This window comes from Eriocheir sinensis, chromosome 62 (assembly GCF_024679095.1).
Source record: "Eriocheir sinensis breed Jianghai 21 chromosome 62, ASM2467909v1, whole genome shotgun sequence".
NCBI classification, from domain to species: Eukaryota; Metazoa; Arthropoda; class Malacostraca; order Decapoda; family Varunidae; genus Eriocheir; species Eriocheir sinensis.
This window is the reverse complement of record NC_066570.1, coordinates 6907649-6962648: the sequence shown is the minus strand read 5'-3', so window position 1 is coordinate 6962648 and position 55000 is coordinate 6907649. Positions and strand designations below refer to the sequence as shown.

Below are 55000 nucleotides of genomic sequence, written 5' to 3'. Positions count from 1 at the left end.
CGTGAGTGATGTGATATTAGTTGCTTGCTGTACTCATTTCACAATAAAGAGGCGAATATATTGACGGTGGTCTCTCTCTCTCTCTCTCTCTCTCTCTCTCTCTCTCATGAAGTTGGGTCGGGAAAGAGAACATTTACCTCTAAGAACACACAATACGCTAATACACCAAGTTCCTGTGTGTGTGTGTGTGTGTGTGCCTCAACACAGCACATAACGTTAAGGAAAAAAGAGGCGATGTGCTCCGGTTAACCTCGACAAGCTGGAGGGTTCGTAATTTCAGAGACACGCCATTCCTCGTCGACAGACCGACTCGGTCGGCTAGATTTCTATCGCCGATAGAGTCAGTCTGTCGGCATCCTGCTACGGGCCGCTATTAGGCTAAGCCCGTGCATTTTTGCCCTCTTATCGGGGCGTCTTCGGACATGGGCCCGTTTCCCCTAGTGATACTAGGGGATAAATCTTGGAGGAGGAGGAGGAGGAGGAGAGGGTTCGTAATCGCTGGCTCGGTGATTCATTGGTCCGACGCTTCGTTCAGCATCTCGCCGTGAACTAATGCCGGGTCTTCGTCTTCCGCGCAAGCTTAACATTACGTAGTGAGTGAGCTTTAGCTTTAGTCAGCTCAAGAAAGCGTGAGTCGTCTCCAAGAAGCATGATCTATTCCTCCTTTAGCGTTCAGGAGAGACAAAGACTGGGTAGAATAGATTGAAGATAAATAATTGAGCAATTGGTCGAACAGGCAACTGACCCACCTGACATTGTTGCCAAACACCGCTACCGTGAAAGAACATATTCTGGATTCCTGCAGCGATAATAAGCAATACACGCCAGATAAAGACAACAGGAAATTAAATAAAAATAAATTATTTTAACTATTATCACCCACCGATCATTGCCGGACACTGCCATCTTAAGAGTGACTTCTCAGAGAAGAAACATTATTGACTCGAGAAAGAAAACGTGAAATTAAGTAAGAAAACGGTAATCACTAAGCAGCAACTCACCCAATCACTATCGCCGGACACCACCATCTGAAAGTAACATCCAAGCTTCTCACTACGATATGAAACAATATTACCCAGAAAACCTCAACAGGAAATTAAATACAAAAGATATAACTGTGCAATCACTTTAACCATTAACTCACACGCCATCCTCTGCGGTCCCTTCCCTTTCCCACCACTTCACAGGACAAACCACAGCGTCCAGAACTACTTTATTTATTGTGTTTTTGCTCCCATTCTCCTTCTCTCCTTCCTGCATCGTGTAGTAAAGTATTGCCGGCGAGTAGCATGTTACTGTAAGGAGACGTTATTACTTAAGAGTTACCCCATTACCAATCCTATCCTTTCTTCTCCCTCTCTCCTCCCTCCTCATCCCCGTTTTCCTTGTATTTCTCCTTCACTCTCCCTCCCTCTCTTCCTCCTCGCCCCTCCATCATCCTATCCTTTCTTCTCCCTCTCTCCTCCCTCCTCATCCCCGTTTTCCTTGTATTTCTCCTTCACTCTCCCTCCCTCTCTTCCTCCTCGCCTCTCCACCATCCTCTCTTTCCCTCCTACCCCTCTTCATCTCCTTCCCACTCTTCCTCTCTCTTCCTCCGTCGCCCCTCCACCATTCTCTCCTTTCCTCCACCCCACACCTTCCCTCCCTCCTTCCTCCTTCTCCACGCCTAGTTAGTCATTCCCATGTGTTGGTGGGCGGCGGCGGAGCGTAACCACAGTCTCGTTTATTTCCATTTATTACGTGTTATCTTCGTGTGTGTGTCTGTCCGTGCGTGTGTCCAGTGGTCTTGCGGTGAGGGAGTGGCGGCGATGGTGGCGACGTCTTCATAGTGCATGGTGTTAAGGTGAGTGGGGAGGCAGGTGGCGGACAGGGAGCGTTATCAAGGTGTAGACGTTGGGCAATTTGTGTGATCTTTGGGTGTGATATGGACGACGCAGGGGGGCGGGGGTGGGGTCTTGTGCCGGCATGCTTGTTTATATCGATATACATGGATCTGGATACATGATGCGCAGGGCACTGTACAGGGGCAGGTGTACAGGGAAAAGGAAGGAGATGAAGAGGGGTAGAAGGGAAAGAGAGGATGGTGGAGAGGCGAGGAGAAGGAGAGGGAGGGAGAGAGAAGGAGAGATACAAGGAAAACGGGGCATAACACGCATATTTGTATTGGCTGTTGAGGGAACGGAGGAGCCGAGTGTGCAGGGGAGGGAAATGAATCGAGTCTAATTGTTAGTGTTGGTGTGTTGTGATGACAAGTGAAGGAAAGTTGGTCCAGGAGAATAAGCAACAGAGGGTGGAAATGCGTTACGGGTGTAGCATGAAGTACTATTACCAAGGGGATCCGAACCCTCGACTGGTGAGATAAGGTCAGCACTTTATCAGCGAGTCAAAGACGATTTGGGGGGTCTGTAGCATCCCCGCCGTCACTACAATCTCTCATTCGTGTGATGGAAAAAATAGTTTATATATATAGTTTTGTAAGGATCTTTTTTTTTTTTTTTTATTCGGAAAACCATCAATCCATGTTTTTATTAAGACTATATTTGTAGCCTTTTCATAGCATCCTTGCCCCACCGAATAAGCTACTTGTCGGACTAGTCATGACGGTTCAACGTGACATGGCCCGGGATTTGCAGGGGCACATCGGCGCCCCCCCGACTTAACATTCAATTTCATACAATTCTCTGATATACCTGAGACTTCTTTCTCGACAGACTAATTCGAGTCCAAAAAGATTAAACGTTTCTCAATCTATTTGTGGCAAGGTGCTTAGATCAAAGAGACTAAAGGATTGTTTTTTTCAATATTAACTTTTATGTAACTAGAAGCGATATGTGGCTCTCATACACATTCTCTACAAATACGTGAAGGGGTTTAGTTACTGCTTAAGACAACCTAGACTACTATTTAGGAAGAACTAACTTAAAATGAGGCAATTATTCGGTTAACTTTGCTCAGTCGGGGCCAAAACAGCACGACGATACGACTCCGGGCCAGTTCGACAGTCCAACACAGTCATTGTAGGCGCCCAAACCAAACTATATCCTCCACAATGATCCGTTATTTCTACTCAATACCAAATACTAAAGAGATTTCCTGTGTGGTGTTCTATAGTTTCCTTCTTTTTATATAAACACCAAACAGTATATGTCATTTTCGTAGTATTTTGTGTTTGGTTGGGGAGCTTACAAACATGCTGTACTGGATTGCGAACACTGGCCCTCAGTTGTTTATCATTCAATTACCGGCAAAGAAAGGTACATATCACCAAGGCAGAGTGTTAGGGTTTAGGCGGCCTTCAACTACGTGTGCCGAGTAGCTTCCTGTACGCTTTATTAAGTATGTATTGTGTGTCTGTGTAATTGCCGGAAAACCACCACCATCAAAACAGCAACAACAACCCTTCGCCGCTGTAATGTGAGCGCCAGGGTGTCTCGCTTAGCGCGATGCGATGCGGCGGCTGGCCATGCAGTGCTCGTGCGGCTTTTGTGCGAAATATGCACGCTGCGATATATCCATGCACCTTGCCGAAGAAGATTCATTGCTAGCTCACCATTAATAGCCATATTTGTGATAAAATAAATACTTATCCAATGTTTGTGGCGAGTAAAATTATGAACTACTCAACATTCCACTCAAAACTTTTATTTTCAGCAAAACTAGAAAGTTTCTCAAATGACCTGATTTGCCTCATTTGTCTTGACTATTACAAAAAAAATTCTTCTAACACATGGCAAAGGTAAGCCGTATGCGTTCTCAACTTCCTTAGGTCGACATGATAATTCAGAACCATCAAAATAAGTCTAAACATACTTCGACAAGAGCGAAGAATTTTCTTATCAACATCTCTACTAGTAACACGTGATTGAATCAGTAAAGATCCGCTCAGTCACTAAAAACCCCTTCGGCTACAAATTGCAATCAAGAAAGGCAAAATAAGTTCGTGAATCAAACTTTCCTCAGAAATACCGAAGACTCCCAGAAGCTCCCAGTAATAAATTTGGCATCGTGCTGTCGCGAAGCCTGACAGCGATGAAAAGGCTCTTAGGGTCGTATTTTAAAACATTTCGTCGCCCAAGTTCACTTATTTGACATGGCTTTCGTAGGAGCTATAGGCCTTTCCATGGGTAGTTTTATGACCCTGGTGGTAGTTTGACCCTTCTTCTGTGCCATGAACCTTAAAAAACACTCATAAAGACCCGATTGATCCCCTCTTTGACCTTTAGAAATAGTCGATGTGAGAAGCGATGGTGTCTTAAAATACTGTCCATACACTTCTTGGACTTAAGAGGAAGGGGTCTTGGTTACCCGTTGAGGGGGACTTGGTCACTGTTAATGCGAGGCTACACTATTTTGACTTTTTTTAGTCTCCAGAGCAGCAGGACGACACGACGCGGGGTTTGACCATTGTTTTATCACCCTAAAAAAGTAAAGTTTACCTCCGACAGAATTTTGCAATTTATATGACCTTTTTTTTTCTATGCAATCCTTTCCTTGGCGATAAGAAAACATAACACCTGCTTCATGTCGCTGTGCTGTTCTTGAAGCTGAATAAACAATCCAGAACAAGTAACCTAACCTGGCCCCCCTACAAGGTAACCTATCCCTATTTTTTTTTTTTTTAACGTGAATGCCTATAAAGGGGCCTGAATGGTAGTCGGCCTCAGCCCGTCATGGCGCAGGCAAGTGTTTATAGTGGCGCCATCTTCTCTTGGCTCATGCTGCCCCCCAGAACTCCTTGATTCACTTGGACGGCTTCCTCTAGAGTCCGGGTTGATGGGTGGTCTTCAGGACAGCATGTGGGTAGTTTTAAGCCACTCGGCGGTGACTGAAAAATCCGAGGTGGTAGCGTGGGGATTCGAACCCGCGTCGTCCATCATGCGGTGAATGTGGGCCCAGCACGCTACCACTCAGCCATCGCCTACCTACTAGTAGATATCCAGGTGATGCCATTCAGAGTGTGTTGTAATGAGCAACAGGTGTGGCGGTGGGTTCTCTTCGTTGGTTCTGCTTAACTCTTAATGTTGAGTGCCTGAACAGACCTACCCGTGTCTCCTTTTGTAATCGTAAAAGACCAATCGTTGCGCTGATGCTTTTACCAGAATCAAAATGTGATGTAAAACGTAACTATTGTGTTATCTATGTTTTACCATTTCTATATTATTTTTTTTATCCAATTCTTTTTTTATAAAGTTCCCGGATAAGCCTCATTACTTCTCGTTTCCTTTCCCGACATCTGGACACGAGGGACGCTTTGGGGAAGGTCTTTGGTTGTGAGTGGAGTGGCGGGGTAGAGCAGCAGCCATCGTGAGGAAAGACTCATGCTCAATCTGATTTATTTGCCTTCGGGGTTAATTAAATATAATGAGAACAGATCAACCTTTTGGTATAGAGGGAGCAGCATCCTCGTTGTTGAGCACGGAACAGACCCTGAATTGTAATCACACGTGCATAGGGAAGGGAATAGAGTGAGCAACACTTCTGACCAACCCATGGCTGGAAAATATTAATATACTTTTTTGCCGGAGATAATTGTTTGATAAAGAAAACCCAACAGTACATTTCTTCACTTTGTGCTCCTCACCTTTTAGAGCAGTGGTTATCAAGCGCTATTTGCCGATATGCCACATCCTATTTTGTGTGTGTGTGTGTGTGTGTGTGTGTGTGTGTGTGTGTGTGTGTGTGTGTGTGTGTGTTCGCCACGTAAGTTTAATCTTGAGTATAACTTCAAAAAACAAAAATAGAATGAAAACGTGCGTATCAAATATTATCACGATGGACGCAACTATGAAAATTTATCTGCCGGCACCACTCGTGTCCCTGACAGACGACCCGCGCCCTTCAGGAAAGCCTTTTGGCGTTATGGGCCTTCACGTATAAAAGATTAATTGATTTTGTGATAATAATGACTACGACAAAGATTTTTTTTTTTACAGCATAAAAAAAGGTAACAAATGTGAAAAAAAGCCCGCTACTCACTGCGCCTATAAAGAGTTAGAGGAGTGGCCGAAATATAGGTCAATTTCGGGAGGAGAGGTGTCCTGATACCCTCCTCTTGAGAGAATTCAAGTCGTAGGCAGGAGGAAATACAGATGAAGGTAGATTGTTCCAGAGTTTACCAGCGTGAGGGATGAAAGAGTGAAGATGCTGGTTAACTCTTGTGTACGGGATTTGGACAGTAAAGGGATGAGCTTGAGTAGAAAGTCGAAGAAGAATAAAATTTGTGGCAACAATAACATTTCTTAGTCTGATTTGTCCTCCACAGCACGAGAGACTTTAAAAGACAAGCTCAATAGACATATTAACCCGCGCCACGCCCTCCCTCCAGACACCCAGCGTCTACTCCTGAATGTCTTGTCGAGTAGAAACAAAAATTCATAGATAAAATGGATACATAAATAGGTAGAGAGAGAGAGAGAGAGAGAGAGAGAGAGAGAGAGAGAGAGAGAGAGAAACTACGAGGAGCGCCATAAAGGTAACACCAAACTAGATGATCGCCGCGGCCGCTCGTTCGTCTCTTTGATTTGACATTAACGAAGGACGGGACGACTTTCCCTTGTGAAACCCTGCTACACACACACACACACACACACACACACACACATAATAATTTTCAATGTTAGACTTGTTTGCCTCTAAAGCATCACAGTTTTGAGGTATGTGATTTAAGGTCCCTGTAGAGAGGTTTACTTTTTGGGTTTATTGTACCTCAGTGACATGCAGTTGCCAGATTGTCGTACTCAGAGCATAGCATTTACCGGTTTCTGACGCTTAACTATTGCCAAGAAACATCAGGAATAAACTATTTTAACGATAAATATAAATTAATCCTGTTATTGGGGACCAGGAGACAGATTTGGGGTCGGAAGTCGGTAAATATAAGAGGCTGAGTACGACAATCTGGCAACGTTGTGCAGATTGTCGTACTCAGAGCATAGCATTTACCGGTTTCTGACGCCTAACTATTGCCAAGAAACATCAGGAATTAACTATTTTAACGATAAATATAAATTAATCTCATTATTGGGGACCAGGAGACAGATTTGGGGTCGGAAGTCGGTAAATAAAAGAGGCTGAGTACGACAATCTGCAGCAGATTGTCGTACTCAGAGCATAGCATTTACCGGTTTCTGACGCCTAACTATTGCCAAGAAACATCAGGAATTAACTATTTTAACGATAAATATAAATGAATCTCGTTATTGGGGACCAGGAGACAGATTTGGGGTCGGAAGTCGGTAAATATAAGAGGCTGAGTACGACAATCTGGCAACGTTGTGCAGATTGTCGTACTCAGAGCATAGTATTTACCGGTTTCTGACGCCTAACTATTGCCAAGAAACATCAGGAATTAACTATTTTAACGATAAATATAAATGAATCTCGTTATTGGGGACCAGGAGACAGATTTGGGGTCGGAAGTCGGTAAATATAAGAGGCTGAGTACGACAATCTGGCAACGTCAAAGTTTCACAGAGCACGTACAAGATTCGGGGATACTAAAGGAAAATCTGAACGCCCACCACTTAATTATGTTCCTAGTGAGAGAGGTATGCGTATGTACATTTAGGGCTGAACAAAACAATATCATAAAACTAAATCCCGCGACATTCTTTTTAGACACAAACAACAGAATTACAAACACTTAGAGGAAAATATCACGAACATATGTCGAGGGAAGAGTCTCCAGTATAAGGAAAATTTTTAGCGCGAAACTGAACGTCGACCTTCGCCTCCTCTCAACGTTGCCAGATTGTCGTACTCAGCCGCTTATATTTCCCGACTTCCTACCCCAAAACGGTCTTCTGGTCCCCAATAACGAGATTCATTTATATTTATCGTTAAAATAGTTAATTCCTGATGTTTCTTGGCAATAGTTGGGCGTCAGAAACCGGTAAATGCTATGCTCTGAGTACGACAATCTGCACAACGTTGCCAGATTGTCGTACTCAGCCTCTTATATATACCGACTTCCGACCCCAAATCTGTCTTCTGGGCTCCAATAACGAAACTCATTTATAGTTACCGTTAAAAGAGTTCGATCCTGGTGTTTCCTGGCAAAAGGCGTCAGAAACCGGTAAATACTATGCTCTGTGTACGATAATCTGACAACGGTGCCTCTATTTTACTGCCTCGAACGCTTTGTTGAAGGGAGGCTTACATCGAGACCACTATGCTATTTCTATGTACCTACTGTAGTGGTTTGTGGAGAGAGTTGTGAGATTCAAGATGGCGGCGCTGCAGCTTCGGCGGCGTCACCTCGGGATAAGGATAGGGCTTCAAAATATATAGAGGCCAGTGAACGAAACATTTTGAAAGGGGCGACATCACTCCCTCTCGCGATTGTACAAGATTGGAGGCATTTGAAGACGGAAAACCACAATGAAAGAGAGTGTTTGTGTGTTTGTGTTCGTTTGTTTGTTTGCTTGTTTGTTTAAGTTTATAGATACAGACGGTTATTAAGGATTGGTTAATATTGCAAGTTGACCAAGAATGTGGCTGAATGGGGGAAGATCTGTTTTTTGCTCCACATCAAATCAGTTAACACACACACACACACACACACACACACACACACACACACACACACACACACACACACTCACCTTGATTCTCTACACACAAAACCAACACCGATTTAACACTTTACTTTCCTGTCCTTCAGACTTGTATATTTTCACCCTTGCTGTTGCAATATTTTTTTTCTCTTATTCTTTCACTACAGACAAACGAAACTATAGATGCGCTTACCTCCTGAGCGTCTGTCAGTACCATCTCGCTGCTGGTGTTTCAGGGAGGAGGAGGAGGAGGAGGAGGTGGAGAAGAAGAAGAAGGAGAAAGAGAAGGAGGAGAAGGAGGAGGAGGAGGAGAAGAAGAAGAAGAAGGAGAAGGAGGAGGAGAAGGAAGAGGAGGAGGGGTAGGAGCTGAAGTTTGTATCGATGGCCTGTTTTAACTCTTATTCCCAACACTCGTGCGAAATAAACCCCAAAAAACAATCCACTAAACCCAACTAGCGTGACATGAGTGTTATAGCAGCTCCTCTATGTCATGCAAATACCAGCAGTTGCGGCGTCAATGCTCCGCGAAACTCCTTACACTAAACTCCCGGATAAGCCTCGTTACATATATCTTCAAGCGTGAGAGTCTGGGCGTTGCTTTGGGATGACGTCAAATTCTGAACGGTGTGTTATAGCAGGAGTTGATACGTGTTCTCTTATACTGATCCTTGAAACTGTGGCTTGCATTCTTAGACGCTTCTGCCTCTTACACCAACTACTTCCAAAGGCCGAAAAGGAGATCAGTTTGGTTCTAATAAGTGTTTTTCTAGGTTCATGGTAGAGAAGAAGGGTCACACTACCACCAGGGTCATTAAACTACCCCTGGAAATGCCCAAAACTCATAAGAAAGCCTTGTCAAATATGTGTTTCTCAGGCTCACGGTACAGAGGAAGGGTCACACTACCGCCAGGGTCATTAAACTACCCCTGGAAATGCCCAAAACTCATAAGAAAGCCTTACCAATTATGTGTTTCTCAGGCTCATGGTACAGAAGAAGGGTCACACTACCGCCAGGGTCATTAAACTACCCCTGGAAATACCCAAAACTCATAAGAAAGCCTTACCAATCATGTGTTTCTCAGGCTCGTGGTACAGAAGAAGGGTCACACTACCGCCAGGGTCATTAAACTACCCCTGGAAATGCCCAAAACTCCTACGAAAGCCTTGTCAATAATGTGTTTCTCAGGCTCACGGCACAGAAGAAGGGTCACACTACCACCAGGGTCATTAAACTACCCCTGGAAATGCCCAAAACTCATAAGAAAGCCTTGTCAGATATGTGTGCTTGGGGGCCGATATGTTCTAAAATGCGGGCCTATGTGTTAAATTCCTGGATAAACACCATTACATCTTTACTTTTCAGGCGTGCCAGACCGAGTGTTATGTTAGGATGACTCCCCCTCAGAATGCCTTGAGAATAGCAATGGCTGTGGCTTGTCTCTTAAAATTCTCTGCGAAACTAAATATTGAATTCCTGGATAAACGCAGTCATATATCCCCCCTTTAAGCGTGACAGACCAAGCGTTGGATTAGGGTGATTCAGCCTCAGAATGTCGTATAAACAGTTACAGTTGTGGCGTGTTTCCTAAAAAAATGATTCGTTAAACTCTATATTAAGCTCCTGGATACATGCAATCACGTCTCTCCTCTTCAAGCGTGTTAGACCTAGAGGTGCGTTGAGATGATGTCAGTTTCAGAATATCATGTAGCAATAGTTGTGTTTTGTTCTCTTAAAATGATCCTCGAAACTCTATATTAAACTCCTGGATACATGCAATCACATCTCTCCTCTTCAAGCGTGATAGACCTAGAGGTGCGTTGAGATGATGTCAGTTTCAGAATACAATGTAGCAATAGTTGTGGCTTGTTCTCTTAACCCGGTAGCTGCGGGGATCATGTTTCTTTAAAGCTCCTCTAAGCGAAAAAAATGAGAAAAAATCACCACTCACGCAAGCCATTTCATAATTATATCAACGCACTTGTGATCAGTTTATGCATCATCTATTTCGGGGGGTTTGAATCATGGCAAAAATTTGGCCCGTCGCTGGTACATGGAAAAGCCACAAATTTGGCTTTTCGCTGCATGGTACACGGTAAAGCCACAAATTTGTCCCGTCGCTGCTACACGGTAAAGCCACAAATTTGGCCCGTCGCTGCATGGTACACGGTAAAGCCACAAATTTGGCCCGTCGCTGGTACACGGTAAACCCACAAATTTGGCCCGTCGCTGCATGGTACACGGTAAAGCCACAAATTTGGCCCGTCGCTGGTACACGGTAAACCCACAAATTTGGCTCGTCGCTGCATGGTACACGGTAAAGCCACAAATTTGACCCGTCGCTGCATGGTACACGGTAAAGCCACAAATTTGGCCCGTCGCTGCATGGTACACGGTAAAGCCACAAATTTGACCCGTCGCTGCATGGTACACGGTAAAGCCACAAATTTGACCCGTCGCTGCTACACGGTAAAGCCACAAATTTGGCCCGTCGCTGCTACACGGTAAAGCCACAAATTTGACCCGTCGCTGCATGGTACACGGTAAAGCCACAAATTTGACCCGTGGCTGCATGGTACACGGTAAAGCCACAAATTTGACCCGTCGCTGCATGGTACACGGTAAAGCCACAAATTTCGCCCGTCGCTGCATGGTACACGGTAAAGCTTCAAATTTCGCCCGTCGCTGCATAGTACACGGTAAAGCCACAAATTTGACCCGTCGCTGCTACACGGTTAAAATGATCCTCGAAACTCTTCATATTGAGTTGCTGGATAAACGGCAATACATCTCTCCTCTTCAAGCGTGTCAGACCGACCGCTGTGGTAGGATGACTCAGCCTCAGAATGTCTTGAGAATATTAACCTACCTCCCTTTCCTATGCTGCTCCTCTTGCTGGGCCTCCTACTCCCTCCCACTCCATCCTTACCATTTTTTCATTCCTCCTTCCCTCCCCATTCACTTTCCTACACCTATTTCTCCTCCTTTTCTCCCTCTCAATTCTCCTCAGTAAGAATTTTGGCGTGTTCTTGTAAAATACTCCACTAAACTCTTTACATTGAATCCCTGGGTGAACGCCATTAAGTTTCTCTTCTTCAGGTGAGAGTTGCTTCAGTGTAATGGAGTTCAGAATATGATGTAACAGAAGCAATTGTGTCGCTCCCTGCTGAAGTGAGATGGGCGAAACCACAAGAAAACGTGAAAATTGTTATTGAAGTTTGGTGTTTCTGCACTTTTCCGAGGCATATGTGTGAAAAAAAACTGACCATAATGCCGAAACGTCTTTGAATTTTAGTTTGAAAAGTTGCCTCAGAACGCCTGCATATAGTTGGTCGATGCGAGGCAAATGATATCTCAAGATCGATCCCCATGTCGCTTACCTCACTTCAGCATGGAGCGATACAATTGTGGTTGCTTGCTTCACGCTCTGCGGAACTCTTTGTAGACTCAGATCCTTGATACACTTCACTATCTCTCCTCTTGTAGCAGTGATAGACAAAGCGATGTATCAGTGTTCGTAGTGCCTGTTCAGAATGTTGTATAACAGTAGCAGTGCGGTGTTTTATCCATCCTCTGGGGAACTTTTTTTTGTAGTTTAAGATCCTTGTTACACTTCACATCTCTCCTCTGTAAGCTCGACAAAGTGTGGCATTGGTGTTCATATGGCAGACCAGAGCACGATATCATAGGAGCATTAGTGGTTGGTTTACCTTATACTCTGCGGGATTATTTGTAGTGAAGGAGTCTGCAAGAGGCCGGTCGGCCTATACAAGGCAGCTCCTGTACACTCAACCCCACCTTACCTCACCATCCATGGCTTTATCTAACCTCTTCTTGAATGTATCTACGGTATTGGCACCCACAACATGGCTCCCAAGCCTGTTCCATTCATCCACCACTCTATTGGTGAACCAATTCTTGCCTATGTCTTTGTTAAATCTGAATTTGTCTAACTTAAAACCATTGCTACGCGTCCTACCTGGCTCTTTTACTATCAAAATCATATTGACATCCCCTTTATTAAATCCCTTCATCCATTTATAGACTTCGATGAAGTCTCCTCGCAACCTTCGCCTTTCTAGAGAGTGTAGATTTAAATGCTTCAGCCTGTCTTCATAAGGCAAGTTTCTCACCCCCTGAATCATCTTTGTCATTCTCCTCTGTACAGATTCTAACAACATTCTATAGTAGGGGGACCAGAACTGAACTGCATAATCGAGATGAGGTTTAACTAGCGCTAAGTAAAGTTTGAGGATGACTTCAGCGCTCCTATTGCTTACGCTCCTTGAGATGAAACCAAGTACTCTGTTTGCCCGATTTTTAGCCTGAATGCATTGAGCCCTAGGACGGAGGTCAGCGCTCACTAGGACTCCTAAGTCTCTCTCACGCCCAGACTTGCTTAGAGGAGTGTCATTTAAGGAGTAGTTGTGTGAGGGGTTATTCCTACCTACACTCAGAGTGCTACACTTCCCGACATTGAATTCCATCTGCCACTTCCCCGCCCAATCATATAGTCTGTCAAGCTCATCCTGGAGAACGCTAGCGTCCCTGTCTGATTGGATTTCTCTACCGATCTTGGTGTCATCTGCGAACTTGCTGACATCACTACTAATTCCTGTGTCCAAGTCATTGATGTAAATAATAAAAAGCAGAGGACCCAGCACCGACCCTTGTGGGACCCCACTCGTAACACTGCCCCATTCAGATTTTTTACCATTGATTTGCATTCTCTGCTTCCTACCACTAAGCCACGCCTTGATCCAGATCAAAACTTTCTCATCTATGCCGCGATCCAGGTGTATCCAGCCGTATCCAGGTGCAACGGCGGCTCCAGAGTGTGATATATATAGCAGCGGTTGTGGTGTGTTCTCTTCACGGCCATCCTCTCCTCCAGAAATTGACCTCTCTGTCGGCCACCTCTTCTGATTCTTTTTTAGGATCAGCGAGTAGTGGGCTTTTTTATTTATTATTGTTTCCTTTTTTGTGTGCCCTTGAGCTGCCTCCTTTGTTGTAAAAAAATAAAAAAAATAAAAATAAAAATCCTAACTCTTTCCTGTTGTTGGTCCAGATTGCTGTTTGCTTTATAACTCGCCTTTTTTTCTCAAGATGGAGCGTTGCGTTGATGTTTTATGGCTGCCTCAAACATGGCGTGTAAATGGTAGTGGTTGTAACATGCTCCGTTGAACTCTCTCTGTGTAAGCTCCTGGATATTCCTTGCTATCATTCTCATCACCTTTCTTTCTATAATTTATCTTCACTTATAACCGTGACTCAGCGTGATATGAATACTAAAATTTGTGGTGGTTTTGTTTTTTCTCCCCACTTTGTATTTACTTGTTCCGGATAAGCGCCACATGTGTCTTTTCTTACACCGACCGTTGCGATGTAGTGTTGCCAGCTCCAGGATGTGTTGTAATGGGTAACAGGTGTGTGGTGTGTTCTTTCGTCGGTTCTGCTCAACTCTCTTCGTATTAGCGTCCTGGATAGACCTCACTATATATACATAATAAAAATAATATCTCCTTTTGCAATCGTAGAAGACCGAGCGTTGCGTAGGTGCGGTTGCTAGTTTTAGAATGTGATGTGAAAAGTAAGGATTGTGTTGTGTTCTGTATATGTTACCCAGATTGTTTTTATTAATTTATACTTTTGTTATTTTTGGATATTTTGTTACCCTCTTCTTTATTGAAATTCCCGGATGAGCTTCAGTATTTCTCGTTTCCTCTCTCGATGTCTGGGAACGAGGGTCGATTTGGGGAAGGGTTCTTAGTGTGAATCGATTGGCAGCGCACAGGAACAGTCTTCAACCCATGTAGTCAAGAGCGTGGCATCGGTAAGCCGTCTTGCTTCCTACCTTGCTTGGAGATGAAGTCGAGGGAACGAGAAAGTAGTATGAGGGTGAAAGATGGAAAAACTAAGTGAAGACGTACTGAAGAAAGAAAAAGAGCAGGGCGTGAATAACAGGAAAACGTGAAAAGAGATGGTAGGAAGGAAATGAAAGATGGACAACTGGATGAAGACGTACTGAAGAAAGGAAAAGAGCAGGGCGTGAATAACAGGAAAACGTGAAAAGAAATGGTAGGAAGGAAATGAAAGATGGACAACTTGCCCCTTGACTGCGGATTTCCTACAAGAAGACCTCACCAAGCTACAGAGATGGAACAAAAAGTGTCTGCTACAACTCAATGAAGAAAAGTGTAAAGCAATATAACTTAGGAGGGGAAGTCCAGCATACCAATACCACATGGGAAACACTCCACTATCCACCACAGAGGCAGAGAAAGACCTGGGACTATATGTTACCAGGCTACCAGTGAAGGCCAAATCCGTGCCAATCACAGCGGACGGGTTAACAGGTCAAGATCTCTGTTTTCCTCCCTCGCCTTAGAATATAGTCCATGGGATAAGAAGGCAGACATTACGAGTATAAAAGCTGGACAAAAAGAGAAAAAGAAAAAGGAAGATAAATAACGAGGAAATAAATAAATAATCAAGTCATTAAGTAAATAAATATATACGTAAATAAATAACTATAATCAGAGGTGACCTGAGGCGGGACAGGTGTGTGGAGGGCGCCAGTCACCTGTGTCTTCAGTGCTGGCTCATCCTCCTGCCCACAGCCTCAGTAGCCATAGCCGCCATAGCCGCCATAGCCGCCATAGCCACCATAGCCACCGTAGCCACCGTGACCGTAGCCGTACCCTCCTCCATGCCCGCTCCTGTAACCGCCGTGCCCGTACCTCGGTAGCCTTCCCAGGAACCTGTACTCGTTCAGGACGACGCCGTACCCACCGTGCCCGTACCTGCTGGTGGAGCCGTAGCCATACCCGGGGTAGCTGTAGCTATACCCAGGGGCACTGTAACCATACCCAGGAACACTGTAGCCATAGCTGGGAGCTGTGTAATGGTACCTGGGAGCACTGTAGCTTGGGTGGGAGTATGAGTACCCGATGGGAGGGGCGTAGGAGTACCCGCCGCCGCCGTACCTGCCGTGAGGCGAATGGTACGCGTAGCCGCTGGGCGGGGAGTAATCGTAGCCTGTAGGATGGGAGTAATCGTATTTGGGGGGAGAGTAGTCGTAGCCTTTCGAGGGGCTATATGTTGGGGCACTGTACTTCGGGGGGCTGTATTTCGGGGGGCTGTACTTCGGAGGGCTGTATTTCGGGGGGCTGTAGTCGTAGTCATCATCCTTGTCGTCGTAGGTCTTGGGTGGCGTGTAGTCGTAGCCGCGGTGCTCGGGGGCGCTGTACGCTACCGGGGGCTGGTAGCTGTAGCCTCCCGGGGGAGTGTATGTGGACAGGAGTGAGGCCTCGGCGATGACCCCCGCCGCCGCCACCACCACTAGCGCCGCCACCTGCAGGGAAACATGGAAACATGGATGAGCAGACAGCAGAAAGCCTTTTGGTTCATTGCGAGGCTGCCTGCTTTTGTGATTTAATCGATTCGTCAGACACATGTGTGACCTGCCGGGAAGATGAAAGCACTTTTGCACGTCGCGCGGGTACGATCAGTCCACCCCTGACGTAGCAAAGTGACGATTAATGCGATTCTTAAAGGGGCTGATCGTTTTCGCACTAAGTACTTCTGCAGAAAGGTTGCTCTAGTGACAGATGACTCTTCGAGAAATAACTCCTGCCGATGTCTGTTCTGCCTCGCCTCGCTTTAATTGGTTGACCGTTGTTTCTTGCTCTCGGGTTTGTTTGGAACGCAAAAAGCTTGAATTGATCGAAATTACTGAACATGTTCATGCATTTGAAGACTTGTATCAATTTCCCTTGTTTTCAAGGTTAGACGGCGGGGCAGAGGTGTTCCCAGGGCCCACGTGGACAGGTCTGCCAGCCAGGTCGTCGCACAATGGTTCTCAAAGAAACTGTTGTATTTGGAAAGCATTTTTAAAAGTAGTATTGCCATAGAAAGTTATTACTGTGCAAAGCTAATTGTAAGAAATTAAGATTCGTTGTTGTCCCCATCCACCTAGATATTTAAAAGTCGCTACATGTCTCGCTGTAGTTTCTGTGAGATTCGTAGCGTAAGCGCGCTCCGTGAGCCCAAGATGCGAGCTGGCTAATTGACCTGTGGCTGGGCGTGACCTGAGACTAATGAGACACCAATTCGCGACCTGAGGCTGGAGACACACGGCGCGGGTGCGGCCACAGGATGAGTCACTGCAGGGCATTCACGTGTCCCCTCGCTGACCCCTGAACTCTAGGCATCACAGAGCGGCCATCCTGGACAGGCTTTCAATTCAATTTTGGGAAGAATTCATGAAGTTAATAAGAACATGGTGTGTGTGTGTGTGTGTGCGTGTGTGTGTGTGTGTGTGTGTGTGTGTGTGTGTGTGTGTGTGTGTGTGTGTGTGTGTGTGTGTAATTCACCACGGCCTGATCACGTGATGGACTCATAATCTCCAGCAGGTACCGTCCCGACATGAACAAGTGCTCTTTATCGTCGATCTATGGGTACTACCAGGCTCTTTAGGTACATACAGCTGAAACCTCCCTCCCATACACACCCGGGAGGCGGGACACAACCCCCGACTGATACCCGGCGCCCATTTACTGCTGGGTGGACAGGGGACACGGGTTAAAGGAGACTGCCTATCCGTCTCCACTCCGCACGGGAATCGAACCCGGGGACTCTCGGTTGTGAGGTGTGTGTGTGTGTGTGTGTGTGTGTGTGTGTGTGTGTGTGTGTTATTGGGCAAATCAGTCGCACATCCTCGTTTCACACTCACCGGTCTAAGGAACATTTCACCTCACGATACTCATCGGCTGTCGCCACTGGCCGTTATTAGGCGTCCGTCCGTTATATACCTGCCGAGGCCTGCGTCAGTAGGGTTGCCAGACGCCTCATGGCTGACCACCTCACGCTGCGCAATTAACGAGGGAGGCGGCGGTAAGGAACAGCCTGGGAACGAATGATTGCTCAACCCAATTCCGTGGCAAGCGATGAGGGATCGTGTGATTGCGGCGCCGCGACGCGTCAGGGCTGCGCCGCGGGCTGACTCAGGCGATCGCTATCGTCGGCGGCGTTGATCAGCTGAGCTTGTTACCGGCCAGCCCTCCTCGGTGACGGTGCCATGAGCGAGCCTGTCCCGCCCGCTGCGCCACTTCACTGTTCTTCCTCCACTCTAATCTCTCCTCCTCCTCCTCCTCCTCCTCCTGGTTCTTTTTCCTTTCCTGTCAGCTTTGGCTGGAGGGATGGGGGGGGGTGGGGAGGAGTCTTCGCCTTTGCTGTCCTTCATCTTCCACCTTTGATTAGATAGTTAGTGTAGCTTGTCACAAACAGCCCCGTAAGGACCAGCAGGTCAGCTGTTGTTTGTTCTTACTTTGTGTTCCTTTGTGTTTCTCCTCCTCCTTCCTTTCCTCTTTCTTCTTGATTTCCTAAACTTTCATAATTTATTCCTACATTTTTACATCTACCATTATCCCTCTTTTTCCTTTTCTTTCTCCTTTTATATTCATTACTCGTTTTCCTCCTCCTCCTCCTCCTCCTCCTCCTCCTCTTCCTCCTCTTCTCTTTCGCATTAAAATGAAGTAACTCGAACAATATGAATTTTTCAGACGTATCGTAAAGGTTGTGCTTGGTGGTTTTATGAGCCTAGTGATAGTTTGACGAGGCTTCTGCGCCATGAACGTAAAAACACTCGTGCGAACCCGACTAATCTCCTTTGTGTGGCCTTTGAAAATATATTCTGTGAGAGCCTAAAGGATCTGAGAACCAGGGCCTTCCCCCCCCTCCCCCCCCCCCTGCGGCCCTCCCAAATTTGTTACTAGCAGAAAAGATAATTACAGGAGAGAAAGGTTGGAGGCGAATATGGCTTTGTTTATATATATATTTGGGGGTAGGCGGTGGCCGAACTGGTAGCGTACTGGGCCCACATTCACCGCGTGATGGACGACGCGGGTTCGAATCCCCACGCTACCACTCTGATTTTTCAGTCACCGCCGAGTGGCTTAAAACTACCCACATGCTGTCCTGAAGACCACCCATCAACCCGGACTCTAGAGGAAGCCGTCCAAGCGAATCAAGAAGGAGTTCCGGGGGGCAGCATGAGCCAATGCAAGATGGCGCCACTATAAACACTCGCCTGCGCCAGAACGGGCTGGGCCGACCATCAGGCCCCACCTGAAAGAAGCCTTGGGCCGACCATCAGGCCCCACCAGGAAGATGCCTACCGGCGTAACAGGCAACGACGTAAAAAAAAAAAAAAAAATATTGAGAGTGGACGGCAGGTTTTGGTAGTTTGTAGAGGGAAGGGACCGACGGCGTTATGTGGTTAACAACTAACAAGCGACATGCTGTTATTAGGTGTGTTGGGTCATTTCTCTCTATCTCTCTCTCTCTCTCTCTCTCTCTCTAATTCTTCTTCTTCTTCATCTTCTTCTTTTTCTTCTTCTTCTTCTCCAACTGTTATTTCTTTTCTCCCCTTCCTCCTCCTCTTCCTCCTCCTCCTCCTCCTCCTCCCCCGCAATATAACAGGCATCACAATTAAGCAAGTCGAACAACCTAACATTTGCTCCAACGACCCTCACCAATATCTGGGCTGCGTTGTGGCTTATGGATGCTTGGATTCTTGTCAACTCATCCATCTGTTGCTGTGTGTGTGTGTGTGTGTGTGTGTGTGTGTGTGTGTGTGTGTGTGTGTGTGTGTGCAAGGCTGTGGTGTAGGGGAGGCGGTGTTAGGGGGAGGAACAACATATCTTTAAACGCCACTTTCTCTATAGTCTTAGGGCGGTGGTTCTCTGCCTTAGGGGGAACGGGGAGAGGGAGAGAGGGGGGGGCAAGGTGTGGTTCTTCAAGGTGGCCAAGGGAGGGTCTTATGGGAGATGTTTCAAGTCTTTTGTTATACTTTAGAGGGGGAGAGAACAAGAGAACAAGGGAGAAAGAAAGGAGATGATCAGAAAAGAGTAAGAAAAGAAAAAAAAGACGAAACCTTTATGAGGGGCCACGGCGGGTTGTTTCAAGTCGTATTTTTTGTTATGGTGTATTAGGGGACACACCGAAGGCTTTATATATGAGATGGAGAAGAGAGGAAGGATTTTAGAGGGGCCGCGATGGGTTCTTTTAAGTTGTTATATTTCCACGATATTAAGAGACAGGCCAGCATCTTCCCTCTTACCGTGTCGCAACTGGAGAACAAAAGAGCATCAGTTTTAAGTAAGTGAAGGATAGCACTTGTTTTGCCATACTAAGACGAAGACGAAGAGCGACAACCCAACATCTTCCTCTTACCGTGTCGAGGCTAGAGAACAAAAGAGCATCTGTTTTAAGTAAGTGAAGGATAGAACTTGATTTGCCATACTAAGACGAAGAGAGACAGGCCAACATCTTCCTCTTACCGTGTCGAGGCTAGAGAACAAAAGAGCATCAGTTTTAAATAAGTAAAGGATAGCACTTGTTTTGCCATGCTAAGACGAAGACGAAGAGCGACAACCCAGCATCTTCCTCTTACCGTGTCGAGGCAAGAGAACAAAAGAGCATCTGTTTTAAGTAAGTGAAGGATAGAACTTGATTTGCCATACTAAGACGAAGAGAGACAGGCCAACATCTTCCTCTTACCGTGTCGAGGCTAGAGAACAAAAGAGCATCTGTTTTAAGTAAGTGAAGGATAGAACTTGTTTTGCCATACTAAGACGAAGACGAAGAGCGACAGGCCAACATCTTCCTCTTACCGTGTCGAGGCAAGAGAACAAAAGAGCATCTGTTTTAAGGAAGTGAAGGATAGAACTTGATTTGCCATACTAAGACGAAGACGAAGAGAGACAACCCAACATCTTCCTCTTACCGTGTCGCAACTGGAGAACAAAAGAGCATCTGTTTTAAGTAAGCGAAGGATAGAACTTGTTTTGCCATACTAAGACGAAGACGAAGAGAGACAGGCCAACATCTTCCTCTTACCGTGTCGAGGCTAGAGAACAAAAGAGCATCTGTTTTAAGTAAGTAAACGATAGCACTTGTTTTGCCATACTAAGACGAAGACGAAGAGCGACAACCCAACATCTTCCTCTTACCGTGTCGAGGCTAGAAAACAAAAGAGCATCTGTTTTAAGTAAGTGAAGGATAGAACTTGTTTTGCCATACTTCGACTCAACTGAAATGCTCCTACAACTTCATTATTTAAATACTAAACTTCTATGTCATTATTTTCTTTTCCGTTAGAGTGGTTTTGTTCAGGTTTCGGGAGTCCAGTTAATGTCTCTGTGAAGGGCGTATGCGAGTTCAGGATATTATGTTTGTTATTGTTTGTTTGGGTTGAGGATAAGACTGTAGGGGATGCGTGAGAATCTTGAAGAAGCGTCGAGGTACTGAAATGAAAAAAGGCTGATATCTGTTGATCTGAAAGGTGGACATGAGAGAGAGAGAGAGAGAGAGAGAGAGAGAGAGAGAGAGAGAGAGAGAGAGAGAGAGAGAGAGAGAGAGAGAGAGAGAGAGAGAGAGAGAGAGAGAGAGAGAGAGAGAGAGAGAGAGAGAGAGAGAGAGAACAGACAAACAAACATACTCATACATACAAACAGACAGACAGGAGAGAGTTAACCTTAATGAATGTATAAAGAAACATCTCCCCCGAAAACACTGGTCTGCCCCGCGGCCAAAATTTCCAACAATTACGAACGAATCAACGAGGCATTTTTAGTACGCGGCGAGGCATTTTGTGAAGTGTTTTATGAAGCCCAAGGTGAGGAAATGCTGGCCTATTAACTTTATTTTCTTGATTATCTTTTCTCTCTCCTCGCCAGCACGTATTAGATCATTTTTTGGGGGACAACTTTTCCTCTCCTCTCTTTTGGCTACTTTTTACTTTTATCTTCTATAGGAGCGGCGAGTAGCGGGCTTTTTTTGAACTCTTTTTATTGCCGTGTCCTCTGATGTAAAAAAAAAAATGTCTTACTTTTTGGGAACAGGAGGGTATCAGGACACCTCTCCTCCCGAAATTGACCTCTCGTTCGGCCACCTCTTTTGATTCTTTTTATGGGAGCAGCGAGTAGCGGGCTTTTTTTTTTTATTATTGTTTCCTTTTTTTGTGCCCTTGAGCTGTCTCCTTTCTTTTAAAAAAAAAAAAAAAAAATCTTGAGGGTTTTTACAGTATTCTTAGTCATCAAAATATACTAATGCTTTTTTCTTTGCTTCAATTTCTCTGCATCCCAAGTCATATATTTCACCCCTTGGTCGGTTTTTCTGGTCATTAAGAATTAACATATTGCTTTTAATACTGTTTTCTTTTTATTACGCCATCTTGAATGTCTGGTTGCAGGCTATATAGTGTTTGATCTTCTCTAATTTAGCGTGAGGTTATGAGGTATTGTTAGAGAGGGTTCAGGGTTAGTGGCAAGTGCGGCTAATCAGACTGACGTAATTTCTTGATGTATAAATAAAACCCCCACACTGGCAGACGATAGAGTTATGATTTTAATTGTCATAAGAGTCCGCCGAAAGTGTTTGGTTAAAAATATAACTCTATCGTCTGCCAGTTTATTTTTATTTATACATTAGTGGCAAGCGTTAAATCAGAGGAGCAGTTTCAGTTCTCAAGATCCACGACTCTTTAAAGAATTGCGTTGTCATCACCTTCAGTCCTCGTATCGTGAGCGTTTCTGCGTTGTGATTGTACGTTTTTTTTGAAGTCTCGTGCCCATTAATCGTAGTTAGTCGCGTTTTCTCAGCCGCCGCTCTGCCTAACAAGAATACGAGTTTCTGGAAAAAGCTTTGTGTGTGTGGGGGGGAGGGGGGGGAAGGGGGAAGCTTGTGTGTTTGTGTGTGTGTGCGTGTGTGGGTGTGGGTGGGTGTAAGAGAGAGAGAGAGAGAGAGAGAGAGAGAGAGAGAGAGAGAGAGAGAGAGAGAGAGAGAGAGAGAGAGAGAGAGAGAGAGAGAGAGAGAGAGAGAGAGAGAGAGAGAGAGAGAGAGAGAATCATTAGGGAGATAAGTAGACATCTTATTTCATATCGGCCATAGTTATATTATGAAAAAAAAAGATGATATGAATTAAGAGAAGATATTTTCGACATTAAATAAGGCAGCCCAAGGAGAAAAAAAAAAGAACAAAAAAATCTCGCAGGCTTGATGATGAAGAAAATTAAGACCAGAAGGAAATGCTGAAGAAATTACACAGAGCAGAGAATAGTCAGTTACGTTGATAATGATAAGTGGAGGCGATAATGATTGTGGCCGTTGTTAGTGGTGGCGGTGATGCTGGCGGGAGCTATTGTGGTGGTGGTGGTGGTGGTGTTGGCCGCTGGTGATTGTAGTGATGGTGGTGGTGGTGGTGGTGGTGTTGAATGTTTTGCATAATTTCCTCCTGGTCTAAATTTGATGCAATTATGTTGAGGTTACTTGTGTGTGTGTGTGTGTGTGTGTGTGTGTGTGTGTGTGTGTGTGTGTGTGTGTGTGTAGGCTATGTGATTGGCTTTTCTGATGTATACTCTATAGGAGAGAGAGTCGGGGAGGTTATAATTAATGAACCTTCCCCGCAATCTCCAACTGCCGGACGGCGTGGGAAACCAGCGGCAGCACAACACACCAGGCGCGGGGGGAGAGTTTGAGGTGTGTGGGGGGGGGGGGGGGGGGGGCCGCGGGGGGGGGGGGTGGGGGGTGTGGGGAGGCTGACATCGTGTGGTTTGCCGTGACCTTTTGGCTAACTTACTGCTCTTTTACGACGGTGATGGGAGTTTGAGACGTGTTTTATAGCTATTACGATTACTGCAGTGCGTAGGACGAAGAGGGTTACGAAATAATTCCTTGTATTCTTTCCCTGCGTGGTGTCTTACTATTATCCACGTGCAGGGTTTATAACGAGGGTTTTAGTGCTCACGTGAAGGGGAAGAATAATGATAATGGGTTTTTCTCTCCGGTGTGGTTTTGTTAATTCTATCCAAGGGCAATAATTTAACCAGTGTCGTAGTGGTTTTGTGAAAGGAAGGAGAAAATGATAATGCGTGGCGCTTAGCTGTTTTTCACGTGTAATACTTCTAACAGAGGCAAAAATGTACTTGTCAAATCGGTATCTTATAAATGTGTGATTATAAGGCGCAGAGGAGCAGGTGGGATGTGTAGTAGTATTGTGTGATGGGTAGGTGGGATGTGTGATAGTGTGTGATGGGTAGGTGGGATGTGTGATAGTGTGTGTGATGGGTAGGTGGGATGTGTGATAGTGTGTGTGATGGGTAGGTGGGATGTGTAGTAGTATTGTGTGATGGGTAGGTGGGATGTGTGATGATGTGTGTGATGGGTAGGTGGGATGTGTGATAATGTGTGTGATGGGTAGGTGGGATGTGTGATAATGTGTGATGGGGAGGTGAATGTGTAATGGTGTGTGTGATCGGTAGGTGGGATGTGTGATAGTTTGTGTGATGGGTAGGTGGGATGTGTAGTAGTATTGTGTGATGGGTAGGTGGGATGTGTGATAATGTGTGATGGGTAGGTGGGATGTGTGATAATGTGTGATGGGTAGGTGGGATGTGTGATAATGTGTGTGATGGGTAGGTGGGATGTGTGATAATGTGTGTGATGGGTAGGTGGGATGTGTAATAATGTGTGTGATGGGTAGGTGGGATGTGTGATAATGTGTGTGATGGGTAGGTGGGATGTGTGAGTATGTGCGATATGTAGGTGGGATGTGTGAGAGCATGTGTGAAAGGTGTAAATGGGATGTGTAACAGTATGTGTGAAAGGTGTAGGTAGGATGTGTGATGTATATGTGATGGGTATGTAGGATGTGTAGATTTTTTTATGGTGCTGCCTGAAGTGCCGGTAGACTGTTTTGAGAGGCCTTTTGGGCGACCCCAGCCCGTTGGTGGCGCAGACGAATTTTATTTATAGTGGCTGCCGAGATATATGACTCTTGCTCGGTTTATACTGCCCCCCGGTGCTTCTCTTGAACTAAGTCGCTGAAGTTAAGGTTGACTGAATGAAGATCCGGGCAGCATGTGGGTAATCCTCCGCCACTCGGGGATGGTTTGTGGAATCAGCGTGTTTCTGTGGGACTCCAACACTCGAAGGGGTCCACTGGCTCACCACGACCACATGCTTACCACTCGGCCACAGCCTACCCGAATACTGTTAAGCCCCGTTCACACTGTGCCGAGTCTGGGCCACGACTACCCACGACTCTAGGGTACACGAGGTGTTGATGCGTAAGGGTCGGACAAGTCTTGAAAGAGGTCTTGAGACTGTTGCCGAATGCTGCGCCGACGTCGTGACGGGAGTCTGGAGTCGTGAGGGTTAGCACGACACGCTGGCAACTAGTTGGCCGAATGTCCCAGACAGTCGGCAAGACACCAAGACCCTAATAAAACCTCCCCCCCCCCCACCCCCACCCCTTTCTTGGAGCGTGGGAGCCAACTTGTCAAATGGAAAAGTCGCTGGGTTGTCGTGGCCCAGACTCGGCACAGTGTGAAAGGGGGCTTATGCATTCCACTTACCTATCTTTACCTTACGTGGCGCTTTACTCATATTTGCATACAATATCTTATAACGAACAGTGCAACGGCAACGCGAGGGCGGGCAGCGAAAGGCGTATAATTGATGCGTTGTGGTTTACTGCCGCCGTGATGAAAGTGTGAAAACAAATCATAATTGCATAAGTCTATTTAGCTTGAGGCAGTATCTATATAGCTTCCTATTGCATGGTTACTATTTGTTATTATATTTTGCACAATTTAGCAAAAAAAAAATCTGCATCACTTATCTCTCATTTTAGGGGATAACTCTGCTTTCAACCATGTAATGCAATAATATGATACATGGTAATAGCTGTACAGTTTCTCATGCATAAGCTAATGTAATCCAAAAGGAAGGTAATTTCTTCTATAAGGTAGTGAGTTCGTCTGTTTGTTAGTTTTTTTTTTTTTTCATGTATACAGCCTATAATCTTGAGCGGCCTGGTGGAAGGACCCAGGCCGTTAGTGCAGGGGCAATCGAATTTCGTATTGAGTGGTTGTCATATTATAAGGTTCTTGCCTCCCCCATGCTGCCCCCCGGTGCTTCCCTTGACCATGTTGCTGAAGTTAGGATTGTTAGTGAAAAGAACAGTTAAAGAAAGTAAGTTTATCTGGTCTCCTTGGCCCTTGGTCCTGGCAGCGCGTTTAGAAGTGGAGTTTTCCTAATACTTCAGTTTGGCGTGTTCACCCTCTCTATTGTCAACGCCTCATATTACATCGAAAACAACACAAGGCAGGTTATAAAGATGGCAATTATATCCGTCATCATCACACGCATAAAAAGTATAGCATTGAATTATGATGTATACTTAATAGGTTACAAAGTTTTTTTTTTTCTTTGCCGTGCGTAGTATTATTTTTTTTTGCCGTGCGTAGTAGTCAAATTTATAACTTACTCAACAACCTAAAAAGTATATGTTGACTGCAAAATGTGTGTGTGGAGCCGGGTGGGGGTTGGGGGGGGTCCATTACGTGTTTAGTAGTCGAATTTTCAACCAACCACGTATACATCTTTTCTCCTTCCCCCAATCAGGCAACGTACATAAAACATCTAATTGTTCCGTCACTGCCCGAGAGGATAAGCAGTGAACATCAAAACATCATGTACAGTATCCGAAAAGTGGTTTAAAGTATTTTGTCTAACAGAATATTAACCAAGAGGTGTAGAAAAATAGGGGTTGTCTCCTTAAGGGCCATTATACAGAGAAACTCCTTTATTGCCTCGCTTTAGTATTGCTGGCTACGAACGGCTGTCATTATTTTTCCCGCCACGCACGTAGACCCCAGATAACCGCGGCTGTTGTGGCGTTCCCTACAATAACTCATCAACCCCTACGCTCGTGTTCTTAACCTTCAAGGCGGTATTATATAAGACACTTTCGGTTCTCATATCAGCTATTTCTAAAGGTCAACGAGGCGATCAATCGGGTTCTAATGAGTGTTTCTTCAGGTTCACGGTACAGAGGAAGGGTCAAACCACCACCAGGGTCATAAAAACTACTCCTGGAATGCCCACAACTCCTACGAAAGCCTTGGCAATTAGGTGTACTTGGGAGACGAAATGTTTAGTAATACGAAATGTTTAGTAACAATAATTTCGTCCCCCAAGTTCACCTATTTGACAAGGCTTTCGTAAGAGTTTGGGGCATTTCCAGGAGTAGTTTTATGACCCTGGTGGTAGTTTGACCCTTCTTCCGTACCATGAACCTAAAGAAACACATATTCGACAAGGCTTTCGTAAGAGTTTGGGGCATTTCCAGGAGTAGTTTTATGACCCTGGTGGTAGAATGGCCCTTCCTCTGTACCATGAACCTAAAGAAACACATATTCGACAAGGCTTTCGTAAGAGTTTGGGGCATTTCCAGGAGTAGTTTTATGACCCTGGTGGTAGAATGGCCCTTCCTCTGTACCATGAACCTAAAGAAACACATATTCGACAAGGCTTTCGTAAGAGTTTGGGGCATTTCCAGGAGTAGTTTTATGACCCTGGTGGTAGAATGGCCCTTCCTCTGTACGGTGAACCTAAAGAAACACTCATTAGAACCCGATTGGTCCCTTCTTTGACCTTTAGAAATAGTTGATGTGACGAGCGAAAGTGTCTTATACCGATCTCTCAGTCTCTCGCACACACACGCCTGCCAGACATCAATAATAGCCAGCGTGAAGTGTAAGGTCACGCGTCCCATCAATCCTCTCTTCCCCGGCTCTCTCTTGGCCCTGTACCGCGGGTAGGGGGGTTGATTCACGCCTCTCGCCGCCTCCCCCTCCGCCACCGCCACCAGCCACCAACCCCTCCTCCTCCTCCTCCTTCTCCCTCTTTTATATCCCTTGCCTCGCCCCCCTCCACCGAGGTTTGGGCTTTTCCTCCTCCTTCGACTCCCCGTCTTCTTTTTCTTCCTATTTTTGTTTTGTTTTTGTTCTTTTTTCCTTTGCCTTCTTTTTTCTTATCTTCTTCATCTTAATTTTCTTCTTCTTTTTCTTCTTCTGTTTCTTCTTCTTTTTCTTTTCTTCTTTTTCTTCTTCTTTCCCTTATCTTCTTCTTCATTTTCTTCTTTTTCTTTTTCTTTTCGTTCTTTTTCGTCTTCTTTTTCTCTTTTTCTTCTTCTTCTTTTTCTTCTTTTCCTTATCTTCTTCATCTTCATTTTCTTCTTCTTCTTCTTCTTTTTCTTTTCCTTCTTCTTTTTCGTCTTCTTTTTATTCTTCTACTTCTTCTTAAACTAATCCTCATGGTTTCCAAATCCCTGATGCTAAAGTTAATTTTCTCGTCTCTTCCTTTGATAAACTCCGGATCGGCCTTCCTTCGCCTATATTTTCTTCTTCCTGCGGCTTAAACTCTTTCAAGACGGGAGTACCAAGCCAACCACCCGAAACTCACCTCTCTTTTGGCCACTCAAAATTTCTTCTTACAGGAGTAGCAATTAGCGGACTCTTTTGTTTGTGTTGTGTTGCTCTTCAGCTGCCTCCGTTAATATATAAAAAAAAAAAACAAGCAGACTTTTTCTTTTTCTTTCCCTTCTTCCTTCTTTCTCCTTCTTTCCTTCTTCTCTGTTGCCTCATCTTCCATGTTTTCGCCATTGTTTCTGTATGTTTCTTCCCCGTGTGATCTGGTTTTCTTTTTTCCTTTCCCTCCTCCTCATCTTTCCAGTTTGGTGGTTCGTTGCTCCCTAACCTCTTTGTGTGTGTGTGTGTGTGTGTGTGTGTGTGTGTGTGTGTGTGTGTGTGTAGCTGGTAGAGAGAGAGAGAGAGAGAGAGAGAGAGAGAGAGAGAGAGAGAGAGAGAGAGAGAGAGAGAGAGAGAGAGAGAGAGAGACAGACAGATAGACAGACAGAGAGAGAGAGAGAGAGAGAGAGAGAGAGAGAGAGAGAGAGAGAGAGAGCTTGTCTGGAATCAGGTAGTCGTAGTTTCGGTTCTTTTGTTGTAGTTGTTTAAATACTTTGTCCTTCCGCTGAGGGTCCGTGGCCCTTCATGGAGGAGCGGCCCAGTGTCGTCCCAGGAAGAGGGTGCCTACCAACGGTGCCAGATTGTCGTACTCAGCCTCCTATGTTCTATGTTTCCGATTTCCGACCCCAAAACTGCCTCCTCGACCCCAATAACTGATTTCATATATAGTTATCGTTAAAATGGTTAATCATTGGTGTTTTTTGGTAATAGTTATGAGTCAGAAACCGGTAAATACGAGGCTCTGAGTACGATAATCTGGCATCGTTGGTGCCGACAAATCGACTCTATCGGCTGACGAAGACAAAGTTGGTCCGTCGACGAGGACTGGCGAGTCTCTAGGCGCAGTTTCGGTGACCTGTCCGACTTTTATTGCCTTCGATGGGTCGCGTTGCAACACCTGGCCAGTGAAGGGAGGACGAGAAGTGTGTCTGTGTGTGAGAAGAGCCAGCGGGCGACGGCCTGGATTTGTCTCCTCCTCCATCTCCTCCTCCTCGTCCTCCTCCTCCTCCTCCTCCTCCTCCTCCTCCTCCTCCTCCTCCTCCTCCTCCTCCTCCTCCTCCTCCTCCTCCTCCTCCTCCTCCTCCTCCTCCTCCTCCTCCTCCTCCTCCTCCTCCTCCTCCTCCTCCTCCTCCTCGTCCTCCTCCTCCTCCTCCTCCTCCCTCCTCCTCCTCTTTCTCCCTCCTCCTCCTCCTCCTCCTCCTCCTCCTCTAAGTATATATACAGTTACATAATAGTTTCCAATTTCTTCATCAATAGGTATCGGTATTGTCTTTTCCTCGCGACATTTGTCTAAAACGATTTTTTGCTTTTGCTAAAATAACAAACGGTAATTGAGACCTTTCAGTACTTCACTTCTTTCCCAAAATTGCTAATTCTTTAGAACACAATATAAAAGGCAATGTTTTTCAAGAGTAGGACTATAAAAACCACTCGATTTAAAATGAGTAACAGTTTACGAGTGGCCACCGCGGGAATACGGTGAACGACGGACATAAGTCACCTAAAGTTCAGCGACCATTGTCAGGGGAGAACTTTGGGGGGCGGGGGTAGAGGGGCAGCGCGGGCCAGGCAGCAGAAGAAATATTACAGCGGCACTGGAAAGAAATAACTTATCTGCTTCGCTAGCCTGCTGGGCCGCCATCAGCACCTTCATGAAAAGTCTGTCAGCACCGCGTCCTGCACGTAAGAATAACAGGGCAAATTATAGAAAGCATAAGCAAGTTGCAATACCATCTCTGCTGCTGGTTATAAATAAATAGCTGGCTAGGTAAATACTACACACACACACACACACACAGACTGGCGTGGTGGTGGTCAGACGGAGGGAGCAGCCAGCGCTTCCTCCGTTAGCCAGCGCCGTGAGGGGCGGTGGAGAGCGTTACATGAGCCTCCCCTTGCTGTCCCGTTTTTGTTGCGTGCGGCAGGTGGTGGCCCTCCTGCAGGCACCGGGGAGGGTAAGGAAAATGGCCGGCCCGAGGAGGAAGAGAAGGAACGGATAAGAATAGAGAAGGGAAAGTGAAGAAGCGGAGAGAGTCGGAGGGAGGGAGGTAGATTAGGAAAAAAGGAAATTGGGCGATGCGAGGAGGAAGGGAAGGAAAGGAAACATGAAGAAAAGGGAGAGTAAAGAAAAGTATGAATGTAGGAAGATTAAAAAGGAAAGGAAAGAGGAAAAGGCCGAAGTGAGGAGGAAGGAAAGGAAAGGAAAAATGAAGAAAGGGAAAGCAAAGAAACGTAAAGAAAAGTATGAATGTAGGAAGATTAAAAAGGAAAGGAAAGAGGAAGAGGCCGATGTGAGGAGGAAGGAAAGGAACCGAAAAAAATGAAGCGAAGGGAAAATGAGAAACCGTAAAGATAAATAGGAAGGTGGAAGATTAAAATAAAAAAGGAACAGGAAAAGAAGAGAAGAGAGTTTAGACAGGAGAAGGATGAAGGAGCAGAAAAGGGAGAGACGATAATGGAGGAAACCAAGGGAGGAAAAGCAGAACAGCGGGGTGAAGGGAGGAAAGGAAAGGGAGAACGGAGAGGAACAAGGGAGTTTAGTAATACTTAGAAAAAAAAATGGTGAAGCGAAGGGAGAGAAGTGAAAGGAAGACAAATTTAGAACACTGAGTATGAAAAGTATAAAGAAGAAAATGTCGAAAGGAGAAAGAAGAAGATATGGAAGAGATAATTAAGGAGAGGAAGTGAGTGAAAGAGGATATGGAAGAGAGAATTAAGATGGCGAAAGGAGAAAGAAGAATTAAAATGGCGAAAGGAGAAAGAAGAAGATGTGGAAGAGATAATTAAGGAGAGGAAGTGAGTGAAAGAAGATATGGGAGAGAGAATTAAGGAGAGGAAGTGAGGAGAAGAAGATATGGAAGAGAGAATTAAGGAGAGGAAGTGAGCAAAAGGGAGGTAAAAGCGATCAGAAGGGCTGTGGATTCCTCTTCTTTTTAATCTACCTGTCTACCATCTTCTCAATACGCTTACTCACCTTCCCTTCTCTTCATTTTTTTCCGTTTCTTTTCGGCGGGTGGGCCATGCATAGGGTAGGCAAAAGAATGACATAATTTAAGTTTCGTCACCTTAACAAAAATACACCAACAAAAAAAAAATGGCGAATCACTTTCAGCGGATGAATTCAAAGGTTATAGATAATAATGACTGCAAGTTTCATCATTCCAGTACAATATTTACCATTTAAATTATTCCTCATACAAACTTCATCGTTTCTCAGTATGACTCTCAAAGTCTTATTGATATGCGTCCTCTAATAATAAGATTCTCAAAGTCTTAAAACATTTTCTTCTTGTTCTAAGCATCATTCATCATCAGAAACGGCTAAGCTAACTTCTGGGGCAAATGAAACAGTGAAAGACGCATGTATGGCCAAGAGCTGTGGACATAAGCTCCGAGGCACCTTTTAGAAGACAAGAAAGGCTGGGGTATGTGACATGGTTTACACTGAACACATGAAGAGCTGAGAGCGACATACGTAAGCTTACCTCTCTTTGGAACATGACTCGTACTGGGATAATATACACTGAACAGACGGAGAACCAAAAACTGGGAAGCAAGGAAGACTGGTGTATGTGATATGGTTTACACTGAACACATGAAGAGCTGAGAGCGACATACGTAAGCTTACCTCTCTTTGGAACATGACACTTACTGGGAAATATTCACTGAACAGACGGAGAACCTACAGCTGTATCCATAAGCCTCCGGACACATATACGAGGACAAAGTAGACATAGAAGACTGAAATGGTGCACTGAGTTCTTGAGCAGTGAAGAACTATATCCAACCCCCACCCACCCCCACCCCACCACCACCACCACCACCACCGATCACCCTTGGGAATATGAATGCTTTGTAGGGTACACTGGACACATTGAAAGCTTAAAACGGTAAATACATATGCAACCAGACGCCTGAAAGATGACAAAGATGACTGGAACACCTCAAAGGATACAGAAGAGTCTTATAAGGCTAGGCTCTCCATAGATAGGACTCCAGATTCCTGTAGGTAGAAACAAAGAGCGAATATGTGTAAGACTTGAGAAGGCTTAAAAACGGAGGATACATAGCGATATACAAGACTTAACGAAGGATAGCTACTTAAGATAGAAGACGCATATCAGAAGAACACTGAGAATGATGCTTAGAAAAGGACGAAAATGTTTTAAGACTTTGAGAATTTTAAAACTTGAGGACGCATATCAATAAGACTTTCAGAGTGATATGAGGCTGGTAATACAAGACACTTTGCCACATCACATCAGCTATTTCTAAAGGTCAAAGAGGGGATCAATCGGGTTCTAATAAGTGTTTCTTTTGGTTCACGGTACAGAAGAAGGGTCAGACTACCACCAGGGTCATAAAACTACCCCTGGAAATGCCCACAACTCCTACGAAAGCCTTGTCAAATATGTGTTCTTGGGCTGCGAAATGTCTCATAATACGACCCAGTGAGAAACGTTGAAGTTTGTATGAGGAAAAATATAAACGGTAAATATTGTACTGGAATAATGAAACTTGCACTCATTACTATTTATATCCTTTGAATTGATGCCCTAAAAGTGATCCGCCATTATTTTTTTTTTTTTTGGTGTGTTTTTGTAAAGGTGACGAAGCTTAAATTATGTCACACCTGCGCGTACCTTCTCACCTGTGCTATGAATTTCACTTTCCTTCGCAGTATTGTTGCCGTGTGTGTGTGTGTGTGTGTGTGTGTGTGTGTGTGTGCTCGATTTAATGATAATATTTTTGCTAATGAGGGAATTTATTATTTTTTTTCCTTGTTACAGTAAATTGCGACACGAAGATAAATGCTTTGTGCTAAATTTATGAGGTTAAGAAAGATGTAGGCTGAGAGAGAGAGAGAGAGAGAGAGAATTAGACAGATTTAACCTACATTTTGGTCAGTCTCTGAGGAAAACAAAGTCCGCAAAAATGCCGCAACACACACACACACACACACACACACAATACACACACAGCTGAATCTATGCATGTGTGTGTGTGTGTGTGTGTGTGTGTGTGTGTGTGTGTGTGTGTGTGTGTGTGCGTGCGTGCGTGCGTGTGTCCCTTATCTAACGTTACAAGATGAAAGCATAAATATTGGGTCAGATTAAAGCCTGCGGAGGGACAAGTACCTTTCTCTCTCTCTCTCTCTCTCTCTCTCTCTCTCTCTCTCTCTCTCTCTCATTATAGAGAGAGAGAGAGAGAGAGAGAGAGAGAGAGAGAGAGAGAGAGAGAGAGAGAGAGAGAGAGAGAGAGAGATGAAATGGCTACTATAACAAGGGTGATATTAATAAGTCTCTCGTAGTAATAGAAAACGGTAGAACTCATCAATGGCTTTGGGTTAGAAGGTAAGGCACTGGTATATGTATAGAGGCTTCATGTATTGGCTGCCTTACAAAAATATAAACTCAGATTTGATACAGAAACCTTCGGGCAACTCTATTTTCTTTTACCTTTTTCTCATTTATCTTTTCTTACTCTACTTTTACTTTATCTTTTACAGGCGCAGTGAGTATACTTTTTTTTTCATTTTGTTTTGTTTTTTTGTATTTGAGCTATTTCCTTTACCGTAAGAAAAAATGGCAATAGTAGTGAACGAATAGAGCAGATTTAAAAGTCAGATATATTTGGGAGTGATGATCTGTTGGACACCTTCAAGAATAGGTTCGTCAAGTTTCTATATAGATAGGACATGTTATACGTTTTTAAGTGTTATTTTTAAGGTGGTTCGTGTTAAATGTTATGTTTAAGGCGCGAACTGTTATCTCACTCGTCACAGGGCCGGACACCTTCAAGAATAGGTTCGTCAAGTTTCTATATAGAGAGGACATGTTATACGTTTTTAAGTGTTATTTTTAAGGTGGCTTATGTTAAGTGTTATGTTTAAGGCGCGAACTGTTATCTCACTCGTCACAGGGCCGGACACCTTCAGGAATAGGTTCGTCAAGTTTCTATATAGAGAAAACATGTTAGACGTTTTTAAGTGTTATTTTTAAGGTGGCTTACGTTAAGTGTTATATTTAAGGCGCGAACTGTTATCTCACTCGTCACAGGGCCGGGCACCTTCAGGAATAGGTTCGTCAAGTTTCTATATTGAGAGGACATGTTATACGTTTTTAAGTGTTATTTTAAAGGTGGTTCGTGTTAAATGTTATGTTTAAGGCGCGAACTGTTATCTCACTCGTCACAGGGCCGGACACCTTCAGGAATAGGTTCGTCAAGTTTCTATATAGAGAGGACAGATGATTTCGTGTTGTCAGAAACTTTTCCTTGTGGGCTGATTCGTCTTTTCAAACCCTCTTTACTATTTCTATATTTAAATTGACCTATCTTTCTATCTATCTATCAATCTATCTATCTATCTACCTATCTATCTTTCGGCCACTCCTCTAGACACTCTTGTAGGAGCAGTGAGTAGCGGGCTTTTTTTCATTATTGTTTCCTTTTTTTTTTTGCAGTTGAACTATTTCCTCTACTGTAAGAAAAAGAAAAACTCAAGATAGTACATTATGGTCGGTATTATAAGACATCCGCTTTTCACATCAACTATTTCTAAAGGTCAAAGAGGGGATCAATCGGGTTCTAATAAGTGTTTCTTTAGGTTCACGGTACAGTAGAAGGGTCAAACTACCACCAGGGTCATAAAACTACTACCGGAAATGCCCAAAACTCCTTCAAAAACCTTGTCAAATATGTGAACTTTGGGGACGGAATGTTTATTAATACGACCCTATATATTTTGGGTTTCTACAGCGTTTTGGCCGGAAGAAGGAGGCAAAGAGCTTATGACTTGTGCGTTCTTTCACAGACTAAAATTGTGCTTCTATGATAATAAAAACCTGCAAACCCTAACCTTACCAACTAACTTCTTTACGCTGGATTGACTGGGGAATCGTGACGCCTTGCTAGAAAGAAGCGGATTGGGAAAAAAAATTATAGCTTATCGTTTCGTGATTGTTTTCTCTGCTTTTATTCTGGTAAAGGAAACAGCTCAAGGGCAAAAAACAAAACAAAATAAAAAAAAACATTATAATCACTGCGCCTGTAAAAAATAAAGTAAAAGAGAGTAAGAAAATATAATTGAATAAAAGGTAAAAGAGAATAGAGTGGCCTGAAGGTTTCTGTATCAAATTTGAGTTTATATTTTTGCTGGCGAGTGTTGAGACCGCACAATTAACATGGTATCTTTTGGTCCGGTTATCGGTAAAAATTTGAGTATTAAAAATGTGTAAGACAAACTACTGATATCAGGGGCGCGTGTGTGTTTCAAGATTTAGGGGAAAGGATCGCTAGTGCATTTGGGAACCACTGATATGCATTGAGTTTTGAGACCGAACAACATGGTATCTTTTGGTCCGGTTATCGGTAAAAATTTGAGTATTGAAAATGTGTAAGACAAACTACTGATATCAGGGGGTCGCGTGTGTTTCAAGATTTAGGGGAAAGGATCGCTAGTGCATTTGGGAATCATTGATATACATTGAGTGTTGACCGAACAATTAACAGGGTATCTTTTGGTCCGGTTATCGTTAAAAATTTGTGTATTAAAAATGTGTAAGGCAAACTACTGATATCAGGGGGTCGCGTGTGTTTCAAGATTTAGGGGATAGGATCGCTAGTGCATTTGGGAACCATTGATATACATTGAGTTTTGAGACCGAACAACATGGTATCTTTTGGTCCGGTTATCGTTAAAAATTTGTGTATTTAAAATTTGTAAGGCAAACTACTGATATCAGGGGGTGGCGTGTGTTTCAAGATTTGGGGGAAAGGATCGCTAGTGCATTTGGGAACCACTGATATACATTGAGTGTTGACCGAACAATTAACATGGTATCTTTTGGTCTGGTTATCGTTAAAAATGTGTGTATTAAAAATGTGTGAGACAAACTACTGATATCAGGGGGTCGTGTGTGTTTCAAGATTTGGGGGAAAGGATCGCTAGTGCATTTGGGAACCACTGATATGCATTGAGTTTTGAGACCGAACAACATGGTATCTTTTGGTCCGGTTATCGTTAAAAATTTGTGTATTAAAAATGTGTGAGACAAACTACTGATATCAGGGGGTCGCGTGTGTTTCAAGATTTGGGGGAAAGGATCGCTAGTGCATTTGGGAACCACTGATATGCATTGAGTTTTGAGACCGAACAACATGGTATCTTTTGGTCCGGTTATCGTTAAAAATTTGTGTATTAAAAATGTGTAAGGCAAACTACTGATATCAGGGGGTCGTGTGTGTTTCAAGATTTGGGGGAAAGGATCGCTAGTGCATTTAAGAACCACTGATATACATTGAGTGTTGACCGAACAATTAACAGGGTATCTTTTGGTCTGGTTATCGTTAAAAATTTGTGTATTAAAAATGTGTTCGACAAACTACTGACATCAGGGGGTGGCGTGTGTTTCAAGGTTTTTGGGAAAGGGTTGCGAGTGCATTTGGGAATCATTGATATATCGTCGCCTTCGTAAACAAACCACCTAAGTCATTATTTTCTACTTTACAGGAAATCAGCAAAGAACTGTCATTATCTCATTTGTCTTAACCCGGTAACTGCGGGGATCATGTTCTTAAAGGCCCCTCTAAGCGAGAAAAATGAGAAAAAAAATCATCACTCACACAAACCATTTCATAATATATATCAACGCATTTGTGATCAGTTTATGCATCATCTATTTTGGGGGTTTATATCATGGCGAAAATTTGGCCCGTCGCTGCTACCGGGTTAAGATTTAGGCAGAAATGAAAAGGCCAATTCTAGAACACTCAAACCCTGAATGACGAAGGCAACTATACAAGAATGGGCGTCATGCTGAAAAATCGATGTAAACAAAAACCTGAAAATCGCTGAAAAATGACTGGCGATTATTTTATGAGGGTGACGATATAGCGGTTTTTGACGCATAACTACTGCCAAGAAACATCAGGAATTAACTATTTTAACGATGAATATGAATGAATCTAGTTAGTGGGAGACAGTTTTGGGGTCGGAAGTTGGTAAATATAAAAGGCTGAGTACGACAATCTGGCACGTTGGTCGCGAGTGCGTTTGGGAACCATTGATATACATAGTTATACATGAGTGTCTAATAAGTGGATCTCCTCTATCGCCTTCGCCTCTTCTAACAAGACATCCCCGGAGACGTTTGCTCAGCGTTCCTTAAGTTATTTGATTGTGTTTGCCGCTGTTCGTATTGGTAGAACAGCTGGCGTGGGTGTGTTCTTTTGGTATCTCTCTCTCTCTCTCTCTCTCTCTCTCTCTCTCTCTCTCTCTCTCTCTCTCTCTCTCTCTCTCCTCGTAACCTCTTTTCTCCCTCTCACTCGCCCTTTCTCCTCCTGTCTGTGCCCGGGGAGGGACAAGTGGCCGGGCCCTCTCACCCCTCACACACACACACACACACACACACACACACACACACACACACACACACACACACACACACACACACACACACACACACACACACACACACACACACTCTCTCTTGGCTCCTAAATGAATAAGTTAATGGTAAATTTGATGAACGCTCCGCTATGACTCAGTGTTGCGTCGCCGCTCATCTCTGCCTCGTTGGCCCTTTATTAAAAGCTTATGATGGGTAAGAACCAATCACCTCGGGGCACCGGGCAAGTGTAACATCCGGGTTCTAACATTTTACCTCCTCCAGGCCTCCCGAGCCACGGCCAGGGACCCATTTACCGGCCAGTCTGAAAGGGAGGACGCAGAGGCCAGCGGACATTTAGCTAGACGTTCTAACTACACACTTCGGATGCCCGTTACCGTATAGAAAGTGCGACGTCTATGAGGCTCTGGTATATGGGAACCGGGTAGGATATGTATTAATGAGTTTAATTTGGGTAAATTCAGATTCAACAAGGACATAGACAAGAATTGGTTTACTAATAGTGTGGAGGATGAGTGGAACAGCCCTGGCAGTCATGAGAGGAGTGCCGATGCGATAGATACCTCAAGAAAAGTCCAGGAAAATTCGAAGGTATGGAGGATAGGCGGTGTTAGATTAGCTAGACTGCCATGTGTAGGCCTCCCGTAGACTCCTTGTGATCTTAAGTTCTTATTCCAAATGTGAGTGCGGAAGAACAATATACTTTCATGTGCTCTTTTTTTTCCGAAGTCAAGTTTTGCACATTTCCTTTCCTCCATCTCTCGCTGCTTACCTTCATCATCATCATCTCCTCCTCCTCCTCCTCCTCCTCCTATCAGCCTGAGGGGTAGGTGAAGGGAGTGGTCGGAAGGAGGTATATAAGCCCCCATCACCCGGGTATGTTCAGTTAAGCATCACATTCTCCCTTTCTCAGCCTCACTCTTACTCTCAGTCCACCTCGCCCTTCATCAGCTTCCGAGCGTTCACGTCTCTGCTGCGCCTTGCTCTTCTGCTCGTCTCCTTAAAGCTCCTCTAACACCTATTCTTTGTATTCTCCTTCTCTTCAACCTCCTGCCACAACGATGAAGTTCTTGGCCCTCTGCGTGAGTATTATTTGAGCTTAATGGGGAAAGGTAAAGGTGAAATTGTGGCCATATGGGTATACCTGTGCGCTGTCTCTTTGTTCATCTCCGTATAGCAATGGCCTTTGAGTCCACGTGGTCGGAAATTTAGTAAAGGGGAAAGACTCAAGGAAAGATAAAAATTTAGTACAGTAAGGGGAAAGACTCAAGGAAGGGAAAAAGGATAGGATTTCAATAGACAGAAGGAAGGAGAGCGTTAAACAAGGTATATAATTAGGAAAGACTGTAAAAGGCAACGATAGGAATTCAGAGTTGCTAGAGGAGGGACGTAAGGCATGTACTAAAGACGGCCTCAAATACAAAGCCAAGGAAATGAAGTAAAATTGTGCATCCTTGTTGATTCTTGTGAGAAATTGACATAATGGAGAGGATCAGAAGAGGGAGGAGAGAGTACTTTGATTCTTCTTTGTAGGAGCAGCGAGTAGCGGGCTTTTTTTTTTATTATTGTTTCCTTTTTTTGTGCCCTTGAGCTGTCTCCTTTATTGTAAAAAAATGGGTAAGAGACGAGAAAGGGGAAGAGAGAGACATATTGAAAAAGGAGATATGAGAGAGAATACACAAAAGGAAGGAAGAAGGAGAAGGGGGAATAGTCAAAAATGAGAGAATGCAGCAAAAGAGAAAAGAGGAAACAGAGAGAGGAGAGAATCAAATAACTATGATTAGGTGAAATTGAGGAAAGTAAAAAAAAAAAGATGGAGGGAGAGAAAAAAGCATAGTTGTGGAATGAAATCAAGAGGGAGGTAGGAGGAGAAGAGAGAAGGGAGGAATGATAATGTGGAGGCAAAAAATGAAGGAACAGAATTAGGAGGAGGAGGAAAGGAAGATGGACGAAGCAGGAGGGAAGAGAAGGGAGAAAGAGGAGGAGGAGGAGGAAAGGAATATGAACGAAGCAGGAGGGAAGAGAAAGGAGGAAGAGGAGGAGTGGAAGCAGGAGAAGGAGTTGAAGACGAAATGTTGAGATAGTGAAACATAAGGGAACTGAGGGTCTCTGTTAGGTGGCCCAAAGTAGCAAGCTAACTGTCCTGCCCCCCCGCGGCCCGGCACCACCACCACCACCACCACCGCCGCCACCAGGTTACGCGTGCCCTTTAGTGAGCTGTCCCGTTCCCCGCCTCAAGCCCGCGCGCGTGGATGCTGTACTACGCAGAGAGACCTTTTTTTTGTCTCCTCCAGTTGCATATAATCTTGCGCGCGATCAAATTCTGCAGATATTTGAGGCTTTTCTATTAATTAATCAGTTATATATTTTTTGTCAGTTATATTTATTTCTCTATTATAAATGTATTTCTGAAGGCATGGGTGTTGTTATTTTCTTATTTTATTCTATTCTCATATTGATTTATTTTTATTTCCTTATTCCTTCAGTCATTCAAGTCGTGGAATAGAAAAGAGAGAGAGAAGTCTGTATGTAAACTGGTCTTTATTTTTTTTTTGTGTGTGTGTAAATGATAGTCTTCATTTTCAAGCCTTCTCAAACTACTATCATCATTATTGCTGTTATTTGTTCTTTACTAACGTTTTTATTACTATTTTATTACTTTATTACCATCATATAATGCGAATAGAAATAAGATTATGCAGACAAAATACCCCGCCATCCAGAGAGTAGACTTGGAGGCCGAGCAGAAGGAGGACAGTTTATTAATTTATTTATTTTTTACAGCAAAGAAGACAGCACAAGGGCACAAAAAAGGGAAACAATAATAATTATAAAAAAAGCCCGCTGCTAAATAGACACAAACACTTTAGCTTCGTATGTAAAGGCGCTTCTCCAACTCTTGTTTTCATTCAGTTTTGTAATTTTCATCTTGTCCTTGTTTGCTAAGATAACGTATGGACTGGGATAGCTGTGATTGATAGTTAGTTGATTATTTTGTGAGTTGATTAGTGTTTTTATTATTATGTAGAACTAAGTCTGATCTTTACTTAGTGTTATTTGTTTTGTTTCGTCGATAGTTTGGGTTCTAAGTTAAAAGTTGGCATTGTTAGTTTGTGAATTACCTATGTTTGTTTTGCTCATGAGTTTGTTTGCGCCAAGGTACTAAATTGTGTGTGTGTGTGTGTGTGTGTGTGTGTGTGTGTGTGTGTGTGTGTGTGTGTGTGTGTGTGTGTGTGTGTGTGTTTTAGTATTTATCTTGTCTATGCTCAAGGACACACACACACACACACACACACACACACACACACACACACACACACACACACACACACACAAACACACAAACACACACAATATTTAAATCACTGAATACTTAAGTCCATATCCTCTCCCTTTCTCCTCCGTTTCTCCTTTTTTATCTATTCTTTCTTTTCTTTCTCTTCCTCCCTTTCTCTCTCTTCCCTAATATACCTCCACTATTTCCGCTCTCCCCCTTCCTCACCCTCTTCCCTATTCTCTCTTTCTCCTTTCTTTTCTATCATTATCTCTCTCCTTCTGTCTTTTTCTTCCCCTTCTTTCGCTGTTTCCTTCCCACTTTTCTTCCTCTTCTCCCTCCTCCCTTTTTTTCTTACTTCTCAACTTTTCAATTATTTTCTTATTTTCTTCTTCTCTCTCTCTCTCTCTCTCTCTCTCTCTCTCTCTCTCTCTCTCTCTCTCTCTCTCTCTCTCTCTCTCTCTCTCTCTCTCTCTCTCTCTCTCTCTCTCTCTCTCTCTCTCTCTCTCTCTCTCTCTCTCTCTCTCTCTCTCTCTCTCTCGACTTCCTTCCTTCCTTCCTTCCTTCCTCTTCTACTTTTCCCTCTATTTCTCTTTCTTCCTCCTCCTCCTCCTCCTCCTCCTCCTCCTCCTCCTCCTCCTCCTCCCTCCCTCCTTCTTTCTTTATTCCACTCCTTCACCTTTCTCCTTCCTTCCCTCCCTTTATTTATCCTTGTCTCCCTTCCTTTCCCTTTTTCTTACCCCCTTCTGCTGTACCTTCATTTTTTCTCCTCCCTTCCCTCCCTTTCTACCCCCTTCATCTATTCCTCCACTTTCTACCTATCTCCTACCTCCTCCCTCCATCTCCTTTCTACTCCCTTCCACCATACCTCCACTTTCTCCCTATCCCCCAAATTCCTCCCTTTATCTTCTAACTCCCTTCCTCCATACCTCCACTTTCTCCCTCTTCTCTCCCTCATACCTCCATATTTCTCCTCCTCTCCCTCCATTCCTCCCTCTCCATACCTCCACTTTCTCCCTCTTCTCTCCCTCATACCTCCATATTTCTCCTCTTCTCCCTTCCTTCCTCCCTCTCCATACCTCTACTTTCTCCCTCCCCTCTCCCTTATACCTCCATATTTCTCCTCTTCTCCCTCCATTCCTCCCTCTCCATACCTCCACTTTCTCCCTCTTCTCTCCCTCATACCTCCATATTTCTCCTCCTCTCCCTCCATTCCTCCCTCTCCATACCTCCACTTTCTCCCTCTTCTCTCCCTCATACCTCCATATTTCTCCTCCTCTCCCTCTATTCCTCCCTCTCCCTTCCTACTCCTTTCTTCCATATCTCCACTTTTTTTTTATCTCCCTCTCCCCTCTCCCATTCCTTCATCTTTTTAGTTTTCTTCCTCTCTCCCTCCCTCTACCTTTTTTTTTCTCCCTCCATACCTCTACTTTCTACCTGTCTCCCTCTCCCCCTCTCCCATTCCTCCATCTTTCTCCGTCTCCCTCCATCCCTCCTCTATTTTCTTTATATTCCCTTCCTCCATACCCTCACCTTTCTTCTCCCTCTCGCTCATTCCTCCATCTCCCTTCCTACCCCCTTCCATTCACCCCTCTCCCTTATGTATACTCCCTTCTTCCATTCCTCTACTCTTATTATCTTCCTATCTTCCCCCTCTACCTTTTTACCCCTTCCTCCCAACCTCCACTTTCTCCCTTTGTGCCTTTTCCGATACCCTACCCCCCTGTCCACCCAGCAGTGAATGGGTACCAGGTATTAATCGGGGGTTGTCTCCTGGGGTCTGTTCCCTTCTCCTATAATTCCTTCCCCTTCTGTCTCTCTCCGGCATATGACCACAGATGTTGCGCCGACTAAACGAAACTTTCCAACCTTTTTTTTCTCCCTTTGTGCCTCCATCCCCTTTCCCTCTCCCTCCCTAATGTCTTCTCCCATACCTCAACTTTCTTCTAATCTCCCTTCCCTTCAGATGGTGGTGCTGGCGGTGGCGTGCTTTGCCCTGGCCGCCCCCGAGCCCGGCTTCAGAAGTTTCGGCCACGGCTCGCGCGGGTTCGGCTTCGGGCACGGCTTTGGCCACGGGTTCGGGCACGGGTTCGGAGGCGGGTTCGGACACGGCTTCGGCGGGTTCAGGAGAGGCTTCGGGCACGGCTTCGGACGCGGGTTTGGCGGTTTCGGACATGGTGGTGGATATGGTGAGTGTGTGTGTGTGTGTGTGTGTGTTACAGAGAGAGAGAGAGAGAGAGAGAGAGAGAGAGAGAGAGAGAGAGAGAGAGAGAGAGAGAGAGAGAGAGACCTGCCTTTCTAATATCTTTCCAATACGTACTTATTTTTTTCTCTCCTCTACCGCCTATCTTTTTTTCCCTCACCTCTTTTTCCTTTCCCTCCCTCCTCCTCCCTTTTACCTCCTTTCTCCCATCACCCTCCTTTTCCTCCACCTTATTATCTCATTTCTTCAATCTACCTCGTTCACTATCTAACTCCCTCTCTTCTTCTCTCCTTTTTCACCCTCTACTTTTTTCTCTGTCATTATTTCCCTCTTTCTTCCTTTCACTTTCCTAACCTTACTTTCCTTCCATTCTAAAACTTTTCCCTTCCATTTTTCCATCGCATACTTCCCTCTTCCTTCTATTCTCTTTTTCTATCTTTCTCCCTTTTTTTCTTTCTTCCTCTGCTATTTTTCCATCCCATTCTATAATATATTCTTTTCCCTTCACTCTTGTTCATTGTGTGTGGATTTGATTATCAAGTATTATTTTATTCTGCTTCGTATATCATTATTTACTATATAATTTCATGCCTTCACCAATACATGTAAATGCGAGGTGTGTGTGTGTGTGTGTGTGTGTGTGTGTGTGTGTGTGTGTGTGTGTGTGTGTGTGTGTGTGTAATAGATTCTGGTGGGATGTTATTTTGTCTTTTGCTGTTGTGTGTGAGAATTGCGGTGGAGAGTTTTGTACACACACACACACACACACACACACACACACACACACACACACACACACACACACACACACACACACAAAGTTGGTGACATAACGGAGATTAAGATTACTACAATCACACACACATTCTCTCTCTCTCTCTCTCTCTCTCTCTCTCTCTCTCTCTCTCTCTCTCTCTCTCTCTCTCTCTCTCTCTCTCTCTCTCTCTCTCTCTCTCTCTCTCTCTTCTTTTCTTTTTTCTGTCTATTTCAACGTAAATCTATTAATATTTTCTCGTATCTATTCCTTCACACCTGCTTCTTCTCTTTTCTCTTTTTTTTTAATATTTTTGTTTCACCTATTTCCGTCTTTTTCTTTTAGGTATTCCCCGTCTCTCTCAGTCTATCCCATTTTCTTTTTTTCAAACGCCACCCATTTTTTTTTTCACAAACCCTTTTTTTTTCATATTTACGTATCTTCATTTATCTGGACTTCCTTTTATCTTTCCTTCATCTTTTTTATTAATTTCTTCTCTTTTTCTCTTCATTCATTTCCCCTCCTCCCCTTTCATTCCCTTTCTCTCCCTTTTCGTTCTTTTCCTTCCCCATTCCTTCCTTTTTTTGTTCTTTTTCCCCTCCGTCTTCCTTTCCCTTACTGTCTTCCTGTTAATTTTCTCTCCCTTTTCATCCTTTCTCTCTTTCCTTCTATCCCCTTTTTCTCTTTCTAATACCCTTATCTCTCTTACATCCATTTAACTTCTCCTTCCTTTCCTTTCCTTTTCTTCCATATACTTTCTCTTAAACACCTTATCACGCTTATCACCTTATCTCTCTTTGTATCTATTCAACCTCACCATCCTATTCCTTTCCCTTTCTTTCCATATACTTTCTCTCTCAGACACACTCCTATCCCTTCCCCTCTCTTCCCCTCCCACCCCATCCCTTCTCCGCCTAGCCAATCAGAATGAGGCTGCTGCTGGAATGGTGTCATGTGATTGGCTGGCGTGGTAGTGAAGGGCAAGGGTCTCAGCCAATCACCTTTCCTTATTTTCCCTCGCTTAGCCAATCACGGGATGGGTTAGAGAGGCTTGGTTGTGATTGGTTGAAGAGAGGTGAAGGGGTATTTTTTTTTTCTTGTTCATGTTTTTGTTAATTTTCTTGTTCATCTTGTTCTTGTTCCTCGTGTTCTTTTTTTTTCTTTTTTCTTTTTCTTTTCTTCGTCTTTTTTTTCTTCTTCGTCATCGCCTTCTTCTTCTTCATCTGTTTCTCCTTCTTCGTCTTTGTTTTCTCCTTCTTCGTCTTCGTCTTCTTCTTCATCTTGAGATTGTATATATTTGTGTGTGTTTAAGAAAGAGAGAAAGAAAGAGAGAGAGAGAGAAAATAAAGCACCATTCAAACAACCAACCCTCACCCCGTTTTCTTCTCGTCATTACAGGCTGGTGAGTGGACAGCTGAACACTCCACAAGACTCCCAACCTCGCCCTCTCCTTCCCTGTCCTCCTCCTCCTGAACCTCGTCACCTTCCTCGGTTAGTTAGTGTGTACCTGTTACCTGTAGTTAGCGAGCATGTACCTGTTATGTCTTAATTAGCAAGCACTTACCTGACCTGTGTATTAAGCGAGCTCGTACCTGTCATGCCTAGTTGACAAGTACGTTCCTGTTGTGTGGTTAGGAAACGAGTATTTTACCTGTAGTTAGCGAGCAAGTACTTGTTATATGTGGTTTGCAAGCGAGTAGTAACCTTGTACTTCACGTGTCTTCAGTAATTTCAAAAGACGAGGATGTAATATAATAAAATCGAAACCCTCTTTTAATGTGTATTCCTCTGCCTCTTGTTGATTATTTTCCGCATCTTTTTGTATCTATGTTATTCCTGTTTGTTTTCCCGTTTTCCTCCTTTTCCTACTCTTTTTCTTTGTTACATCTTATTTCCTTACGTTATTTCCAACATTTCCTTTTCGTCTCTCTTGAACATTTTTTTTCTCTTATCGTCTGTTATTTTTGTTCGTGTTTAGTTGTTATTCTTCCTATTCCTCTTTTTCCTCCTTTTCCTACTCTTTTTTTTTGTTACATCTTATTTCCTTATTTTACTTCCAACATTTTATTTTCGTCTCTCCTGAACATTTTTTTTCCTCTTATCGTCTGTTATTTTTGTTCGTGTTTAGTTGTTATTCTTCCTATTCCTCTTTTTCCTCCTTTTCCTACTCTTTTTTTATTGTTATTTCCTCTTATTTACTTATTTTACTTCCAACATTTTATTTTCGTCTCTCCTGAACATTTTTTTCCTCTTACCGTCTGTTATTTTTGTTCGTGTTTAGTTGCTATTCTTCCTATTCCTCTTTTTCCTCCTTTTCCTACTCTTTTTTTTTTTTGTTACATCTTATTTCCTTATTTTACTTCCAACATTTCCTTTTCGTCTCTCCTGAACATTTTTTTTCCCTCTTACCGTCTGTTATTTTTGTTCGTGTTTTGTTGTTATTCTTCCTATTCATCTTTTTTTCACTCCTGGCTACTTCCTGTTATTATATTCTTAGTGTTCTTCCAAGTCTTCATTCTCGTCTTTTTCCTTACAAGTTCACTTCCTTCTGTTATTCGTGTTTTTGTTCACGTGTTATTCCTCTTAATCTTCCTTTTCCTTTCCCTTTCTCTTCTTTCCTGTTCATATTTTCTTCTTATTCCAAAGTCTTCCATTCTCTCTCCCACTTCCATCTTCTCCCTCCTCTATCTTTATCCATGTTCATATTTCCTCATTTGTTTTCTTCCCCTTCTTTATCCTGCGCCGTTTCTCCTTTTCTGTATATCGTTTACCTGCGTCCAATTAACCTGTTTTCCGCCACTCTACTACCTGGCCCCTCCCTTGTGTCATTATGTATCCTCAATTGTTTTCTTTCCCTTCTTATCCTTCGCCGTTTCTCCTTTTCTTATTTCTGTATGTCGTTTATCTTATGTTCAATTAACCTATTTTCCACCACTCTACTACCTGGTCCCTCCCTTGTGTCATTATCTGGTCGTTAGTTGTCTTATTAAATCATTTTTCTTTTCATCCTTCACCTGCTCATCCTCGCCTCCTATCGCCCCTCCTCTTCGATATGGAGTTTTTTTCTTATTTTCTTTTCTTCTCGTTTCCTTCCCTCATTTTCCTACACTTGCCTGTCTCACTCGTTTATTCATCTACGTTATTTTTTCATTATTCGTTTCTGTCTTAACTTACTCACCAAATTTTTACGCACTCTGCATCCTCGCCCTCCTCCTCCTCCTCCTCCTTCTTCTTACCCACTTAATCCTCCTTGGTAATTACCCCGTAGAGTAAGGTCCGAAAGGTACAGGTAAGCATCTCACACGTTGAGCAACACCTTCAGTAGCATTGTAATAAGTAGCAAGACATTTTTGTGTAGTAGTAATAGCAGGTGCAGTAGTTGTAGTAGTAGTAGTAGTAGTAATAGTAGTCGTAGTCGTAGTCGTAGTCGTAGTCTTAGTAGAAATAGTAGTAGTGGTAGTAGTAGTAGTAGTAGTAGCAGTAGTAGCAGTAGTAGAAGTAGTAGTAGTAGTAGTAGTAGTAGTAGTAGTAGTGACAATAATAATAATAATAATAATAATAATAATAATAATAATAATAATAATAATAATAATAATAATAATAATAATTATAATAAATGCCTGTGTGCGTCTGTTTGCCTCTAAGACCTATTAAATAAAACTAAAACAACTCTTAACCTTGTGTGTGTATGTGTGTGTGTGTGTGTGTGCCAAAGGGGGAGAAAGTGTGCGTTACGCTTGGGTGGTGATGGTGATGGTGGTGATGGTGCGAGGGTGATGGTGAAGGGGGAGGGGGGAGGGAGAAGGAGGGAGGGTGATAAAATAGGCCCGGAAGGAAGTGCGAGATAAAGGAGTGGGAGGAGGAGGAGGAGGAGGAAGAGGAAGAGGAGGAGGAGGAGGAAGAGGAGGAGGAAGAATAAGAACGAAGATAAAGGAAACAAGAAAAAATAGAAAAGAGAATAAAAATAGGAAACAAAATAAATGATCTATTTGTGTGTGTGTGTGTGTGTGTGTGTGTGTGTGTGTGTGTGTGTGTGAACGAATACCAAAACACACACACACACACACACACACACACACACACACACACACACACACACACAGTCCAGTTCAGCCTTCTCAAATTAGAACGGAGCAGATGTCTTCCGGGGGTGGTGGTGGTGATGGTGGTGGTGATGTTTTGGTGTTGTAACTGAAGGCGAAAGTCATTATTGCGGCGGTGGTGGTGATGAGAGTCGGGTAGCGGTGATGCTGGTGGTGATGACGCTGCTAAAGGTAAAGGTGTTGACTGGAAGTGGTGTTTGTGGTGATGAGTAAGTCGTGGTGGTGATGATAACGTAGAGATCCTAATGGTGGTGATGAAAAATGCAGACCGCTATAGGAGAACGATTGGTGATAGTGGTGATGGTGAATGGTGGTGATAGAGGATGGAGACGTGAGGTGGTGGAGCTGGTTATGGTGGTGATGGTGGTGATGGAGGCGTGAGGTGGTGGAGTCAGGTGGTGATGGTCGTGATGGAGGATGTAGGTGTGAGGTGGTGGAGTTGGTTATGGTGGTGATGGTGATGGAGGATGTAGGTGTTAGGTGGTGGAGTTGGTTATGGTGTTGATGGTGGTGATGGAAGATGGAGGCGTTAGGTGGTGGAGTTGGTTATGGTGTTGATGGTGGTGATGGAAGATGGAGGCGTTAGGTGGTGGAGTTGGTTATGGTGATGATGGTGGTGATGGAGGATGGAGGCGTTAGGTGGTGGAGTTAGGTGGTGATGGTGGTGATGGAAGATGGAGACTTTAGGTGGTGGAGTTAGGTGTTGATGGTGGTGATGGAGGATGTAGACTCGAGGTGGTTATGGTGTTGATGGTGGTGATGGGAGATGTAGACGTGAGGTGGTGGAGTTGGTTATGGTGGTGATGGTGGTGATGGAGGATGAAGACATGAGGATGGAGGCGTTAGGCGGTGGAGTTAGGTGGTGATGGTGGTGATGGAGACGTGAGGTGGTGGAGTTAGGTGTTGATGGTGGTGATGGTGGTGATGGGAGATGGAGGCGTTAGTAAGGATGTGCGGTATCGACAAAAATACCGGTATTGAAGAATCCGGTTTTCTGAAATAATACCGGTACCGTTCTTCCCGGTATGTCGTGATGTAGGTATTTACATTTGAAATGGAAATTTTTTCGTTTACCTGTTCTCGTACAATAAATCATGCAACACTACAATCGCACAAGGTAGTTTTAGGTGACTTCAAACTTTTATTATTTTTTGCATAAATAGTATTTTTAACATAACGAAAAAAAAAATCAAATCTCCTTAAACATTTATTTTGGGGTTTGTGTGTAATAAATATAGTAATATAAATAATAATAATAATAATAATAATAATAATAATAATAATGATGATGATGATAATGATGATGATGATGATGATGATGATGATGATGATGATGATGATGATGATAATAATAATAATAATAATAATAATAATAATAATAATAATAATAATAATAATAATAATAATAATAATAATAATAATAATAATAATAACAAATACAATAACAATGATAATAATAAAAATAATCGTGATAATAATAATAATAATAATAATAATAATAATAATAATAATAATAATAATAATAATAATAATAATAATAATAATAATAATAAATGGTTACTGAGAAAACTGCATCATAATGATAGAAATACTAATGCTGATAAAAATAAAAGTAATAATTAAATAATAAAGTAATGGTAATAATGAAGCTCTGTATGTACACAAACTAAACATTATTTAAGATATTTACAATAGAATAGAATGAAAGTGTGTGTGTGTGTGTGTGTGTGTGTGTGTGTGTGTGTGTGTGTGTGTGTGTGTGTGTGTATCATATATATATATATATATATATATATATATATATATATATATATATATATATATATATATATATATATATATATATATATATATATATATATATATATATATATATATATATATATATATATATATATATATATATATATATATATATATATATATATATATATATATATATATATATATATATATATATTAGGTGGGCGAGCCTGGCCGAGCAATCTCTCAAAAAAAAATGTAGTGGTGGGAGGAGGACGAGAAAAGAGAGACGAAGCAACGAAGAAAGGAGGGAGAGGAAGAGGAAATGGAGAGGAATGTAAATGAGAAGAAGAATTAAGGAAAGAGTGGGCATGTGTAGGAAGGGGAAGGGAGAGGCAGAGAGAGAGAGAGAGAGAGTAAGGAAGGTGGCAGTGCAGTGATTCACCCACACCTCGGGGAAAGGAGAGGATTAGGGTGGGAGGAAGATACGAAGAAAACGGAGTCAGATAAAAATAACCGATAACTCAACTATTTCAGACAATCAATGTGTGTGTGTGTGTGTGTGCGTGTGTGTGTAAATATACAGGAGTGTGCATCAGTAAAAAAGAAAACTGTTCGATCACACTCATGAAACTTGATAATATACTACTACGAGGAACATTGAGTATTACAAGTAGTAGTAGTAGTAATAGAAGTAGTAGTGAGTAGACAGCCTTGGTATTAATCTGGTTAGAGGCTGATGGAGGGGGAAGGGGGCGGCCTATATACTGTGGTGGTGGGTTGGTTGCTGAGGGGAACGTTAAGTTGTCTCTCTCTCTCTCTCTCTCTCTCTCTCTCTCTCTCTCTCTCTCTCTCTCTCTCTCTCTCTCTCTCTCTCTCTCATTTTTTCTTCCCTCCTCATTTTCCCTCTCTTTTTCTTCTCTTCTTTCCCTTAATCCCTCCTCCTCTTCCCTCTCTTCCCTTCCTCTATCCTTCTCTTTCCTCTCATCCTCTCTCTCTTTCCTCCCTGCCTCCCTTCTTCTCTTCCTCTTTTCTTCTTGCCTACCTCCTTCTCGTATATCTTCTCTCTCTCTTTCCTCTCCTCCTCTTCTCTCTAATTGTTTCTCTCTCCTCTTCTTTCTTCTTCCTCTCTCCTTCTCTTCTCTCTCTCCTCCCCTCCCTTCCTTCTTCAACACGACCTACACAGTCCTAGCAACCTTGAGCCTCTCCTACTCTCCCTCCCTCCCTCCTTCTCCCTCCCTCCCTCCTTCTCTCCCTCTCCCCTTCAGAATACAGAGGCGCTTTTGTAGATGGCAGGGATGTAGCCCTTATACCCCCCCCCCCTACTACCACCACCACCACCACTACCACCACCAACATTGCCTCTACCACCACCACTGTTACCATCACTTCTACCACAGCCTCACCACCATCGCCATCACCACCAATACACCACCACCACCATCACCACCAATACCATTCCCGGCACCACCATCACGTACCACCTCCACTACCACCACCACTACAACCATCACTATGACCACAACCACTGCCAATACCATCACCATCTTCATTCCACCACCACCACACTACCACTCATCACCACCACCACTACCACCAATAACAATCCTACCATTACAACCACAACCACGACCACCACCAACACCAACCTTATTCTTTTTTTTTTCACCACAAAGGAGGCAGCTCAAGGCCAAAAAAAAAAGTACAGAAAAATGAAGCTTGCAAATAAAAAAAAGCCCCGTAAAAATGTATAAATGTATAAAACAGAAAAATATATCAACTTACATATGAACCGAATATCCTTTTTTTCTGTCATTATTTCCCTCTTTCTTCCTTCCTCTCACTTTCCTCCCATTACTTTCCATTCTAAAACATTTCCCTTCCCTTTTTCCTTCACATACTTCCCTCTTCCTTCTATTCTCTTTTTCTATCTTTCTCCCTTCTTTTTCTTCCTCTTCCATTTTCCCATCCCATTCCATAAAACAAAACACTTGGATGTACTATTTTACCAATTCGATTTTACTACAAAGCCTCGACGAAGGGAATCTGGTACCATGAAGATGCACCGTCAGGGAGTGCCAGTCGGTGGGGAGGGCAAGGCTGGCACTGGTGTGAGGCCGTGATCTCAAGGCGTGAAGGTGCCAGGAGGGGAGAGCCAAGTGAGGGGAAGGGGAGTGGGTGCCAAGGAAGGGGGGAGGGAATGGGGATGTCTGCTGAGAGGTGGAGCACTGGTGATGGTGTCGGTAGTGTGGAAGGAAAGGTAGTGGAGGTGGTGTTGATGGTAGTGATGGTGGTGGTGTAAGGGAGGGGAAAAAAGGTAGGAAAAGTGAGTGAGTGCTGGTGGTGAGGATGGTGATGAGAGGAAGGGAAGATAGTGAGGTTGATGATGAAGGTGGTGATGGTGGTTGTGTAAAGAACGAAGGGAGAAGAAGAGTGCGTGAAAAGAGAGGTAGGGTGATGATGGTGATGGCGGTAAGCAGTGATGGGTGACAAGGTAAGAGTGGAAATGGTGACATGGATGAACGTTTGAAGGGAGATGGGGAAGCGAGAGGGTAGGAGAGGGGATAGTGGGTGAGTGCTGAGTGAAGGTGGGGAGGGAGGGGGATGTGTGAGGGTGCTGGGAGCGTGGCAAGAGGGGAGGATAGGAAGGGGTGATAGGGGATGGGTGCCAGGGTAGTGAGGGGGGAGGAGGGGAATGTTAGGGTATTGGTAAGGGGAGGTGTTGAATGCCGGCTTATAGGAAGGGGAGAGGGGAGGGGAGGGGAGGGAGGGACGAGTGCATGGGAGGAGGAGGAGGAGGAGAAGGATGTGGAGGGAAGCAGGGAACTCTAGTCCACTCTCAGATAGGCAACGGACTTACCCACACACGCACGCACACACACGCAGGGTTACGCAGAAGGTTGGACACGCACATGGGCTGTAAGTGTGTGTGTGTGTGTGTGTGTGTGTGTGTGTGTGTGTGTAAGAACCGAATCTTCTCAGTGGGGTTCAGACTTGTTGGTGTAAGGAAGAGTGTAGTGGTGGTGGTGGTGGTGATGGTGACTGGGGTGAAAATATTCGTCTTTTCAGAGAAGTTATCGTGTTTGTGGTGATGGTGAAGATGGTGGCAATGATTGTTAAGATCGTGTTATATCCCTCGTTGTGGTGAAAATGGTGGTGATGGTGATGATGGTGGTGATGGTACAGGACTGCTTTCTTGGAGGTGATGACGATGGTGATGATGGGGCGTTGTACAGCATAGTGGTGATAATAGTGACACAATGATGATGGTAGTGGTGTCCGTGCTGTTGATGGTGGTGGTAGTGGAGGTTGATGGTGGTGGTGGTGATGATGGATGATGATGGTGATGATATGGTTGGTGGTAGTGGCTGTGGCAGAAGAAAATGGGAGAGTGAAGGAGAGGTTGATGGGGGTTACAGCGGTGATGGTGATGGTTGTGGTGGTGGTGGTGATGATCGGGTTGGTGTTAGTGGTTGTGAGAGAAGGAGGAGGGAGGAGAGGGGGAGGGGGAGGTTAGCGATGATGGTAACGGTGGTGGTGGTTGTGGTGTGAGTGTATTGGTGGTGGTGGTGATGGTTGTGGTGGTGATCTGGTTGGTGTTAATGGTTGTGAGAGGAGAAGGAAGGAGGAGAGGGGGAGGGGGAGGTTGGCGATGGTGGTAACGGTGATGGTGGTGACGGTGGTGGTGGTTGTGGTGTTGAGTGTATTGGTGGTGGTGGTGATGGTTGTGATGGTAGATGCGAGATGAAACACAACAGTGAAACTAAACAGGAAGAAACTCACCTCTGTACGCTGTGTTTCCTTACTCCTGCAATGATGATGATAATAATAATAATGAAATAGTAGTAGTAGTAGTAGTAGTAGTAGTAGTTGTTGTTGTTGTCGATGTAGTAAAGGCTCAGTGGTTGTGGTGATCGTCTGCACCACTCTCACATCACCACAACACCATCACCTCCACACAGTCAGCAACGCCAAGGCAGCAACACCGTGGAATCAGCTCATCACCACCATCACGGCTATGTGGCCTCACCATTACTAGTCCCCAGCATCACCACACCAACAGCACCACCGTGACACCACTGTAACGCCTCCATAACACCAGCACCATCACATAACCGCACACCAGCACCATACCATCACCACAACACCACCACACCAGCACCATAGCACCACCGTAACCGCACCACACCAGCACCATATCACCACCATAACTCTACTACACCAGCACAAAACATCACCCTAACACCACCGTAACAACAGCACACCATCACCATATCAGCATCACGCCAGCACCATCGCCATCACCATCCACCACCTGTGCCATAACGGGCTGGGGCCGACCATCAGCGCCATAGGTCAAAACGTTATATATATATATATATATATATATATATATATATATATATATATATATAAATATATATATATATATATATATATATATATATATATATATATATATATATAAACACCATCACACCAGCACCATAACGTCACCATCCCAGCACCCCGCCTACCCCCCCCCCCCTCCGCCCCCAGAGGCCGCCGCCATGTCGCCGCCCGTGGTCGTGGTCGCCTGCGTGGTGGTGCTGGCGTCGTGCGGGCCGTCGCAGGGCGTGACGCAGCGGGGCCTGCAGGAGCTGCTGGCCCTGGACGCGGTGCTGTGGGACTTGCGGGACGCCCTTGACACCCGCGGTAGCCTCGACACGCTGGCCCCGCTGACCCAGGCCCCGCCAGGCCGGCACAACGGAACGGTGCGTCGTGATGGAGGCAGCGCCGCGCCGCAGGGGAAGTGGAGCCACGTCCCTCCGGCCCCTGACGTGGAGGGCGCACCACTGGGCGTGGGCGCCGCCCCCAATGGAACACACGGCCACGCCCATCGAGCAGCGGGCCGTAGGAAACGCCTTAGTCCCACTCCGCCGACCTTCCGCCCTTATCCACCTCCCCACCAGTGCCCGCCCCTGCCGCCACCGCCACCCCACCTGGGCCTGTTGGAGCAAGTGCTGTACCAGCTGGAGCAGCAGCAACAACATGGCTGCCACCATGGCTGTCCCGGCCACGGCCACCACTGCCCGGTGAGTGCTGGCGTTGGGCGCTGTGATGGCTGTCATGCTCCTTCCAGTGAGGTTGTTGTAGCGTTGTCATGGTGCGTTGTTGCTTTATTCCCGCTCGTGCAGCCATGAGGTGGTTTTGCTGCTGTTGTGTTGGTGGTGGTTCAGTTTTCTAGGTGTTGTTCGCGCAGTCTTGCTGACGTGCCAACGTGGCGCCGCAGTACTGACGAGGTCATACGACTTTTATTTACTTAGTGATATTTTGTCTTGATTAAACTCCTCCACCCTCATAACAGTAACCCACACAAGTCGCCCACCCGTAGGCAGGTGACTTTCCACCTATTTTGTAAACTGTCATGTCCATCGGTCTTAAAAGCAAGGAAAAGGTCTTTAAATCTTTTCTTCGTGATCCGGTCCCAGGATCTTCCCTTTTTTCAGGTGGTCCTGCAGGGCTTCGTGGCTTCAGGACGTGGCACAACTGTTGTCATATTTTTCTTCCTGTGCTTTCCTGACACACTTTCTAGTTCTTGCTT

At 44.3% G+C, this 55000-nt stretch overlaps 3 protein-coding genes across 6 annotated transcripts in view; 2 read left to right on the top strand and 1 right to left on the bottom strand.

The window, feature by feature from the left end:
- Positions 1 to 1679: 1679 nt before the first annotated feature.
- LOC126986705 (keratin-associated protein 19-2-like) lies at positions 1680 to 45341 on the top strand. Of its 2 annotated transcripts, none has more exons than XM_050843065.1 (3): positions 1680 to 1843; positions 42580 to 42802; positions 44969 to 45341. In XM_050843065.1, exons 2-3 carry the CDS (start codon positions 42580 to 42582, stop codon positions 44974 to 44976), a joined length of 231 nt encoding a protein of 76 aa, XP_050699022.1. In that variant the 5' UTR covers positions 1680 to 1843; the 3' UTR covers positions 44977 to 45341. The 2 variants fall into 2 exon arrangements, with proteins under 2 accessions (XP_050699022.1, XP_050699021.1); XM_050843064.1 differs by lacking the exon at positions 1680 to 1843 and adding an exon at positions 38238 to 38421.
- On the bottom strand, positions 13952 to 17369 carry LOC126986704 (prisilkin-39-like). The gene is made up of 2 exons (XM_050843063.1): positions 17288 to 17369; positions 13952 to 15907 (listed from the first exon to the last, which is right to left on the bottom strand). The coding sequence occupies exons 1-2, from the start codon at positions 17300 to 17302 to the stop codon at positions 15176 to 15178; spliced, it is 747 nt and encodes a 248-aa protein (XP_050699020.1). The 5' UTR covers positions 17303 to 17369; the 3' UTR covers positions 13952 to 15175.
- A 6853-nt stretch (positions 45342 to 52194) lies between the features above and the next one.
- LOC126986703 (collagen alpha-1(VIII) chain-like) overlaps positions 52195 to 55000 on the top strand; it is a 6869-nt gene continuing 4063 nt past the window's right edge. Inside the window, exons 1-2 of one of the 3 annotated variants that reach the window (XM_050843060.1) lie at positions 52195 to 52335; positions 53956 to 54491. In XM_050843060.1, the coding sequence (XP_050699017.1) occupies positions 53967 to 54491 (525 nt within the window). In that variant the 5' untranslated portion in view covers positions 52195 to 52335; positions 53956 to 53966. Of the gene's footprint in view, positions 52336 to 52397; positions 52419 to 53955; positions 54492 to 55000 lie in introns of those variants that run through there. The other 2 variants (XM_050843061.1, XM_050843062.1) reach the window with 2 other exon arrangements.

Excerpts from the sequence above, each read along its gene's own strand:
- LOC126986705 (XM_050843064.1), top strand. The coding sequence starts at position 38,401 with ATGAAGTTCTTGGCCCTCTGC. Across the intron at positions 38,422-42,579 it reads TGAAGTTCTTGGCCCTCTGC|ATGGTGGTGCTGGCGGTGGC; the intron begins GTGAGTATTATT and ends CCTTCCCTTCAG.